At 34.6% G+C, this 72,089-nt stretch overlaps 2 protein-coding genes and 1 long non-coding RNA gene across 7 annotated transcripts in view; 1 reads left to right on the top strand and 2 right to left on the bottom strand.

Moving 5' to 3' along the window:
* Nucleotides 1–46,061: 46,061 nt before the first annotated feature.
* LOC120088532 (fasciclin-like arabinogalactan protein 17) lies at nt 46,062–51,098 on the top strand. 2 transcript variants are annotated; one of them, XM_039045913.1, is made up of 3 exons: nt 46,062–47,521; nt 49,387–49,493; nt 50,716–51,098. In XM_039045913.1, exons 1-2 carry the CDS (start codon nt 46,201–46,203, stop codon nt 49,458–49,460), a joined length of 1,395 nt encoding a protein of 464 aa, XP_038901841.1. In that variant the 5' UTR covers nt 46,062–46,200; the 3' UTR covers nt 49,461–49,493; nt 50,716–51,098. The 2 variants fall into 2 exon arrangements, with proteins under 2 accessions (XP_038901841.1, XP_038901840.1); XM_039045912.1 differs by having other exon boundaries at nt 50,697–51,097.
* Nucleotides 51,099–52,366: 1,268 nt separating this feature from the next.
* On the bottom strand, nt 52,367–64,992 carry LOC120088160 (replication factor C subunit 1). Of its 4 annotated transcripts, none has more exons than XM_039045267.1 (23): nt 64,804–64,992; nt 64,347–64,421; nt 64,007–64,132; nt 61,805–62,305; nt 61,642–61,709; nt 61,143–61,218; nt 60,959–61,020; nt 60,707–60,852; nt 59,141–59,271; nt 58,827–59,015; nt 58,603–58,724; nt 58,300–58,507; nt 57,577–57,630; nt 57,291–57,460; nt 56,234–56,324; nt 55,616–55,797; nt 55,481–55,520; nt 54,997–55,121; nt 53,830–53,902; nt 53,657–53,749; nt 53,313–53,559; nt 52,855–52,911; nt 52,367–52,769 (listed from the first exon to the last, which is right to left on the bottom strand). In XM_039045267.1, exons 2-23 carry the CDS (start codon nt 64,347–64,349, stop codon nt 52,621–52,623), a joined length of 2,913 nt encoding a protein of 970 aa, XP_038901195.1. In that variant the 5' UTR covers nt 64,350–64,421; nt 64,804–64,992; the 3' UTR covers nt 52,367–52,620. The 4 variants fall into 4 exon arrangements, with proteins under 4 accessions (XP_038901195.1, XP_038901198.1, XP_038901196.1 ...); XM_039045270.1 differs by having other exon boundaries at nt 52,855–52,908; XM_039045268.1 differs by lacking the exon at nt 64,804–64,992 and adding an exon at nt 64,612–64,767.
* Nucleotides 64,993–72,019: 7,027 nt separating this feature from the next.
* Nucleotides 72,020–72,089, bottom strand: part of LOC120088828 — a 2,495-nt gene continuing 2,425 nt past the window's right edge. Inside the window, exon 3 of the long non-coding RNA XR_005485045.1 lies at nt 72,020–72,089. This exon is cut by the window's right edge and continues 108 nt beyond it. This is a non-coding gene — a long non-coding RNA (uncharacterized LOC120088828).

Raw genomic sequence — 72,089 nt, 5'->3', positions numbered from 1 at the left:
AAGATCTTATCAAAAGCTTTATAATTGGTTTCGATTGATGCTATAAGATGAAATAGATTGAACTTTGTTAATTTATTTTAATTTGAGAAATACTTTAATTTTTTGGGTATTTTTATTATTGGACTCATACATGTTTTGTTTGGGTTTTAATTCTTTTTAGTTAGGGGTAGAATGGACTTTTTAAGTCTCTTTAGTTAAGTAGGATGTGTTTAAAGAATGAGAGAAAGAGATAGTACGATGGTTTTTGGTGTTTGGAGTTTTAGGATTTTCTTTGAATGAAAATTATATGGTAGATGGCAGAGTATCATCACCACCTTTGCAATTCTTGAATCAGGGTTACATGCCAAGAATATTCAGGTAAGTCTGATCATCTTGCTTGTGAAGTGTTTGAACTTGGAGTAAGGAACTAGTTCTCCTTATCTCTTGGTCTTCGATCAAAAGGTAATCCAAATCTAGTCATTACTTTTGAGATTGTTGTCGAACTGATCGGGGGTTTTAAAATTTGATATTAGAGGTTCAACATTTGAGTTTTTAATTTTTCAAATCCTACAGTTTTCATATCATTTGGTATTTAGAGCTTAGGCTTTAGATTGGGTACATGTATTATTCTATTGCTTTCTCTTTTGAGTTTATTTTCTAATGAGGGTTAATGTGGTATTGTTGATTTGAAAAAGAAAAAAGTGGAAAAGTTGCGGCTGCATATTTCAAATTGGAAGGAAAAAAAAAGTCGATCGATATTGGTGTAGATTTGAAATTAGAAATCATGAATTGGGAAAAACTAATTGAGGCTAAAATGAACAATTGAAAGTTTCCATACTGAGAGAGACAAAAAAAAAATAAAGGAAGAAAATTTGAAAGTAGAGACAGAAAAAAAAACTAAGAAAAAAAATTGAATTTAAAATCCATTGAGTTTAAAGTCTGAGGGTCTGAATGTGGAGCGTGAGAATCGAAGTGGAATTTCTTTCTTTAAGCAAGTACGTCGAGCAAGTAGCTCAATTTTCATGAGTTTTAAATTTCTGAAAGTCATAAGAAAAGATTAGTTGTTTTAAAAGCGCATTTGTCAATTGAGATTAAGTTGGGATTTTGGTAAAATTAGAGTTTTTTTTTTTAATTCCTAATTCTTTGTTTCCTTTTTATCATTGATTGTTCAGTAGTTTGCCATCTTTGTTCATCTTGCATAATTATTTGAATTTTGAATATTAGATTCTTAATTCTTGATATCATATTCTTGTTGTTTCGTGTCCTAGTTTGTTGGATCCTAAACATTAGATTCATGAATTCTAGTTTCGTTTTTTTTTTAACTCAACTGGTTCTTCGCCTGAGTTTGATACTTTATAGTCATTCTTGCTTGGTTTGTTTTTGGCTTGCTATCCTGATCTTGATTGCAAATTTTGGCTCATTGCCCTTTTGAAAGCATTTCTTTTTGTGAGAGAGTGCCTACATTAAAGATTGTAAACAAGAGTTAACATCACCTATCGAGTGAAACATATGAAAGAGTGATCGTGAGGTCTACTTTTCTTTCACTTGTTTTTTGTTTTGCAGCAACATTGGTCAATGGAATTGTTCCACAAGGACGGTTACAAGGACTCATTGAGGGGGTCATAAAAAATTTGGAGACTTTGATCAATACAAGATTGGACAAATAGAACAAAGCTTTCAAGCTTAGGAAAAGACCCAAGTAAGGAGGCGAGTTGTGGAGGCTCTTGAGGGGGAAGAAAACTCATAGCAAAATGAATCTACTCTGATCCTACTATAGGTGGGCCTAAAAGAGGGGAGTGACATTATTTTCACAATAGAAAGCCATAAAGTAGAAGAGAAAATCACCATGGAGATAGAGGTTTTGGAAGCATTAAAGTTAAATTTCCAAATTTTATATTATGTCTAATCCTGAAGACTTTTTCTAATGGAAACATGAGATAGAACATATTTTTTGTAGTAACGAACTCTCTGAAAAGAAAAAGGTAATTGTCTCTATAAACCATTTTAAAAGGTATGCATAAACATGGTGGGATAAGGTGTGTTCTAGTTGCACTTAGAAAGGAAAAGCTTTATGCTAACCTCTAAAAGTATTGTTTTTGCATGGAAAAGGTAAAATTACAAGTATATAAAATTACAAACTATGGCTATCTATGTATATGGCAAAGAAGAACTCTAATTTCTGAACAGCAGAACCCCTTTAACGAAGGTGGCCTTCGGTATTTATAGAACTTCAGGGTGAAAAGCTTTTCTCTCAAATGATTGCACTGATAGGATCTGATGCACCGATTAATTGTCACCGAAAAATTGAGTGTACTTGCTATAGTGTGTCGTTAACAGCTTGTCAACTTAATTCGAATTCAACTATCATTAGCTTTCTGTCTCATCATGATTTATTAAGCTTCCACCTTGATGCCTCGTCTCTATGCGGCCACCTTCTTGAACATCGCAAACGCATACGATCGTATAGCCTTGCAGTCACAATTCCTTGGATCGCAATTCTACTTTGCGCCAATGCATTTTCCTACACAAAATACGTAAATTAGTTGCTTAAATGCGATGGACGCATGCGATCGCAATGTTCTTAACTTAATGCTTTTGGACACAATTTTACATATTTTTATCGTCGCAATCCTACATTGTTTTATGTCTTTGCATTGTAATAATATGCATTTCTGCCCATTATCATACCCCCAAATTTAAAATAATGTTTGTCCTCAAGCATAGACTAAATATTTTCTCTAGAAAGTTAGCCATCTTTTTCTTTCCTAGATTTCTCGAGGTGCCTTATTCAAATCCTATGTACCAGAATCTCCTTAATTCCTATCCAGGTCTCTTCTTAAAATCTTTCTAAAATTTAAGGACTACAAGTTTAACGTTCAAAAAAGACTTTACTTGTTTCTAGGGCATCGCATGATTTATTTCATAAAAAAAACTTTTTCAACCGGGGTGTTTTCAAATGATTTTTATCCTTGCGTACTTTAGATATTCTTTCTATGACCTTGCGCTGATCCAAGCGCCTAGTCTTCATTTTGGTTGGCCCCTACGTGTGTCATGCAAGCATCCAACTACGAGCAAGAACGCTCTTTCTCAGTCTAAACTCATGCCCATTTGGCAGCGGAATTGCGATCATTTTATTTATGCGTTGATCACGATTCCTACCTTTGTTTTGGCTTGCCCCCACATGTGTCATGCGGACATTCAACTACGAGTAGGATCCGATCGCAACGTTAGGATTTTTTTTTCAGAGTGTCTAAAAATAGCAAGGTTGAAAATAAATACTACACCCCTAAATTTAAACGTAGCAATGCCCTCACTACTGAAAGATTGAAAGAATTCATGCGATGCTCTTAGGAGGTTTCATAAAAGTTAGTTTGAAGGAAAGCTGGTGGACCACTAACTTCTAGAAATATTTCATGAAATGACTATCCTAAAATTAAGTTGACTCTAGTGTAAGGGATGAAAAATAGAGGCATGTGTTTCATCATTGAAATCATAATTGGCATAGAAAACAATGCGGTGACTTACTAAAGTAATCACTATCTAATAATTGTACCGACTAAAGAGGATGTGATGATAAAATTATCAAAGTTAAAATGAGATGCGAGAGTGCAAAATTTGGAATAAACAAAATCAAGGAAAGATACAACCCCCAAATTTGCTCGGTCGCCCGCATTATTTGTGATCGCATCCTTCTTTGCGGCGAGCCGATTTCTTCAATTGTAGTGGCTGAATGAACTAGTCCCATCTTTTGGTTATCGTGTAGCTCCCCCGCAATCATTCACCACGATTGTTGCAAACAAACTAGGTTTAATGCACTTTGGTAGTTGCGAATGTTGCCGTAATTGAATTGAGAGGGTCAAAAATATAAACGACAAAGTTAACAAAATTTTTCTTTTCTTTTCTTTTTTTTATAGATGCAAGGAGTAGAAAAGGATATATAAATGATAATGGATATAAAAAAAAGGTAGAGTGAGTTCATGAATCAAAGATAGGATAAGGATATTCTAAAAGAATTGAGCCCCTGATGAGTTTCTGTCGCATAACAACGCAAGAACCGCTCAATTTTTCTTCATTCAGGATTTCTCAGGTCTACGGAGGTATTTTCCCGATGAAAGTCATCTCCGCGATATATCTTGACTCTTTGCCCATTGACCTTGAATGTGCGGGTCCCTTCTTCATTAGTCAATTCGACCGCACCATGCAGGAATACTTCTTTAATTATAAAGGGTCCGGACCAGTGTGACTTTAATTTACCGGGAAAGAATCATTGCCGCGAATTGAATAATAAGACCTTTTGTTCGACTTGGAGATTCTTCTCGCATAGTTGTTTGTCATGCCAACGTTTTATATGCTCCTTGTAAATTCTGGCATTCTCATATGCATGCTTTCTCCATTCATCAAGCTCGACCAATTGAAGTTTTCTTGCTTCCCCTGTGGCCTTCAAGTAAAAATTGAGCTTTTTCACAACCCATATTGCTTTATGCTCCAACTCAAGCAGTAAGTGGAATGCCTTTCCAAACACCAGCGCATACGAGGACATGCCTATAGGTGTCTTATAGGCAGTTCTGTATGCCCACAAGGCATCGTCTAGTTTCATTGCCCAATCTTTTCGTGAAGGTTTTACCACCTTTTCTAATATCAGCTTGATTTCCCTGTTGGACACTTTAGCTTGACCATTTGTTTGTGGATGGTATGCGGTGGCTAACTTATGGAGGATATTATACTTGAGCAACAATTTTTTGATGATGTGATTAACAAAGTGAGAGCCTTCATCACTTATTATGGCACGTGGAGTGCCAAAACGAGTGAAAATATTTTTCTTCAAGAACTTGGAGACTACCATCGCATCACTTGCGACGCACGATACCGCCTCTACCCATTTGGAAACGTAGTAGACGACCAATAGAATGTATTTGTGATCATTTGATGGTGGAAATAGTCCTATGAAGTCTATGCCCCAGACGTCGAATAGTTCCAATTCTAAGATGATGTTCATGGGCATCGCATTCTTCCATGAAATGTTTCTCGTGCGTTGGCACCAATCGCATTTCATTGCATAGTCTCTTGCATCCTTGAATAAAGTTGGCCAAAAATAACCACTTTGCAACACATTTGTTGCTGTGCATTGGCCTCCGAATTGTCCACCATATGGCGAGTCATGGCACTGCAATAGTATGTGCTGGTGAGTAGCCTTTGGTATGCATAGGCGAAAAATATGGTCTGATCCCCTCTTATAAAGATTTGGCTCATCCCAATAATATGATTTACATTCATGTCTGAGCCGCTTCTTTTGGCGAGTTGTGTAGTCCTTAGAAAATTGTTCACAAACCAGAAAATTGACCATGTCCGCATACCATGGTAATTCTTCAATTTTAAATAGTTGCTCATCTGGGAAAGTTGCGTTCACCTCAAACTGGTTGCGGTCGACTTCTGGATTTTCTAATCTTGATAAATGGTCCGCAACCTGGTTTTCCGTCCCCTTGCGATCAATGATTTCCATGTTGAATTCTTGAAGGAGGAGAATCCATCGAATCAATCTCGGCTTCGCACCTTTCTTTGTCATCAAATATTTTATCGTCGAGTGGTCAGTGTGAACAATTACCTTGGATCCCAGCAAGTAAGCTCTGAATTTCTCCAGCGCAAAGATCACCGTAAGCAATTCATTTTCTGTGATAGTGTAATTTGTTTGAGCAGGGTTCAAGGTTCTACTTGCATATGCGATGGGGTGTAGCATTGTTTTCTTCTTTTGCACCAGCACCGCCCCCATTGTATAACTGCTTGCGTCACACATTAGTTCAAAGGGCTGTGTCCAGTCCGGTGCGATCAACACAAGTGCGGTTATTTATGTGTTCTTCAGTATCTTGAATGCATTGAGGCATTGGTCATCAAATTCGAACGTTCTTTCTGCCTCCAACAATGTACTCAATGGTCGCACAATCTTTGAAAAGTCCTTCACAAAACGTCGATAAAAGCCTACATGTTCGAAGAAGCTTCTAACAGCCTTCACGTTTGTTAGAGGTGGGAGCTTTTCAATTGCCTTCATCTTCGCCTTATCCACCTCCAGCTCATCCTTGGAGACTTTGTGCCCAAGCACAATACCTTCCTTCACCATGAAGTGGCATTTCTCCCAATTTAGCACCAGGTTCGTCTCTTCACATCTTCTCAGTATCTTCTCTAGATTATTGAGACAGACTTCGTATGTTTGCCCATACACCGAGAAGTCGTCCATGAAAATTTTTACAGAATCTTCAAGATACTCAGAAAAGATGGCCATCATACAACTCTAGAATGTGCTCGGCACATTGCATAGGCCGAATGGCATACGTCGAAATGCAAATGTTCCATAGGGGCAAGTGAATGTGGTTTTCTCTTGATCTTCAGGAGCAATCATAATTTGGTTGTATTCGACATATCCATCCAAGAAGCAGTAGTAATCATTTCCTGCTAGGTGGTCTAGCATCTAGTCGATAAAAGGCAAAAGGAAATGATCCTTCTTTGTCACCGCATTCAGTTAGCGGTAGTCCATGCAGATCCACCAGCCAGTGATGGTTCTCATCGGTATTAGTTCATTATTTGCTTTTGGGACTACTGTCATCCCTTCTTTCTTTGGCACACATTGCACAGGTCTGACCTACATGCTGTCGGCAATTGGATAGATAATCCCTGCGTCCAACCATTTGATTATTTTCTTCTTCACGACCTCTTTCATCGTAGGGTTGAGTCTGCATTGATGTTTGATCGATCCTTTCTGATTGTCCTCGAGACATATCCTGTGCATGCAATATGCGAGGTTGATTCCTCTAATGTCTGCTAGCGTCTAGCCAATTGTTTATATACTTTTTCAGGATCCTCAGCAGCGCATGCTCTTGATCTTCTTGAAGTGCAGAGGAAATTATTACTGGTAGCGTTTCATTCTGACCCAGAAAAGCATACTTCAGGTGGTTTCGTAAGGTTTTCAGCTCCACTATCGGTGGTTGTTCTAATGATGGTTTTTGTGTTTTTCTTTCTTCATTCATTGTCAGCTTTTCTTCTTTGGTTGATGTTTCTGCGATCACATTGCAGGTTACTATGGATGCAGTCGCATCCTCATTTTCATCTTCATCTTCAGACTTTTCTTTTCTATACAAGTTGGGTTCATCATCGAACTCAGTGAGGTCTTCTTCTTCTGGGTACTTCATGGCTCTGATAATATCAAACCTGATCTTCTATCCATTCACGCTCAGTGTGATTTCTCCCTTGTACACATCAATCTGAGCCCGACTAGTGGATAAAAATGGTCGTCCCAAAATGATGGGTACATCCTTGTCCGCTTCATAATCAAGGATGATGAAGTCTGCCAATAAGATAAATTTGTCAATCATGACCAGGACATCTTTCACCTTCCCTTCTGGATGAACAAGGGACCTGTCAGCTAGCTGGAGAGTCACCGTCGTGGGCGCCAGCTGCCCTACATTCAACTGCTTAAAAATTGAAAGGGGCTTTAACTTGATGCTGGCCCCGAGATCACAAAGCGCTTGATTAATATATAACCCGTCGATCGAGCAGGGTATTGTGAAACTTCCAGGGTTGCGCATTTTTGGTGGAATAATGGTTTTTGCTCGTTGTGTTAATGCCACCGTTCTGAACTTACCAGTGCTTCTTTTCTTCGTCACCGTGTCCTTTAGAAACTTCGCATACTTTGGCATTTGATCAATCGCTTCAGTGAAAGGGATGTTGATATGCAATTGTTTTAGCATGTCTATGAAGCAACGATATTGCACTTCGTCATTTTTCTTCTTTTTAAGTCTCTATGGGAATGGTGGCAGCTATATTTTCACAGTTTCCTACTCTATTGGCTTAGAAGTCGACGCAATATCTGATTCCATCATATCCTGTTCTTCTGGTTCTTTTTTACACAACAGGGTCTGTGGTTCCATCACAAGTAGAACAGTCCGGCTTGGCTCCTTCTTCTCCTCCGCCACTGTCTTTCCGCTTCGCAAAGTTATAACTCGACATTGCTCCTTTCCCGTACTCCCTAGGTTGCGCAGGAGCTCTGTTGAACTCAAAAGTGCCCTTTGCGGTCTACTTTTGAGTTCACCCGCAATCTGTCCTATCTGAATTTCAAGATTGTTGATAGACGTCGCTTGATTCTGGAGCACTGTTTCATTCTTTTCAATATACTACTTCAGTAAGCTCTCCAGAGATGAAGATTGCGGTGTCTGCAAACTGCTGACTTGATTTTTTATTTAACCATTTGTTCGCAGGAAAAATCCTGGTGGTCCTTCTTTTTGCGCCATTGGTTGAAAATTTTGTTGTTGATTTTTCAACACGAAGTTAGGGTGGTTTCTCCACCCAGGGTTGTAAGTATTGGAAATAGGATTATTCTTCACGAAATAAACAAACTGTGGGTTCCTCAGACACTCTTCCATTGGATGGCCTTCTCCGCAAGTGGCACAACTTGTGCTCATTTGATCAATTGCATTGGCTTGCCCCCTATGCGTTCCTGGGCTGCTGATTGCGATTTCTTGTATTAAACTCATCATCGCATTCATTTGGTTTTGTACGGATCCGATGGTCCCATTGCTTGCGTCATTGTCTTTAATTATCAGTTGTTGATCGCTTTATCTCCAGTCTTTATGATTCTTTGAAATGCGATCAAATATGTTCTTAGCCTCATCGTATGTCTTGTCAAGCAGACCTTCAGCTACTACCGCATTGGCAGCCATCTGCGATGCAAGGTTCAAACCGTGGTAGAAAATTTCTATCTGTAGATAATCTGGTAAGCCATTGTGCAGGCAATCTCGCACCAGTCGCTTAAACCTCGCCCAGGCGTCACTGAGCGATTCATCGATATCTTGTTCAAAATTAGTAATCAACTTCCTCCTTCTAACGTTCTCTGTCGAGGGGAAGTACTTCTTCATGAACTTTTCCACTACCTATTCCCACGATGTGATCTCTCTTCATTCGAGAGAATTCACTCATTTCCATGCTTGGTCACATAACGAAAAAGGGAACAGCGTTAGTCGAACCTCCTCAACAGAGATTTTTGGGAACACTAATGTATTGCAGATTTCAATAAAACTCTTGAGGTGGGCGTGCGGATCCTCGCCATGCCTACCGCCAAATTGTCCGACAGTTTGAATCATTTGCAGCATCACCGGTTTCATCTCGAACCTCGATCCGTCCATAGTTGGCCTCATGATTCCTGGTGAGAAATCATAGAGGTTGAGCAAGCATAGTCCCGGATGAGCCTATTGCGGTCGTTCGCCAAGAGGATGGGGTTCGCCATGGTATTATTTGCATTCGGTGCTCTATCTTCCGATTGCTCTGCCATGTTGGATTCTCTTATTGTTGTTGGTGGCTGTTTCTTCTTCTTTTTTAGAAAGTTCTCTCAATCTTTAGGTCATAATTGGGCTCAGGAGTTTTTCCTTCGCTCATACGACGCCCGCTTCTTCCCTTACCAAAGGAGAACCAATACATAGAGATGGAAAGCTACAAAGAAAATCAAAAAGTTACCGTTAGCATAATATGTACTGCCGTAGTCCCCGACAATGGCGCCAAAATTTGATGCGCTGTGAATATGATGAAATAATGGTGTATATTGTGATGGTGGTGTATGCGTTGTACATGAAAGTTTTCCTAGCAGAATCCAAGTATAAATCCTACTAAGTTGTCTGGTAAGCCCAGGGTCGAACACAAGGACTATGAAGATAGTATGCGACGATGATTTCAGATTTCTTTGCGGTGACAAATAAAACAATAAGTTGGTTCGTATGTTTGTTTAAGGTAAAGATTCTATGCGGTGGAATTGAGAAAAGAGTTAATACAACGAAAATCACAATGAGTATGTAGGGAACGGGTTGAAAAGGGATTTACCTAGTGCTTTCTGAGATAGCGTTCAAGCTATGCAATCATGCTACACACACACAACAGCCATTCATCTTCCAATGTAAATGCCATAGCTCCTATTTCTAGGACGCATGCGATGTATGTGATGATGTTGATAGGACTTATTCCTAAGTCTCTATTCTTTTCTATGCGATGATGAATGATGCACACATATACAAGTGACCTCATACTATCATATCCTATCTCTAGGGTGCATGCCATGCGTTAATAGCAAATAGAACCTATTCCTAAGTTTCTATCTCTTGATTATGCAGTTCTAATCTGACTCTCTTGAGCCTAGATTCTAATCTGACTTTTCCAAGCCTAGATTCTATCCTTAGTCCACCCTCCCGAGCATCTCTAAAGGACGAATGACGCATACATAATACAAGATGATCGCATAAAGTGAAAATCTCAGGTTATGCTAGCCAAGTGCTTCTCAACCCATTCAACAGTTTAGTTACCCATGTGTAATGTAAAAAGAGTGAACATATGTGGAGATGCAAATTCCATTTTATAGATAAGATCAGAATACAGAGTGATAATGGAAAATAGGGATAGAGAGCCTATTAGCAATGTCTTACTTCCCAAGGCTTTTACACTGAGTTTTTCTCTACTCTGCCCAAAAGAATGTTCTTGCCTCCGCAAGAGTCGGCTCTCTTTCTGTTTCAATGCTTCCCGGCACTCTTTCGAGCTAATCAGGACGATCTTTCGGCATCTTCTCTCCTCACTCGCTTCCGCCTTCTAAGTATATAAAATTACAAACTATGGCTATCTATGTATATGGCGAAGAAGAACTCTAATTTCTAAAAAGCGGAACCTCTTTAACGAAGGTGGCCTTCGATATTTATAGAGCTTCAGGGTGAAGAGCTTTTCTCTCAAATGATTGCACTGATGGGATTTCATTAATTCTCTGTCTGATGCGTCGATTAATTGTCCCCGAAAAGTTGAGTGTACTTGCTATATTGTGTCGTTAATAGCTTGTTAACTTAATTCGGATTCGACCGTCATCAGCTTTCTATCCCATCGTGATTTATTAAGCTTACACCTTGATGCGCCGTCTCTATGCAGCCACCTTCTTGAGCAAATCTTCGCAAACGCATATTATCACATAGCCTTGCGGTCGCAATCTTTTAATGCGTTCGGATGCTGAATTCCTTGGATTGCAATTCTGCCTTGCGCCAAAGCATTTTCCTGCACAAAATACGTAAAGTAGCTGCTTAAATGCGATGGACGCATGCGATCGTAATGTTCTCAACTTAATGCTTTTGAACACGATTTTACATATTTTTATCGTCGCAATCCTACATTGTTTTATGTCTTTGCATTGTAATAACGTGCATATCTGTCCGTTATCAAGAAGCTAAATGGAGCTGCCTTGAAATATCCCACATATGAAAAAAGAGCTTTGTGCCTTGGTGAGAGCACTACAAATTTGTCAACATTACTTGTAGTCAAAGGAATTTGTTATCCATACTAACATCAAAGCTTACAACACTTGAAAGGCCAACAAAAGTTGAATCGAAGACATGCAAAATGGTTGGAGTTCATTGAAACTCTTCCTTATGTGATACGATATAAGAAAGGTAAGGAAAATGTAATTGTTGATGTGTTATCTAGGAGGTATGTCTTGCTAAACGCCCTTTACACTAGGTTGATTAGTTTTGAACATATTAAGATATTGTATTCACAAAAGGCACTTTTTTTGCACCTATTATTGAAAATCTCAAACAAAAACATGTTGTGTTTGATTATATGATGTTTGATGAGTTTCTGTTTAGGAAGAATAAGCTTTGTATTCCCACATGTACTATTCGTTAGTTATTACTTAAAGAAGTGCATGGGGGAGGTTTAATGAAACATTTTGGGGTTACTAAGTCATAAGACATGTCAAATGAACATTTTTATTAGCTTAGAATGAGACATGATGTACATAAGGAGTGTAAGAGATGTATTGCATGTAGGAAAGCTAAGTCTGAGCCGAAACCACATGGACTATATTTGCCTTTACCAACTCCTAGTGGACCATGGTAAGATATTTCAATGGATTTTGTGTTAGGTTTACCTAGATCAAAGAGAGGGAAGGATAACATTTTTATGGTAGTTGACAGGTTTAGCAAAATGGCTCATTTCATTGCATGTAATAAAACTGTTGGTGCTAAACATGTGGCTGACTTATTCTTTAAGGATGTGGTTAAATTGCATGGAATTCCTAGAAGCATTGTTAGTGATAGAGATGTGAAATTTTTAAGTCATTTTTGGAAAGTATTTTGGGGAAAGCTTGGTACTAAGTTAGTTTACTCCACTACATATCCTCGGATTGATGGATAAACTGAGGTAGTCAATAAGATAATGGTGGCTATGCTTAAAGCTATAATAAATAAAAAAAACCAAAACTTGGGAGCTATAATAAATAGTTTACTCCACTACATTTGTTGAATTTGCGTATAACAGAGTTGTTCATAATGTCACTAAATGTACACCGTTTGAGATTGTGTACGGATTTAACCCTATATCACCTATTTATTTGTTGTCTTTACCTTCTTACAAGGTTGTGAACTTTCAAGCTGATGAAAAGGTCACCGTCATTCGAGAGCTACATAAAGAGGTTAAAGAAAGGATTGAAAAGCAAAATGCCAAGGTAGTGGAGAGGGTTAATCAACATCGAAATCCTATGATATTTAAGGAGGGAGATTGGGTTTGGGTTCACCTTCGGAAGGAAAAATTTCCACATCAACGAGATTCTAAGTTAAACCCAAATGGAGATGGACCTTTTCAAGTGATGAAGAAAATCAATGACAATGCCTATCAGATTGATCTTGAAGGTAAATATGGTGTGAGTTCTACTTTTAATGTTTCTAACTTAATTTCTTTTGATATAGATAATGAACTTGATTCGAGGATGAATCCTTCAAAAGGGGGAGAAGACGATATGAACCAACGCCTTTTTGTTACCTCTGAAACTACACTCAAGAGCCAAGAAACTACAGTTAGCGTTGAATTCTCACATTCAAGAGGAGTTGAACTCAATTGAGAGGATTCAAGCAGGAATATCTGATCAAAAGCTTTATAATTGGTTTCAATTGATCCTATAAGATGAAACTGATTAAACTTTGTTAATTTATTTTAATTTGAAAAAATACCTTAATTTTTTGGATATTTTCATTATTTGACCCATATATATTTTGTTTGGGTTTTTAGTTCTTTTTACTTTAGGGATAGATGGACTCTTTAAATCTCTTTAGTTAAGTAAGATGGGTTTAAAGGATGGGAGAAAAAGACGGTACGATGGTTTTTTTGTGTTTGAAGTTTTAGGATTTTCTTTGAATGAAAATTCTTTGGTAAATGACAGAGTTTCATCACTACTTTTACAATTCTTGAATCAGGGTTGCATCCCAAGAACATTCAGATAAGTCGGATCATCTTGCTTGCGAAGTGTTCAAACTTGGAAGAATGAACTAGTTCTTCTTATCTCTTGGTCTTCGATCAAAAAGTATTCTAAATCTAGTTCTTCTTTTTGGGATTGTTGTCAAATTAATTGAGATTTTTAGAATTTGATATTAAGAGTTCAACATTTAGGTTTCCAGTTTTTCAAATCTTAGGGTTTTCATATCAATTTCTATCCCATTAGAACAATTTTTTGCCATAATCATTCCCCAATTTCTAGATCCCTATGGTATGAAAATGTATGAAATTATTATTTTTATTTTTTTTTTGTTCTTACTTATGGATTTTCTTAGCTTCATTGAGTAGCCTATTAGTTTTCTCTAAGATTTTGGTTGAAACTCTGAAGTAATTTATACTAGATCTGTTAAATGCTTATATTTTGTTACGTAATTGTGGATAAATTAAATAGCAACTTGAGTAATTGAATAAATATGGAAAAAATTATCTCCTTGCCTGAATCATCCATTTAATGGCATGATTTAAGGGATTTGGAAAAAAAAATCAGTATATTGACTTTTCACTTTGTGTTTAGTAAATTAGTGGAGTGATTAATGTTGGTTGCTAGACGTGTCTTTTGTTTTGGAAAATGAGGAATTTACAATACTATATGATAGCTATAGTGTGGTGTAGTAGTTGTTGATCATCAAGTGTGATGGATTAAGCTCAAATACATTTCATATTTTTATATATGGTATGAGAATTAAGAAATTTTATTTCATTCCTACATTCGAGCATGATATTCAATATGTATTTTATTAGTATATTATAATATTTCATGAATAGCAAATGATATGTGCAATAAGAAAATAGTAGTATTATTGTTATTGAATTGTTTTCTATTCCTTAAATGGGATGCTATTGTGATATGTTGAGCATGTCTATTAGCATGGTAGCATAAATGGAAATAATATTCCATGTGTGTTATATTTGACAAATTTTATGCATGATCAAATTGTCATGTTTAGCCATTAATTTTTATGAAGTTATTAAGTATTATTATTACTTTTAAATTGAGTATGGCCTTATAACATTATTTTGACTATCACCTAGCTTGTTTATAGTATGAAAATATGTAAATTCCATCGTTTTATGTGGAAGCTTGTAGAATTGATGGCAATTTGAGTTATTGTTTAAGCTATGTGGATATTTTATAAAGACTTTTCATGGGTTATAAGTTAGAACAACTATTTCAGTTAGTATGAGACTTCTTGGAGTCAAACCCAAAAGCAAAGCCATGAGGGCTTTTATGAAGATATTTGGAGAGTTTTTATCCCTAATAAGTGGTATCATAATTGTCCCCTAGCTTAGTCATGTTGATATAAATCCTCAAGTGTTGAACAAAGAAGTAGAGGAGCTTCGAAAATAGTCATGGTGTGATCCATGGTTGAACTCTAGCAAATAGATGGTATCCTCTAGTTAAAAAAGAGTTATTCTATATAAGAATTAAATGGATGGATGGCTACTTGAGGGGAGATTCAGTTGGTTCTTTGTTCGAGGGGAGGACTATTGGGAATGCAGCCAAAGTCCCACGTTGGTAGATAAGGAGATGATCATGGGTACATAGGTGTACATATATATAATTTCAATTAATTGGAAGTAGAAAATGAAAATTGATCTTCATGGATTTAGGTAGAATTTCTTAATGGAAATAAAGCCTTAATTTCATTTGTATAATACATCGAATGGATGTGAATAAGCCATTTCTCAATGGTGACCTGAACAAAAATATATGCATGACACAAATGAAAGGCTTTATTAAGTAAGCTTCCAAATAATAGTGTGAGAACGTTAACAGTACACTAGTAAATATCCATTGATATATGTGTTTACTCAAACTTGTTTGAGCTAATTGTGAGATTATATGTTTATATCCATTGCTATACGTGTTTACTCAAAATTGTTTGAGTTGTATATGTATGTGATTATATGTTTGTATGTTGATGATATGTTTATCTTTGAAACAAACATAGATGCAATTAATAATACCAAGTTGTTATTATTGTCTCTTTTTGAAATGAAATATTTAGAAGAAGCTAACGTAATACTTGGTGTTAAGATTAGAAAAACTGAAAGCAAATTTTATTTGGATCAATCACACTACATTGAAAAACTATTAAAAAGATTTGATAGTTATGATGATGCTCTTGTAAAAACACCTTATGATGCTAGTATGAGCCTTAAGAAAAATAAAGGAGATAATGTTTCTCAATATGGATATGCAAAGATTATAGGAAGTGTTATGTTTTTTATGAACTATACTAGACCTGTTATTGCATATGTTATAAGAAGATTGAATATATATACATATAATCCTGATAATGATTATTTGATTGCTTTTGTCATTTTTTAAGGTATGGTAAGGGTACAATAGATAGTTGTTTGCATTTTAATAATTTTCTGCCATATTATAAGAGTAGTGTATGCAAACTAGATAATATAGAATGATGAAGTCAGCTTTACTAGTTGATATGTATTCTTAATAGGAGATGCACCATTGTGGGGGGCACATTATGAGTGGCTTAGAAGCCTATTGGAAGATGTACCATTGTGGGGGGTTTCTTTACGAGCATATCTTTATTGTGATTCACAAGTTGCCATAGGTATTACCAAGAACAACGTGTATGATGGAAAAATAAGGCATATTCGCCCAAGACATGGAGCTGTAAAACAATTGTTGAAGGAGGAAATTATCTCCTTAAAGTATGTAAGATTTGAGAGGAATTTAGCAAATCCTCCCATTAAATGCCTAACAAGGAGAGTAATTCTAGAATTTTCAATAAGTATGGGACTTAAACTCTTATAGTGGTCCATAGTTCTTTATTAGTCTATTACAATAGACTTGATTGTCCATAACTCTTTATTCGGGTGGTCCTAGTATGGATTTGATGGATAGGACTAAACTTTTAAATTCCATAGCTCTTTCTTTGGGTGGTCTTGATATGGACTTGATGGAAAGTTGTAAAATCTTCATATCTCAGTTTTTTGGTGGTTTGTCTTCGATAGACTTGATGAAGTTGGTCCTAGTATAGACTAGATGTGAAGTCCTCGTAGCCCAATTTTTGAATGGTCTATTGCGATAGACTTGATGAAGCAACAAACAGGAATGTGAAGATGTGACTATCTTCTATGAAAGAGTTTAAGAGTCTTTTTCTAGAGTTTTCACGTTGACTCGAGGTTCTATGTGCATGGTCTTAAATAGCATGCCTTCATCGCAGAATCAATGAAAACTTAGGGAGTAAAATATGTTGTGGGAGTCTCAACTACAGTTATTGAAAGTTCCAGAGGTAACTCACTCTCTTTAACAAGTTCTTGTCCTATTTCACTATGCATCAATTCAAATCATCAAGATATTGATGTTTAGTTTATTCTCAAATAAATTACTTATAGTTTCTTTTTTAATTTTTAGTCATTCGTGGGGGATTGTTGGGAATGATTAGTCAATTAGTCATTTATTGGAATGACTTGTCATAAAATTAGCAAAGATTTCTAAATGTATTTTCATATTTAATTTAAATTTGAAAATAGATTTATTTATTAATTTAGATATGAAACATTTTTCTATTTAATTTAGATATGAAATGTTTTTGTAATAGAAAAAAAAACGTTTTTGTTGGATTCTTATAAAAAAAAAAAAAAATGGTTGTTTTAGTCCTAGAGATGAAATTTGAGTTTTGGTTTATTTCTCTTTATTTTAATAATTTAATTTTGAGCAAAGTTTACATTCAATTCCAATCCTTCTTGGATGAGTGCAGGTATAAGAAGGGTGTTGTGTTAACCTTGGGGAGCAATTAGCTTCTGGCAATTTAGCACCAAGGTCACGCTAATTTTGCTTTCAAGGCAATGGTTTACAATAATTGAGATCCAAGATTGATTTTTTCAACACTCCATTTTTAACAAGATTCTCAAGAGGAAGGAGAAGAAAGGTTTTTTTTTTATTTTTAGATTATGAGGGAATGATGGTGGCACAAAGGGAGGGGAGGAGAGAGAGAGAGAGAGGTGAGAGAGGTTTTTTTTTCCTAATTTAATTTTTTTAATAATATAAAATATACATGAATATTGTACTTTTAAACCTATTTTTCAAAACTAAGAGATTAAATCGATCAAATTGAAACCATAGAGACCAATTGTACTTATTCTTAAAAACTTGGGGACTAAAAAAGATATTTTTCCCTTTATGATAATAATAATAGTAATAAGGTTTAAATAATACTTTGGTCTTTGTACTTTTAATTTTAGTTCTTTTTGGTCACTATACTTTCGAACTGTTCATTTTATTCCCGATAATTTTAACTTTAGCTTATTTTGGTCCCTGAACTTTTAAAAAATGACCATTTTGGTACCTTAATTTTTACTTCATTTTTAAGGGATTAAAATGATCGCTTTTTGAAGTTCGAGGACTAAAATAAACCAAAGTTGAAAGTATAAGGACCAAAATGAACCAAAGCTAAAATTATAGAGACCAAAATGAACATTTTAAAAGTATAGGGACCAAAATAAACTAACTCTAAAAGTAGTATTTAAACCTGATAATAATAATAAGTTTTGAAAATACTATTTTTAAATAAAGGAAAATGAGTTAATTTATTTACAAATACAGCAAAATTTCATTGTCCATCAGTGATATCGCGATAGAAGTGATAGAAGTCTATCGCTCAATGATAGAAGTCTATCACGGTTTATCACTGATAGGCAGTGACATTTTGCTATACCTAAAAATATTTTATGAAGTTTTATCATTTAAAATAGTTATCCTTTTAAAAAATGGCTTTATACATGTAAGACCTTAATTATAACCCAATATTACACTTATGTCTTGAATTTTTCATTTTTTTCATAAATGTCATAGTGAATTTCATATTTTCTTGAAAGTAAGTGGCCTTTTACTATTTAACCCTCCAAGCATTAAAAGAAAATAAAGAATATAAAAGAGAAAAAAAATTATATTCCATCCATGCTCCACTAATGATTTTTTTTTAATAATTTCATTTTTCTTTCTCATTTTTTCATATTCAACCCACACTTCATCTTCTTCAATTTCTCTCTCAAAACTCTCTCTCCCATCTTTCAGTCGCCGTCTCTCTCCCTCCGTCTATCTTGTCACCATCGACGATGCGCCTGCCAAGATCCAACCAGCCTCTCCCTCTATATGGGCCACTAACCAGCTGTTGTCGCCTTCCTCATATCTCGTTATGGATTTCTTCCTCAAATCCAGCGCGTGGAGCAAATCTTCTGATGCAGGGTGAGTAGATCTGATGCATATTTCGGCGTGTGGCGAGTAGATCTGGCGTGGGGCATTTTTTCCGACATGGGACTAAGAGATCTGACGTGGGGTGACTTTTCCGGTGTAGGCAAGCAGATATAGTGTGGGGCTATTTTTTTGGCATGGGGCAAGCAGATCCAATGCAGGATCTGTCTCTTATACACATCTAGATGTGTATAAGAGACAGGTCTTAAGAGGTTAGTAAAGCATGCGGCAGCCTCAAGTGTGCGCGGGTATGGGCATTGGACGTTGGAGTTGTGCGTGTTGGACGATCGTGTAGCAAATGAGTGGCGCTACACGATGAGATAGGCGATCGTCTAGTAAATGAGTGGTACTACACGATGAGGTAGGCAATCGTCTAGCAAATGAGTGGTACTACGCGATGAGGTAGATAATCGTCTAGCAAATGTGCGGAGCTAAGCGATACAGTAAGCGATCGTGCGGCAATGTGCGGCACTAGACGATGTGAAGGATCACGCTAAACGATAGTGCTATGCGATGGACGATAGCGTTAAGCGATGGGACGCTGGCACTACACGATCGGCATCAGCGCTAGACGATAAGTTGGGCAATGGTGCTATACGATGGGCATGGGAACTAGACAATAGTCGTGCAACGCTACACAATGGGCATCAGTATGCTATGCGTTGGGCGAGATCGTTGGGTGACAAACATCAGCATGAGGTCACTAAACGATGAGCTAAACGAGGTGGCGATGAGCTAAATGATTGAACTTGTATTGATCGACATTAATCACCGATTAAAAGCACCAGATGTCCTTAGCACTGGATTTAACTCCATGAAAAATGAAGTGTCACGCTATGCTTTAATGAGAAGCGGTGGAAAGCAATATAAAAAGGGGAGGTCGAACTTCAAACGATTAGTTTGATAAATTCCTCCATGCAAATTTAGAGTTCTTAGTGTCGTTGGAAATATCTAAGAGTCTACTTTCAGACACTGTCGAAAGAATTCCTCATCGGATTAAGGTCGGATAAGGAGAAAAATGACTAGAGGTTTTATTCTTAGGTGAATCCGAGCCATCATTAAAGAATTGAGTCTCTAGGACAAATCATGAGGCGTTTGAAGCTGAAATTTTGAGGTAAGATTCCTGAGATAAATATTAATAAGTTTGTAGAAGGAAATTTCTTGATATGAGCTATGGAATTCGAGTTATTAATTTCGTAAGATGAATCTAGAATTTTATGAACAAGCAGGCAGCTGCTTGAGTTGAATAAGCTGACAGCTCGAAGGAAACACTTGGACAGACCAAAGGCTAAGCTTTTCCATGCATTAGACCTGCTGTGTAGGTCCTGTCTCTTATACACATCTAGATGTGTATAAGAGAAAGATTCTTAATAAGTTTGTAGAAGGAAATTTCTTGAGATGAGCTCTAGAATTCGAGTTATTAATTTCGTAAGATGAATCTAGAATTTTATGAACAAGCAGGCAACTGCTTGAGTTGAATAAGCTGACAGCTCGAAGGAAACACTTGGACAAACCAAGGGTTGGGTTTTTCCGTGCGTTGGACCTATTGTGTAGGTTGAGGAGAGCTTGCAGTGGAGTCTTGGATGCATAAGTAAACTTGAAGACAACTACATGCAGCTATAAGAACACTTAGAGAGAAGAGTATTGGTTGCATAAGTGGTATTGCGTTTGTGAATAGCAGTTGGAATGTGAACCCTGAGTTCTAATTTCTCTACTTGAGTATGTTCCCTACTAAGTGAGTAGGTTGATGTGGAAATTAATGTGTAATTGTAGAGAAAATGGTGAAAAATTAGAAGAAAAGTGTGAAGTTGAAAGTTTGACTCTTAGATAAAGCTTGAAAAAATTGGCTAAGTGTAACACATGCGTTGGAGGCTAGAAAATGGGCTAACTGTTGTTCTATGCGTTGGTCTTGCTCATTTAGAGGTTGTTTGGGCATTGGAGGAAGCCCAACTGTGGCCAAGAGAAACGCATGCGGCAGCCAATGTCTTGAGAGGTTAGCAAAGCGTGCGACAGCCTCAAGTTGCGCGGACAAGGGCACTGGTCGATCGTATAGTAAGTAAGCAGCGCTACACGATGAGGGAGGCGATTGTGTAGGCGGGCGCTAGACGATTGAGCTATATGATAGACAAAGTACTACACGATCAGTGTAAGCACTAGACGATAAGCGTGGAAGCTAGGCGATAATGCTAAACGATAGCACTAGATGATAGCGTTAGATGATGAGGTGTTGGCACTGCACGATTGGCATCAGCGCTAGACGATGGCGCTACGCGATGGGCATGTGCGCTAGACGATGGGCATCAGTGCTACACGATGAGCAAGAGTCGTATGGTAGACTGGTGCTATGCGGCAACAGTATACGATGGTGCTATGTGGCAACGCTAAGTGATGGTGCTATGTGGCAACGATATGCAATGGTGCTATGTAGCAACACTATGCGACGGTACTATATGGCAACACTATGCGATGGTGCTGTGCGGTAGTAGTACTAGACGATGAGCTATGCAGCGATAAGACGAGCCATGGTGGACGCATGATGAAACATCTTGCGTTGCTAAGGCTTGCGGTACATAAGGTTGTTATGCGTTGATGATGTGCTATGCATTGGACATCTGAGGGCATGTAGGCGATAGTAATCCTTATCGCCTACACGATTCCCTTTTTTCTCTGTTCCATCTACCAAATTTCACCGAAAGCCCACCCTTTGGATTTTCACTCCGAGATACTCGGGGCTCATTAGTGGTGGTGTTGTCCCCGTTGCAATCGTGAGTTCGCGTTGTTCGTGTTACTACGTTGACATTTTCCGTCGGGCATTGGTAGAACACTTGGAGGGTTCCACTGCGTTGGAGTTCCGAAGATTGAAGATTGTCTTCAACTGGTGCAAAATTCTTTCCCTTATTATTTGTTGTTAGTAGCATGCCATTAATTAGTCTTTGTTTGCATAACTATATGTGTTGAATGTATATTATTGTATTTCAGTCACTGTGAGATCGGAGCGATTTGAACACGTTCATGGAAATCTTAGATATGAGAGAATTAAGAAGTTGGAAAAAGAAATTATATGGAATGCATCATTATTTTCTCATTTAGATCCCTGTACATATCAATGTGAACTTGAAGTTCATAAGATAATTTGTTTACAACAAATCAGTTACCAGATGCATTTATAGATGCAAATAAAGTAGCTAAATCACATATACCATTCCATCGAAAATTGATATCCCAACACATCAAGTTGTCACTAATGAGTCTAAAACACGCCAGAAACGTGGTAGACCAATGAATTCCAAAGATAAAAATTCTCGAAAAAGAAAACAATAAATAGTCAATAAGACTTGGTTGAGGATGTAAATATCAATGAAAAAATCCTCGTCGTGACCAGTGAGGAATGTGAAATACCTAAAGATAATAATGAGATTTCAATAAACTATGTCATGATAGGAAAAAGATGGAACCGAACTCATGTAGTTATTGACAACATTTTTGCGTATAATGTTGCTCTTAATATTATATGTGAAAATGAGAATTCTGAACCAAAATTTGTTGAAGCATGTCAACAAAGAAAATATTAGCTTCAGTGGAAAGAAGCAATTGATGCAGAATTAAATTCACTTTCAAAACATCAGGGTTTTTTTTACCAGTAGTCTAAACATCAGAAGGTGTCAAACCTGTAGGATATAAATAGGTATTTGTGAGAAAAGAAATGAAAATAATGTGGTCACAAGATATAAAAACTAGTTGCACAAGATTTTTCACAAATATCTGGTATTGATTATGAGGAGACATATTATCCGGTAGTGGACGTAATTACATTAAGATATTTAATTGGTCTGACTATGTATGAAAATATGGACATGCATCTTATGGATGTAGTCACATCATATTTAACGAATCTCTTGATAATGATATTTATATGAGAATCCCAAGAGGATTTAAGGTTCCTGAAACATATAAACCAAATAATCGAGAATTGTATTCAATAAAGTTACAGAGATCGTCATATCAATATGGATTGAAACAATCAAGACGAATGTGGTACAATCACCTGAGTGGGTATTTGTTGAAAGACGGATTTCAAATAATCCAATATGTCCATGTGTTTTTAATAAAGAAATAACATTCAGGATTTGCTATTAGAATTGTATATGTTAATGGTTTAGATATAATTGGAACCCTTAAAGAACTTTCAAAGGCAATAAATTATCGTAAGAAAGAATTTCAGATGAAAGATCTTGGAAAACAAAATTTTTCCTTGGCTTGCAAATTGAGCATTTAGCAGATATGATATTTGTTCATCAGTGGACTTATATAGGAAAAATTTTGAAAATATTTTATATGGGCAAAGTCCATCCATTAAATATTCCAATGAAAGTTTGTTCACTAGATGTGAAGAAAGATATATTTCGACCTCGAGATAAAAATGAAGAACTTCTTGGCCCTGAAGTACCATATCTTAGTGCAATTGGTGCACTTGTGTATCTTACTAATAATCCAAGATCAAATATTGTATTTTCAGTAAATTTATTAGCAAGATATAGATTTTCTCCAACAAAAAGACATTGGAATGGAATTAAGCATATACTCTGTTATCTCCGATGAATGACTGATGTAGGTTTCTTTTATTCAAATAAATCAAATTTTGATTTGGTTGGTTATGCGGGTTTGGATATTTATCTGATCAACACAAAGCTAAGTCTCAAACAGGTTATCTATTCACATGTAGATGAACTGTTATATCATGTCGATTGGTGAAATATACTATAACAGCCACTTCCTTAAATCATGTTGAAATTCTTGCAATTCACGAGGCTAGTTAAGAATGTGTATGACTAAGATCAACAACTCAGCACATTTGTGGAACATGCAGTTTGTCTTCTGGGAAAAATCTTCCAACAATATTATACGAAGACAACACGACATGCATATCCCAAATCAAATAAGAATATATTAAAAGAGATAGAACAAAGCATATTTCACCAAAGCTTTTCTATACTCATGATCTTGAAGAAAATGGTGACATCGCTATACAACAAATTTGTTTAAAGGATAACCTGAAGAACTTATTTACAAAGTCATTACCTACGGCAACCTTTGAAAAATTGGTGCACAACATTGGATGCGGCGACTCGAAGATCTCAAGTAATGTTTTCACGAGGGGGAGTAAATATACTATATTCCTTTTAAGAGTATTAGATTATATGAAATATGTACCTTGTTTTCCTTCACTATAATTTTTTTCCTAATGGGTCTTTCCCTAGTAAGGTTTTAACAAGACATATTTCATATATATAATAAACATCAAACGGGAATATTATAAATATTATAGAAAATTGATGCTCATACTCAGAGTCCATGGACCGTGTGTCTGTTGAGCTTGGTGTCCTAAATCTCTCTTATATTCTCGTAGTTTCTAAACGTTGTATAAACAAATTGTTATTAGTAAATTAATTGTTATTTTATGAGCATACACTTAATCCAATAAACTAAGATCCTAGATTATTTTATGTAATTTAAACATGTATGTAGATATATACAGGTAGATCATGTTTAAATAATAACCTAAATAATCTGTAGTAGATGAATAAGATTGGGAACCTTATCCTAGTAACACTACCAATACAACCCGTTTTATAGATGTTATAAGTGTTGTAAAGTGCTACAAATAATCTAATCCTGATCATTCATGTGGATACATGTGAGCGGGGTATCCTATACAAAGAGTTTGTATAAGATCGGACCACGAAATGATTATCATTATATAACGTCGTTAATAATAGAGACTTACATTTCACCAAGATGATCATTGGTGACATGACCTGAATAATCCTGAGTGAGTTGCGAATACTCGCCTATGAAGGTGTCATTTGATTTGTATAGGCGAGAGTGGCCAGATTGCCAACTCAATATGCCTATCATTTTAGGGATTCGTTTGATTGGGGAGCTGGGAAGACAGCACACAAGACAAAATTTACTTATTCCCTAATGTTGGGATAAGTAGATAAATTGCTCCCTTAATGGCTGATTCTGGGGCTTGAACATTGTGGTCACACCCTCTATTGGCCGAGGGGGACTTGGTCATAGTTGGATTATGACTTTATTCATTAAGAAGATCAATGGACTTAAGGAGTTAGATGTAACTACATGGGCAAAACAGTAATTTTGGCCCAGTTATACTTATGAGCAATTTGTGAAGGGACATCGCACTGTTGCCTAATTATATATCCAATGGACACGGAAATATATATGTGGTGCGAAAAATGCAGTTGTCGGTCTTTAGTGGAGTGACTGTGAGTTAATGGATGTTGGGTAACTCAATTAAAGAGTTTAATTAATTATCCAAGTACCATTGAAACTTCAATTTATAGGTCCATAAGACCTCCTCTGTAGCTCAATAGGGATTATTGAGAATTAAATTGAATTATTCAAATTATATGAAGGAATTAATTATATGTGATATAATTGATATAATGCATTTGATACATTATAATATAAAATTTATTTGAGAGGAATTAAATATTTGAATTTGATTCGAATACTAATTTTATGGATGAGATTCATATAATTTAGTATAACTGTGATCTATACTAAAACCATGATTAATTTAGATAAATACAAACTATAGGTTATATTGTATTTGATACAATATAAAAATTATAAGTTATATGTTATATTTGATATAACATATATATATATTGTTGGGATTGGTGTCCTAATTCTCTCGGAGTCTCGTTGTTTTGTAAAGATACACATTGTATGAATAAAATAAGTGTTATTTAATTCTGACATTTACTCATATCCAATAAACAAAGCTCCTTGGTTATCTTATGTAAACTTAAGCATGTATATGTGATATACAAGTGGATCATGCCTTAAGTGATAACCTAAATATGTCTGCAGTATAAGAATTAAGGTGGGATACCTAATCCTTGTGACACTACGGATACGGCCCGCTTTGTAGAGGTTTGCAAGTGTTGTAAACTTCTACAGATGGTAGATCCTAACCATTAATGTGAAGACGTGCAAACGGAGGTGTCCTATACAAAGAGTTTGTATAAGATCTAGACCACGAGATTACTAGACTTTGTATATAACGCCGTTGATAATAGAGACTTGCATCTCACCTAAACGACCATAGGTGACACGACCTCAATCCTGAGTGTGTTAAGAACTCCTGCCTTTGAGGGTGGTCCTTTGATTAGTATGGGTGAGAGTGACTACATTGCCAACTCAACATGCCTACCTTTTTGGTGACTTGTCTGATCTAGGAGCTGGGAACTCAATCCACAAAATGGAATTCACTCATTTCTCAAAGCAGAGATAAGTAGAGAGATTACTCCCTTAAGGACTGATTCCGGGGCTTGAACATGTGGCCACAGCTTCTCTTTGGAAGAGAAGACTCAGTCATAGTAGGACTATGATTTATGTTCATTAGAAGGATCAGTGGTACTTAAGGAGACAGATGTAACTATAGGGGCATAATAGTTATTGGCCCAGTTGTACTTACGAGCGGTTTGTGAAGGATTGTCGCACTGTTGATTGGTTTTAAGATGGACGCATACTATATATGTTGTAAGGAGAGTTCAGCTGTCGGTCTTTAGTGGAATGCTGGTAGTTAATGGATGGTGGATCCCGTGACTAAAGAGTTTAGTCAGTTATTCACGTACTGTTGGAGCTTTGAGCTACAGGTCCATAAGATCCCCTTAGTAGCTCAATGGATTAAGTTGATGATCATTTCTTGGTGTTCATTTGAAATGTTCAAATTGACACAGAGGTATTTTGATTATATATGATATAATCGGTTTGATGTATGAGATACATCTAGTGGAGGATTGATGTAAATGAGATTTACATTAAGTACCATGGAATAGAAAAAGAACTATGGTTTATATGTTTCGTGAGATGAATATTAAAACTATAGGTTATAAATATAGTATGATAAGTTGGTTATCATTTATATTTATAAAAATATTAATTATTGGATAATTAATTTTTTTTTTAATAACCAAGTGAGTGGGTGGTTATTGAATTCATGGTAACCGTGAGTTTAAAAGAAATAGTTTTCCTAATTTTAATAAGATTTTACAAACGATTGAAAAGTTTTTCAGAAAAAGTTTTGTAGATTTCTCTCTCGGCAAAAAAGAAACTCATATAGTCATCAAGTAAATACGGATTTACTAACAACGATTGGGCGAGCTAAATGATCGTGCAGTGGTGAGCTAGACGATCGTGCAGTATTTACTAAATGATCACATAGTTTTGCTAGATGATCGCTTGTCCAAGGTAAGCGATCGTGTAGTGTCTGTAGGCGACAAACCGAGCTAAGCGATGAGCTAAATGATCGCATAGCTTTTGTTAGATGAACACGTAGCTTTATCTAAACGATTGGGTATCGACCTATACGATAGGTTCTCTACCATCTCCCACTTGTCCAGTCGTGTTACACGATCGTGTTTCCTCCTTCGTTTTCCTCATACCAAGTCCGAACAGAGCCCACCCTCTGGATTCTACATCGAGAATACCAAGGTAGCCTTGTTGGTGGTGTCAGACTCAACTTGACACCATCGAGGTTTTTTGGAGGTCATTCGTACTGTTGCAGAGGAGTTCGTGACCGAGGCGATTGTTGAGGACGAGTGCGAAGAGTTTGTGCTGTGTTACAGTCGTGTTGAATGAGCGTTCGAGGTTGCTGTTGTTCGAGCGATCGTGTGCAAAGGAGCGTGGAAACGCATCTTCAAATGTGCGTAGAGTTTTTCTCTTTATGCATTTGTTTTATTCATCATGTAATTTCTGAATTAATTGTATAACTGCTTATTTGAAGTCGACTGTAAATGTTTTATTCATTCATGATTAATCTTGTTTCCACTGCTCATGGAAATCTCGAATCTGATTTCCTTCAATTGGTATCAGAGCCAGGTTCCAATCTTTTTTTAATTTAATAAGTTAGTCGTTTTATTTATATATATTTATATATTTAATTTAATTTAATTTTGAATTAAATTAATTGAGGGAGTTATCATCCCTATTTTCTCTTTTTTTTTCCATCGTGAGGTGTGAGGGGTTACGAGTTGTTGGTTTCTCTCTTGCATTTTGATGCGGAGATTTTCTCTCTGGCCTTTTCTCCGAAGATCACATAGAGAAGAAAAATCGTTATTCTTCTCCCTCTCTTGAAACTCTTTCCCTCTTCCAAAGTTACAGAGCCCATAACTCCTAGATTCTCATTTCCAAGAGAATATGGATGTTGACCTCTTGGTGATGGCCATTTGTTTTGCTGGAAATTTTTGGAGATCGAGATCCAAAATGAAGGGCTCGAAATCGGATCGAGGGAATTCATGAAAACCATCTTGCTTCAAGTGTACGTTCTTTTATCCCTAATATATCTTGCTTCAAGTGTACGTTCTTTTATCCCTAATATTTTATTTCTAATTCCCTTCTAAGCATGTTGTAAATTTATTGTTTGCATAATTTTTTCTGTCTCTGTTATGAAAATTAAAATTCTTTGAAAACCAGAACCAAAATTAGGAACGATCCCTGCTTTCGCCGCAGAGCCTTTCCTTTAGTGTCATATCCCCCAAAGTGTCGTCCACGTGTTTTGTAAATACTCATTATTGGTGTCTATGTAATCTACCTCCTACTTGCCAAATTGCCTATAAATAGTGGCATTTTGTGGGTTTTGAAAGGCACGCACATTGAGTAAATTCCAATATGTTTGAAGAAAGTAGAGAAATCCATAATTTATTATTTTATTTACTTTTGTTATTTATTTTATTTTACATATTTATATATATTATGTTTAATTATTTTAATATTCATTTATTTATTCCATATACTTATAACTTATTTTAATATTCATTTATTTATTCCATATATTTAAATATGTTTATTTATTTCAATATTATATTTTATTGGCATCTGTGTTCCCATTGTGCTCATCAAATTCACAATACGTATATTTTTAGAAATGAAATCAATTTTTTTTAGAAGAAGAAAAAAAACTAAAAAACTAAATAATAATAATAATAATTCAAAAAAAAAAAAAAAAAGCTAAAGTTCAAGGGTTCTTTAAGAATCATAGTTTGAAAATTTTGAAACAAAACATAAATTTTAAAAATATGAAATTAAAAACGAAATTTTTACTAAATGGAATATTTATTATTTGATCTTTTGAACTCTTCGCATTCATGAATCTAATGAACACATAAATGCTTATGTTTTATTAGACAAAAAAACACAATTTTTTAACTAATAAAATAGTTAATCTTGAATTTTGAATTTGTAAAGTGTCTAATAAACACAAAATCGAGATACAAACTTTAAAGTTTAGAGACATTTATAAGAGTTTAGTGACTAAATTAGCACGTGTAAAAATTAAACTTGTTGTTTAGTCTTTAACATGATAATAATGTTTGACAGTTTTGAAAATTAAGTTTATAAGTAATGCTTTTATTCATAAGTTTCTACGTTTTGTTATCCAATTATGTTTTTAAACACCCGTCCAAGCAAGCTTTGAACAAAAAAATTCAAAATCAAAAGATCAAAAACTTGTTTTTTGTTTTAAGATTTGGAGAATTAAGGTGTTCACTTGACAAAGGTATAATTCAGGATTGAAACAATTTAAAAATTAAACTTGTCATCAAATGAGTTCTACATTTGTTATGAGTAGATTATGACCATAAGACATAATTGACTTTATAAAATTTGCAAACTATCCTTTACAATAAAATTGTGAAACTCAAGCCATAAAACATAACCCTAGGGCACATTCAAGCATGAGAGGGGGAGATTGGGTCAAGACCCAAACTAACTTGCAAGGTCAAATGGGACATGCTCTGACTCATTTTGATTCTAGGAAGAACTGTTCTGACTCATTTTGATCTTAGGAAGAGGATAGTTTGGGTCAAAAGTCTAAACTGATCTTATTGGCCTTGACCTCTCCGTTTAATATGAACGGACCATGCCAAATGCATACCTTGACTCATTTTGCTCAGAATTAACATGATATATATGGCCTGAAATTCTTGAAATAGACGCCCTAGGCCATAACTTTCAATATAAATACACCATTACTTCAGAAGAAGTAAGTCTATTCTCATTTCTAAAACTCCTGCTATAACCAAAAGCTTCTTATTGACTCGAGCATCAAAAACATCGTGATAAGTACCATAGTAGTACCTAAATTCTTCTTATTTTAAATGTCACATCTTTCCTGGATTACAAATTCACTATTATTGTCATGTGAATGTCAGATGTGTTTTTCCGATTTTGGCATCAACAACGTCATACATTTGTGTCACTAAAGTCAATAAATTCTACCCTCAAACCCAACATCGTGTAATCTCTTTTTAAGTTTAATACTTTAGTTCTCATTTGATAGTTAAATCGTTTCTTAAGTTCATTCATAAGTTTATTTGTTTTGTTATTTAATCTCTATCAATGTTTCTAGAAACTGATACCAAATTTTGAAAAAATAAAAAATAGAAAAATAATAAGATTAAAAATATGTGTGTATTTTTGTTTTTCTTAATTAGACTAAAAACTCAAATTTTTTAAAGAGACAAAAAAACATGGTAAGTAATTCAAAAGAAAACAAACACAATTTTTTTTAAAAAAATAAAAGACATATAATTAAAAATGAAATTGTTATCGAACAATGTGTCAGATTACACACATTCATTATTTGTCGGTTTGTTTTTTCCTCTCCATGTTCATGTATGCATGAGTTGAAATTAAAATATAAACTATTTAGAAGGATTTTGTCAAGACGTAAGAATTAAATTATTGAGATTAAATTGGGCTCCTTAACTATATATATTTGTATTGAGGGATGATGGGTTAATGAAGCTTGCATTCTTCCTTTTAAAAAAAAAAAACAAAACAAAAACTTGTATTCTTTCTATATATTGTTATTCTAACGACGGATTAACTGATCTTTTTTTTTTTCCTTTTTGAGATAAGTTGATTTGACTTGCGGTCTTAAAATACAATATTGATCGAATATGCTATCACAATTCACATCGCACCTTCCTCTGCAGATGTTTTGTTTTGTTCTTCCTACCCTTATTGTAAATGGTCTTTATTTTTGTTGTTGACTGTTCTTTTCCCAAACAACTCTATTTGGCTTGCCTTATTTTGTTATATGCATAAGTTAACGAATGAGTCTTGTTTGGAAATAAACAAAGTATATGTTTATAGAGTCTAAATATGTATTGAAATTAAATTTAAGATGAACAATGTATAAATAATTTTGGACCGATAAAGAAATTCAAGAAATAGTTAAATAGGGGATCTCTCTCATTCCAAACATACCCAAAAATGGCAGTAAACAAGTCCCAAAGAGTTTCATAGAGGTGCGGGCAAAGAAATTAGATCATTCGACATAATAGATGATAATGTGCAAGTGCATGCATCAAGTAATAATGTAGTTTAAAATGACCTTAGTCGGATATCGTCTTCAAGGAATCATATTGATATTTTTTTAGATATTCAAAGATTCTTCCAATTTTATTTAGGAGACCGATTTCGATAGATACAAATTTAGCTAATCTAAGAAAGAAATAAAAGTGATCAAATATGAAAATGATCAACCTAGAGACGTTTTAGGAAATAAATTTCATTAAACACATTTGCTTTGACTCTTATAGGCCGTTTGGTTGGCATGCTTTCTATATGGGAATTGGATACTATACCAATTCCCATGTTTGTTTCACACTTTTCACCTATTTGGGAATAAGTTATTCCCAGACATCTCATTTCCCACATATAAGTGTTTTCCATTCCCTTAAAAAACTATGGGTTTTCTCATTTCTCACATATAACTTCATTTTCAATAATAGTAATTTATTACTTTATTTTTTTTAATAATCATGTAATTTATGGAGATTAATTTTAATTTGATCATTCATTATGAACATATAATTATCATTGGTTATTTATAAAAAATTAATTATTTATTGTGATTATTTTTTATTACTCCGTTCATTATAAACATATCATATTTACAAAATACTTTTTAGTATTCTTTATTAATATATCATATTTTTAGTTATAATTAAAATATTGAATATTTATAATTATAATTATAATCTTCAAATATTTATAATTGAAATTATTATTGATTTATAATTATTTTTTTTTTATTGAAATATGGAATATTATTTATTCTTTAAATTATTAATCTATTACAATTATAATAAGATTTTCATGCTTAATTTCATAAATTAAACACAAACACAGTTTATATTCAATAAATTATTATTCTATTACAATTATAATAAGATTTTCATGCTTAAATTCATAATTAAATACAAACAAAATTTTTATTCGCAAAATTCTGATAGCATTCCCATGCACAACCAAACATAGTCATTTTTTATTCCCAGTAATTTTATTTCCAGACATATAATTCTCAGACATCCTTAATTCCTGGACATTGAGGAAACCTCAATCCAAATGGTCCCTTGAAGTAATTAACACACCATCTAAATCTAGAAGTCTTTTATCTAGCTTGAATCTTTTGAAAACAATCTTTTCTTTCACTTGACTACTAATTACTAATTTCTTGAAACTAGATAATTAAGCAAAGCATTAAGGCTCTTCATTATCCAACTACTTTTTGTATATTCAAACGATAACCTAACATGCATGATCTAATTTAAAATCCTACTTGCTAAAGCAAGATTTAAACCATGGAATCGTTCAATATCGGTCAAACATTCAAAAGCATTAAGAATGATTATGCTAGAAAATGAAATGCAAACTATCATTCAAGGAGCAAAAGTGTTCAACAATTAAGAATTCATCTGCCCTTAAAACTATGAGAAGTTTAGCCTAACATGGCTTTCATAGACAAAATCATATCAAGAATACCACAGTACAAAATATTATGATCCAACCTTGAAAGTCCTAATTTCAAAATGATAAAAGGATATTATGATCTAATCCTGAAAAGATAAGGAAGACCTTAGATTTAACTCCACTATGTATAGAGAGGAACACTTCACTGTAAGGTAAGTTCATCTTCTTCCCTAAATGGCTTGTAGTGACATTTATGCTAAGATATAATTTAATCATCGAAGTGTCAGTAGCAAGTACCACATTGTTTTGCAAGTGACCCTCTCTTCAAACTACAATTAGGGATGTTTAAATAATTCGACAATTGAACAACTCAAACTACCCAATTCAAAATATAAAGGTTGAGTTGGATTGGTCGGGCTAAACTTTTTTTTTTTTTTTTGGGTTGGTTGGATCGTGGGTTGTCTAAAAATAAAAATTGGGTTGACTCAACCCAATCTGAAATTTATATATATGAATGAAAAATATATATTTCTCTTTGTTTAAAATTTGATTACTTTGTGTTGATTAATGTGTGAATTTTTAATAATTTTTTTTTAAATTGTTATAATATTTGTCTTTGTTTAAATTTTACAATAAATATTATGGATATTTGATATATAGCATTTGAATTTTATGATATTTTAGTTACTAGTCACGTGTTGTATATAAATTTACCTATTTTTAATTAAAAAGATAAAATAAGTTATAACACGATAACCCAACCCAACTCAAATTTTAAGGATTGGGTTGGAGACTTTACCTGGGTCCTTTGGGTTGTTAACCCAACCAACCCAATTTTTTTTGTTGGTAAAAAAAAACGCCCTCAACCCAATCCATGTACATTAAGGTTGGCAAAAATCCCCACGGGGTCGGGTTCCTGCTCTGATCGGGACGAGGAATCCCCAGTTTGACCGGGGATCCTAACCGGATCCCCGGTCAGGGACAGGGCGAGGATGGGGAGGGTATCCCCGTTTCTGATTAATTTTTTATTATATATATATATATAAAGACGAGGACCCATTTCCCTGGCAGGGAATCTCCGTCCTCATCCCCCTAGCCCCATTGCCAACCCTAATGTACACCCCTATTACAAATTCATCATCAGTGGTACATGAAAGTCAGGTAAGTTCTCTTGGCTATATTTTATCATTGACAAACAATATTATATAATTGAAAGAAATGGGTTGAGCTTATGGTCTGATTAAGGGTTCAAATAACTTTTTTTAATACAACAACTGAAGTATAGAGACTTAAACTTCTGTTAATTATCGTTGAGTCATGTTCATATTGACATAACATTAGTAATTTCTTGTTTTCTCAAGAGTGCTCCTTTAAAATGAAAAAATTTTAGGGGGGACTGATTTCTGTAAGATCCGGGTAGATAAGTAGCTAAGAGGGGATGAGATCAAAATCTCCGAAGCGATAGGACAAGTCATGGTGTCGTTTACCATGTCTCCCGAACAATCTCAGAGTCAGATCTTCTGGAATAAATCAAACAGGGGCTCCCCAACAAGGGGGTTTGGCTCCAGCGAATTGGGAGGGCGATCCTCCCGGTGAACTGACCGTACCCCAAACCGACACAGGTGAGGGAGCGCTACTTCTAGCAGCTTGCTTCAAAAAGCTTGACTTGACCTTATTATTATTCAAAGGGGAAAGGCACTTTTTGACCAGTTCCCTAGCGTCCTCGGTAGATTGATTCCAGTCTTGAAAGCAAGCGAGAGCAGAGCGTAGGGGTGTATGCATTATCAGACTGAAAGCGCTTGCACCTACCAGAAGGAGGAGAGATCCTTAATTACTGATATCGAGAAAGCAAGGGCTGTGCTCCATCTCTACCAATGATGAAATCAAAATGAGGGCGTGCTTCGACCGTGTCTCCGGGGCACAGTTGAATGTAGATATCATGAACGCGAGGTGCAGGATACCAGGAGGACATATGCAATGAGTTCAACAATAAAGATAGTTACAACATCGAGGTCGATGTAACCAAGTGTGACTTAGAAAAAGAATGGAAGTAGGATTCGCTAACCAAAGGGCCGGAGTCATTCACACCAACTGATGCCATACCTCTCGTCACGCTTGACGACAACCCGCTTTCTATCCCCCGAGCACTCAGTGGGAAGTTGGATTCCACAGGGACCTGTTGTGTACGAGATGGCCCTACCAAGACTTTGGGTTCGACTAAAGCTTCCGGGCTCGAGCACCCCCCAAATAGATTGAATCTTGATGAGTCAAATTCATTCATACATAATTCCGAAATTTTGACCATCAAACTAAAAGTTGAGACTTTTAATATTGATCCACAATTCGTAGATGGATGATAGGATGTCAAGTAATTTATGGCGTGTCATGACTCATGATCATCATACATGCAATACACACAAAAGAATATATAAAAATTTGACTCGCCTTTTTTCGATGATATATATATAATGCAATTTTAGGACATGTCATTTGATGTATAGTTAAGGGCACAACATAAAATTATAAATGTCGATCATCTTTTTGACATAATATGTAGTCGATTGTTGTTAGAAAATTCGTATATTTTATAGAAGATATGGTTGATTCAAATATGAATCAATCTTTAAACATTGTTTAAAGTAGATAAATCTTGTTGACGTGAGGATTGTTCTTGATAACATGCATTATTTGGATAAATTCAAAAGTTTGGTTTATTTTTTTTTTTAAAAAAAAAAACATATCGAAACAATTGTATTAAGTTATCAATTTTATGTACACATTACTAGGATAGTAATATTACCAAGCTTAGATCTTTACTAGAACAAGGTGATATTATCATAAATAAAATGTTAAATACATGCGTATGCTGAATGATATTGGAGCATCTATTTCAGTTTGTTATTTGCTTTTCTTTAGAAAATATTAAGATTGTGGTCAAAACTTTTATGGCCCATTTGATTCATGGAAATAAGAGGTGGGAATAAGAAACGATATTTTATCACCATGTTTGTTACAAACTTTTCAACCATGAGAATGAGAATGTCTTATTCTAATATATTTCATATTTCCATTCACGGAGGTTTTGCATAACTACCTAAAAATGTAAGTTTTCTCTCATATCATTTGGTTTGAGGGAATAGAGAATGGAGATGGACATGGATATATAAAAATCCTTGTTTGGTTAGAGAATTTGAGGTATTACCTAGAAAAACATTTTTTCCGAACTTCAAAGATAACTCTCTTTACATATTTTTTATTTCACCGTGTGGGTTTTTAATAAGCCCCACTTTTGCTTCTTCTTTTTTTTTTCCTCAGTTTTTTTTTCCTTTTTTCATATGTTTTTTTTCTCTTTTTTTATTCATTAATTTTCTCTTCTTTTCATATTTATTATTTCAACTTTTTTTAAATATTTTTTTTCCTGTCTTAGGTAATATTTTTACATTGTTTTTCTTTTCTACTTTTTCTTTAATATATTTATTTTTTCTTTCTTTATTTTATTTATTATTCATCTTTTTCTATTTTTATTTTTTAAATTTTATTATTTTATTCCTTCCATCCTTAACATTTTATTTTCATGCTTTTCTATTCTATGACTATTAAATTAAATTATTATGGTATAAATTAATTATTAAAAGATAAATTTGGTTTAATTTAATACTTTATAATTGCTCTTTATTCCAATAACTTTAATTATAAATTACTCATTTTATAAATACTTGTAACTAATAATTTAATTATTATTATTATTTGATAGTTAAATAATTATTTTCTTTAAAATTTTGAATTGAATTTGTTGTTTATCAATTAATCTATAAAATTTTATAAAGTTGTCACAATTAATTTTATAAATTAAATATAAAGATAATTTGTTCTCATAAAATTCAGATAGTATTTCTATGCACAACTAAACACAATCATTCTTAATTCTCATCAATTTTGTTATCATATTTATAATTGTCAGTCATCCTTAATTCTTGGGCATCTAAAAAACCTTAAACCATATGTCCTTTAATCTTTTTATTTTATTTGTTTTTCTTTTTTCTTGATAGTTGATATTGTATAACTTATTTAATTATTATAAATATGTATAAATTAAATTCATAATTGACATATATAATTAATTTTAGTAATAACAACGTTAATATGATACGTTATTCTATTATTATGGATTAATATGAATACACATAATTATATTTTCTTAAATCTTTTATTATTGACAACATATATTAACATCATAAATTATTTACTATAATTATTAATTGGTCTTTTAAAAATATTAATTAAATTAACTAATAATAAAATAAATTAATCTTTTTAATTATATAGTCTTGTACACTTGTATTTCTTTTTAATTTATAACCATAGTTATTTTTTAATTAAAAATATTATTGATGATTTAAAATCAATTAATTTATATCAACTTATTATATATATATAATAGCCTTGTAATTGCCAATAATTAATTAGTTAATTAACTCTTTAATTAACACAACTACATAAAAAGAAGGGAAAAATAGATATTTAAATTAATTATCAATATTATTTTCATTAAAATTTTGATAATATAAATGTGCAATATAAAAAATTTAATTGATAATAAATATGTTAGATTTACATAATTTTTTTTTTTTTTGCAATTCAACTGTAATAATGATGGTAATGACGACAACAACGACGATAATAATAGCTTGTTTGAATATATACTTAATTAATTTTAATTAACAATCAATTATGATAACATTTCTACTCACAACCAAACACGATAATCCTTGATTCTTAGGCATCTTATCTCCATACATGTTATTTTCATGTATTCCTAATTCCAGGGTATATACAAAACTTTATACAAACAACCCTTTAAAGAAAAATATATATTTATCCCAAAAAATAGTTGATCCATTATAAAACACGAAAAAAAAAAAAAAAAACTTTGACTAGTTAAGCATATTATATATAGAGAAAATAGCCTTTTTTTTCCATCGAGTGAAAATGAAATATAAAAATAACTATCAAAGGTGAAAGTAAAAAAAAAGAAGAAGAAGAAGTGAAGTTCATGATTTTTTCGATCACTACCCGAGGAAAAAAAAACCTCATAGATTTCAACTCTACCTTTTCAATTTTATGAAATTACAGGATAAAATTCAAGAATATCGTGGTTTTTTGAACTAATGAAAAAAATGGAATAGATGGTAAAGAATTTTAAAAAATAGTGTTAGAATGCAAAGTATTGACAAAAATAGGATTGTGGGGGAAGGATAATCATATACGTGATACACGATTATGTTTTAATCTAGTCAGCACCGGTGGATTTGGTCAAAGCCAAACTTGTGGACGGGGCCCATGATTTGACAATTTTTTATTTTGATTTTTTTATATAAAAAAAATTTAACTATCAAATTTCTTCTACTAAACGTAGTTATATATGTTATTGTGTAGTTTGTAGCCATATTAAAAATAAAATTTTGACTTGACTAAGTAGTACGCCCCTTTACAAATGAAAAAAATATAACTCATGTATATGGTAGAGTCCACTTTGGAAAAAGAGAAATTAGTTTTTTAATTTCAAAATAGAAGTTTACATGAAGTTAAAAAAACGACTCCCTAGCGCTTACCTCACAGGGGTTGTCTTTGTGTGCCTCTAAATTAGCTTTGCCTTGTTGTTGTTATCGTCTACGACGTATACATCTTTGATCAATGTCGACAACATTGAGTCATCTTGTTTGTTGAATAATACTTTCTACGTTAACCGAGGTTTGGTCACACATTGAACCCAACTCTGGTAAATTGTGTTGTTGTATATCTTGGACAAAATTATTCTGTGTGATAAAAAAAATAATATTAGATAATATTCATATCATATATTTGAGAAATGTAAGATAATAAATCTCTTACCATGTAATAATAGTAAGCGTCGTCAAGTGTGATAAATCGCCTCGTGATTGAATTGTACCGGGAAAAATAGTCATTTGATACAACTGATCCATTTGTTATTTCTCCTTATGCACAATGATCATGACGTGCACGCCAGTATGATATATATTGTGTTGGGATTGGTGTCCTAATTCTCCCAGTAGTCTCGTAGTTTGTAAACATTTGTTCACATATTGTTATTAATAAAAATAAATGTTATTTTATATGTATTTACTCAAATCCAATAAACTAAGATTTGTGGTTATTTTATATAACTTAAGCATGTATGTGAGACATATAAGTGGATCATGCCTTAAGTAATAACCTAAACAGTCTGTAGTAAATAGATAAATGAGGGATACCTTATCTTGTTGACACTACGAATACAGCTATGGATACAGCCTGTTTTGTAGATGTTTACAAGTGTTGTAAAGTGTTACAAATGGTTTGATCCTGACCATTCATGTTGAAACATGCGAGCGGAGGTGTCCTACACAAAGAGTTTATATAAGACCGGACCACGAGATGATAGTCTCTTTATATAGCGCTATTGATAATTGAGACTTATATTTCACTAAAATGACCATAAGTGATATGACCTTAATCCTGAGTAAGTTGGGAACTTCTGCCTATAAAGGCAATCTTTTGATTTGTATGGGTAAGAGTGGTCAGATTGCCAACTCAACAAACCTACCGTTTTGGAGATTCGTCTGATTGAGGAGCTGGGAACTCAGCTACGCAAAACGGAATTCACTTCTTCCCCGAAGCAAAGGTAATTAAATAAATTGCTCCCTTAAGGGCTGATTCCAGGTCTTGAATATAGTGGTCACACCCTCTCCTGGCCCGAGAGGACTTAGTCATAGTAGGACTATGACTTATTGTTCATTAGAGGATTTAGTGGTACTTAAGGAGTTAGATGTAACTATAAGGGCAAAATGGTAAATTGACCTAACTGTACTTACGAGCGATTTTTGAAGAATCATCGCACTGTTGATAAGTCATATAGACACATAAATTTATCTATAGTGCGAAGAATGCAACTGTCAATCTTTAGTGGAGTGACCAACAATTAACGGATGGTGGATCTCATGATTAAAGAGTTTAATCAGTTACTCACGTACCGTTGGAGCTTCAAGCTACAAGTCCATGAGGTCCCCTTGGTAGCTCAATAGGTTCAAGTTGAGAATCAGATTTTGGGTTAGTTTGAAATGTTCAAATTAACAAGAGGAATTTAATTATATGTGATATAATTGATATGATGTATTAGATACATCAATTGGAAGAAATAATATAATTATGATTTATATTAACTACCATAAAATAGAAAAAGAACTATGGTTTATATGTTTCATATGATGAAATGTTAAAACTATAGGTAATAAATATAATATGATAAGTTGGTTATTATATGTATTTATAACATATTAATTATATGATAATTAATTATTCTTTTTCTCTGATAACCAAATTGACTGGGAGGTTTTTGGAAGTTTTGTGGTAACTACGAGATAAAAGTAAAATGGTTTTCCAAAATTAAGTTGATGATTCATTTCAGATTAATCTCACAAAAAGCTATCAAGTAAAAAGGTTTTACTAAGAGATAGTATAGAGAGCATACACGATCGAGCTGACTATACGATAGTTACTCGTTCACTTATTGCTAACGATCGAATAGTAAAGTTTATACGATAACCTTCTGTTTATTAAACGATCAAGTATTTCGTCTATACAATAGACAGTTTTCATCTCTCACTTACTCGATTGTATACCTCATGCTTTCCGCAATCCAAAATCATACAAAGCCCACAACTCTTGGATTCTCACACCGAGAATACCAAGGTAACCATTATAGTGGTGTTCTAATTCATTTTGAGGATCGAGTTGAACTCGATTGGGTTCGAAGTGCATCCAACTGTTCATGTTGTTGGTTGTTCCGTTCATTGTGTTCGTGTTTGTGTTGATCGAACAATTTTTTGAATGATCGAGGGATATTTGAAGAAGAGTTCTTCAAAGGATTGCATACTCTACCCCTTGTACCTTCCTTTATAAGTAGTATGCTGTAATTTTGACTATGTATAATTTGTTAGTTTTCGTTTATATTGTAATTGTTTGTGTTCTTTCTCAATGGGATTTAGAGCGTTCCACCTAAAGGAACTGTTATTCAAGAGAACCCATGAGCGGAAGCAAGATCTTTTCAAACCCATTGTAACAGAATTAAACGTATTCACAAACATGCAAAATAGTTATACAACTTAGAACAAATTACAACATGCTCTAGTAATTAAAAACAAAAGGAACGAAAGACATACCTTTGAAGAACATTTCTTCTGAAGATCTCTTGCTCTCGTGAAGAACTTGGACAACAATCTCTCGCTCTCGCCTAGATCGCCTACCCAACCATCTAGTAGTCATGAACAATCTTCTCCACGAATAAGCACTTTGACACCATGATGCGTTATTTTATGAGGTAAAAATGTGGAATGAAATGCGGTGATGGAATTGCGTTGAGCAATAAGTTTTCTCAGTGGAATCCAAGTATAAACCCCACTGAGTTTCCTGGTAAGTCCAGGGTTGAACTCAGGGACTTGGGAAAACAATATGCGATGATAATTTTTCAGGAAGACTTTGCAGTAACCGGTAACTCAAATAGTTGTTTGGTGTTGTTGGTCACGGTAATGAAATAAATAAATGCGGTGGATTTGAGAAAAGTTTAATTATGCGATAGATGCACTGAGTATGAGGATGAACGGGTTGAAAAGGTCTTTAACTAGCGTTACCTGGGAATGCGTCAGACTATGCGATCATGCTACACTCATGCAACAGCAAATCATTTTCCAATGCAAATGCGGTGCTCCTAAGTCTAGGACGCATGTGTTGAATGCAAAAGTGTCCATAGAGCTTATTCCTAAGTTTCTACTATTTTTCTATGCGATGATACAAGATGCACACAAAGACAAGATGACCGCACACAATCGTATCCTATCTCTAGAATACATGCGATGCGTTAATAGCAAACAATGCTTATTCCTAAGCTCCTATCTCTTGATTATGCGTTCTAACCTAACTCTCCCGAGCCTAAATTCTAACCTGACTTTTCTAAGCCTAGATCCTATCCTTAGACTACCCTCCGGAGTATCTCTAATGGATGAATGAAGCATATATAAAACAAGATAATCACATAGAATGAAGATCCCCAATTATGCTAGCTAAGTGCTTCTCAACCCATTTAATAGATTTAGCTACTCATGCGTAATAAACAGAGAGTGAACAGATATAGAGAAGTAAATTCCATTTCTATAAATGAGTTTGAGTACAAAATAACAATGGAAGATAAGAATAGAGAGCCTGGTAGCAATCCCTTGCTTCCCAAGGCTTTTACACTGTTAACTCTATTCGGTTCAAAAGATATTCCTGCTTCCACAGGAGTTGGTCCTCTCTCTGATCTTGAAGCTTCTAGCATTCTCCCAAGTTCACCGGAACGATCTATTAGAACAATCTCCTTATCTCGCTTCCGCCTTAAAAATACAAAGGAAAACTATGGACAAGGCTAAACTATGAACAAAAAGAACTAAACTGCTGAACTAGCTGAACCCCTTTTCTGAAGGATGTCTTCGGTATTTATAAAGCTTCAGAGTGAAAGGCAGCTTCTCTCTTATGATTGCACAGATAAAATGACTTTAATTCTCTGACTGATGCGCCGAATATTTGTCACCAAAAAGCTGAGTGTACTTGTTATCGTTAGTGGCTTGTCAACTTAATTCGGATTCGACCGTCATCAGCTTTCTGTCCTATCATGATTAATTATGCCTTTCACCCAGATGCGCCCACTAAGTTGCGTCGGCTCTATGCGGCAATCCTTCTTTAGCAGATGTTTGCGAGCACAAATCACCGCAAAGCCTGTCTCTTATACACATCTAGATGTGTATAAAGAGCCTTACGGTAATGCTACGCTCGACCATTGAGTTCTTGTGATCGCGTTTTTCGCCTTGCGTCAACGTATTCTGCATAAAAATACAAAAATTAACTATTTCTATGTGATGAATGCATGCGACTGCAATGTTATGAACTTAATGCTTTTTAGACGCAATCTAACATATTTTATCAACGCATGCCAACATTGTTTAAAAACTTAGCATTGTAATAACGTGCATTTCTGCCCGTTATCACACCCCCAAATTTAAACAATGCTTGTCCTCGAGCATAAGCTACAGATTTCCTTTAGAAAGTCAACTACAAATCTCCTTTCCTAGATTTCTCAAGGATACTTCATTCAAATCCTATACGCCAAAGTTTCCTTAATTCTTATTCAAGTCTCTTCTTTAAAATATTTTTAAGACCTAGGGACTGTAAGTTTAACCTTCCAAAAGACTTTACTAGATTACAGGACATCGCATGATTTATTTCAAAAAACCTTTTCACTTGGGTGTCAAATGATTTTTTATCCTTGCATATTTTTGACATTATTGTTTTTTTTTTTTCTGTCCTTGCGCTAATCCAAGTATCTAGCCTTTGTTTTGGCTTGCCCCCACGTGTGTCATGCAGACATCCAACTACGAGCAAAGTGCTCTTCCTTAGACTAAACTCATACCTACTTGGTAGCGGAGTTACGGTCATTTATTTATGCGTTGATCCTGGCGATTTACTTTTGTTTTGGCTTGCCCCCATGTATGTCATGCAGACATCCAACTACGGGTAAGTGCCCTTCACAACTTAACTCTTATCAACATGAGTTTCCTCATTGCGTTGACAGTGGAGTTGTTATTCTCAAAAATTTTCTCTTGTTTTTTTTTGTTTTTTTTTTTCATAAAGTTAAAAATAGCAAGGTCGAAAAATAAATACCTCACCCCCAAATTTAAAATGCGGCAATGTCCTCATTGTCAAAAGATTGAAAGAAGTCATGCGATGTTCTTAGGAGGCTACATAAAGAGAGTTTGAAAGAAAAGAGTTTGTAGACCTTATGAACCTGTAGCTTTAAACTTAAACGGTATGTGAATAGCTAACTAAACTCTTCAATCACGAGATCCACCATCTGTTAACTGTCAGGCACTCCACTAAAGACTGACAGCTGCACTCTTCTCACTACATATATATTTCTGTGTCCATTTGATATAACTAGTCAACAGTACGATAAACTTTCACAAATTGCTCGTAAGTACAACTGGGTCAATTTACCATTTTTCCCCTGTAGTTACATCTAACTTCTTAAGTACCACTGATTCCTCTAGTGAATAATACATCATAGACCTACTATGAGTGAACACCTATCGAGCCATGAGAAAGTGTTTGGCGCCACATCGTTCAAGCCCCAGAATCGGTCCTTAAGGGAGTAATCTATCTACTTACTCATGTTTTGGGGAAGGAGTAAATTTCATCTTGTGTAGCTGAGTTCCCAGCTCCCCAATCAGATGAATCCCCAAAGTGGTAGGTTTGAGTCGGCAATCTGGTCACTCACACCCATGTAAATCAAAGGATCGCCCTCATAGGCAGGAGTTCCCAACTCACTCAGGATTAAGGTCATGTTACCTATGGTCATCCTAGTGACGTGAAAGTCTCTGTCATGAACGACGTTATATAACGAGACTAAACGCTTCATGGTCCAGTCTTATACAAACTCTTTTGTATAGGATATCTCCGCTCGCATGTCTCCACATGAATGATCAAGATTAGACCATCTATAGCACTTTACAACACTTATAACATCTACATAGCGGGTTGTATCTGTAGTGTTACTAAGATAAGGTTTCCCTCCTTTATCCATATACTACAGACCATTTAGGTTATCACTTAAGGCATGATCCACTTATATGTCTCCACATACATGCTTAAGTTACAACGACAACTAGGGATCTTAGTTTATTCGTTTGTGATAAATGCAACTAAAATATCTCATATTTTATAGACAATAGTGAATAAAATATCTCATATTGTTACATCACAAATGTTTGTTCATACAGGTGTTTACAAACTATAGGACCCTACGAGATTTAAGGCATCAGCCCCAATACTACTTCCGTTGCTCAAAGGATCTCTATTAAGATTTCCTTCATATTGTGCGTGAATTCGGCACCAGCCTTGGTCATGTTTACCTCTCAAATCAATCTGGTGTAGTGTTGGGAGTGTATAGCATAACGAAGATACCATTTGTCACAGACCGAATCGTCTCAACACATGATCTGGATTATGCTACTCTATTATATGGAAACATATAAGAGAGCCAACGGTCAACTAGATGTCGTGACCATCACGACAGTAATCAGTAGTGATGACCAAATATCTTGCGTATATGACGTCCAATTAATCTGACAAAAAAGAAAAAAAAAAAGATAATTAGACACCCAACAAGTTTTTAATATTCATTTATATATAGATTTGTTACCTGATTGTGCATCAGTCTGTCAAACATTTGTCGATATACTAGTAACATATTTACTGACCGTTAAGAGGCAACTAACACACCACTTCATCTAAAGTTATAAAAAAAATACAATTAATTTATATTCTTACATAAAATGATAGGGGACTAAATATATAAATGAAGTAATATCTGGCATTGGGTGGACGATGACCTGGGGCGGTAACTGGACTTGTGGTGCAATAATTTTAAATATATCATAAGCCCATATCTGCAGTAATATCAATGATCCCACTATTCCAATCAAATGTAACATTCCAATTTCACTTTTTAAAAAATTCAAGTTATGATACAATCTAAAAAAGCATCCCAAAAAATATATAAAAACTCAACGGTCCAAGTTATGATATTCAACTACAAAAAAATAATAATAAAAATAAAAAAAAATAAAAAAATAATCTACCCAAATATGAGATATATGGAGTATACACTTAAATGGGCCCAAATGAAAACAAAATAGTTGATCCTCACACAAAAGTCGGGTTAGACTCTTTCTCGGAACGATTAGATTTTTAAGTTTCTCAATTTATGATTTCTTTTCTTCGTAGCTCTCTTAGTTGCTAGTTCTATGGATATCAACTATCCATGAATTAGCAGCTTTGACATCTTATTTCAAATATTTTTTAATTTGAATAGAGTGTTTTTCTATTAAACAATGATTAGATGTAGCATAATCTTATGCATTTTCTTCCATTTATATACCATTAAAAAAAATTTGACACGACATATTTGTGCAGGCCAGTTAACACCAAGTTTACCAAGTTTTATTTTTTCACCTATATCCTCTCCGTCATGAGAGGAGTAGTGTTGGTGGTAGTTTATGGTTGGTTTAAACAAATTAAAAAAAGAAAAAAGAAAGAAAACTGATGAATATTGATGGTAATTCAATATTCCATAAAAATAGAATTATTTCAGAGTTGAATTTATGTATGAAGCGAACTTTCTTCCTTTTTAGGTTTTTGTGTGAAACCTCGACATTCTATCAAAATTAATAGAAGTTTGAAGCTTTTAACATTACCCTTTGTTGAAACTATTCGAAAAATTAGTTTTTGCAAAGAATGTAAAAAATGGTTTTTTAAGGAAAGTCTTGGCCCTTGGGTGAAAATTAATATACTTTTTTTTTTATTAGAAAAAGGAAAACAGAAGAGAGAGGAAACAGTTGGTAGTAGAGGGGCAAAAGGAGTCGACTCCACCGCCCGTTTTGCCCGTTGCCCGTTGCCCGTTGCCCGTTTTCTTAACATGCCACGTGAACCTTCCACGATCCGCTGCCACCGATTTTACTGCTTCCACGAGACTCAACGAATCTAAAATCGCCACGTGTAGAATAGTCAACGACGTTTGATTGACACACACTCTCTAGTTAATGGGACAGTTGTATTAAATAAAAAGAGAAGCTACAGATTAGTGATAAGCAAAGAAACAAACATGAACCATCACAACTTTTAGCTAACGTACAGCTTCATAAATTCACACACACACTCTCTCTCTCCCTCTTTCTCTCTCTTCTATACTTTCCACCGGCGCCTGAGTTCCACCGCATTCTCCGGCCGCCATGGATTTCCCCATCCGTGGCGCCTCCAAGCTCTTGTTTAAGGTGTTTTTTGTGGTATTCGTGATTGTTGTGGCGGTTGCATTGCCGGAAAATTCCACTTCTAGATCGTCTTCTCCGGCTATGTCCGGCCAGATCAACTCGAATTCCATCCTTGTTGCTCTACTGGATTCTCATTATACGGAGCTGGCGGAATTAGTTGAGAAGGCTATGCTATTGCAGACCCTAGAAGACGCCGTCGGCAACCACAACATCACCATATTTGCCCCTAAAAATGAAGCTCTGGAACGCGATCTAGACCCTGAGTTCAAGCGGTTCCTTCTTGAACCGGGGAACTTGAAATCGCTTCAGACTTTGCTGATGTTCCATGTGATTCCGACTCGGATCGGATCGAATGATTGGCCGGGTCATTCAAAGTCCGTACGGAAATCCACGCTTTCCAAGCATGTTCTTAATCTTGCTGGCCATCAGTCCGGGGAGAAGACCGTCGATCTCGCCAATGTGATTCATCCAGATGCTATTACCCGACCGGATGGCGTTATTCACGGAATTGAACGATTGTTAATCCCTCAGTCCGTGCAGGACGATTTCAATCGCAGACGAAATCTTCAAGATATAACCGCCGTGAAGCCGGAGGGAGCGCCTGAAGTGGATCCCAGGACTCACCGGCTAAAGAAACCAGCTCCACCTACCGAACCCGGTTCGCCGCCTGCTCTTCCAGTATACGATGCGTTGGCTCCAGGACCTTCTTTGGCCCCCGCTCCGGCTCCAGGCCCTGGCGGAGCTCACCGCCATTTTAATGGTGAGAGGCAAGTCAAAGATTTCATCCAAACTCTGCTACATTATGGTGGATACAACGAAATGGCCGACATTCTGGTTAACCTAACATCGCTAGCGACTGAAATGGGGCGGCTGGTATCGGAGGGTTATGTGCTCACTGTTCTGGCTCCGAACGATGAAGCCATGGCTAAACTAACTACAGACCAGCTGAGCGAGCCAGGGGCACCGGAGCAGATTATGTACTATCATTTAATACCCGAATATCAGACGGAGGAGAGTATGTACAACGCTGTTAGGAGGTTCGGGAAGGTGCGATACGACACGCTGAGGTTGCCGCACAAAGTGATGGCTCAAGAGGCCGATGGGTCAGTTAAGTTCGGCCATGGAGATGGGTCGGCGTATTTGTTTGATCCTGATATTTACACGGACGGACGGATCTCGGTGCAGGGCATTGACGGGGTATTATTCCCGCCGGAGGAGACTGAGGCCACGAACGCACCAAAAGCATTTCAACCCACTAAGGTCGCGGCCAAGCCTCGGAGAGGTAACGGTTTTGTTAAATTTTAAGTGCACTTTTTCCACATTATTTTGATTAATTTCTCTGATTGGTATAAGTTAACGCTTGGTTTGTTTAGTTTACTTCGTCAAGGACCGTAGCATAATTTTTGGTGTATAGGAGCCAAAGTCCCTTTCGTCCAAGATTACTTCATCATTTGATCTAATCGTATATACACTTCACTGATGAATCTAGACCTTTCAATTCCAGAAAACCTTTTAAGAAATTCAAGATCATCGATGTCAATTAAGACTATCCTTTGGATTTCACTCATCGAGAAGACGCCACTATTGCCATAACCTATTATATTAGGACATATTATTCATTCCAACATCATTATCAATTGCTAGAAAATAAAGAAAATATGGGTTGATTGTAACCTTTCGGCTAATTGAATATAATCGATTAGTTACACACATAGGTGCGTGAGTTTGACTAGATTTGGTGGAGCCTTGATGTACACTAAAAGTTACTCTTTGCGGTTGCTTGAAAATATGGTCTCATCGTTTACGAAGGTGAAAATGAAACGTGGAGATTTCTAGATACGTCTCTATGGGGATAAATATTTACCTTTGCAGAAAGGAGGGGTTAACAAGAATTTAGCAGACTAATGTCTTGTTTGGGTTGTTTTTATGAGCATTTGGGAATCAAAATAATAGTCTAGAGCAGGGTGGAGCGTTAAAGTTTCCTAAAGTTCAGGGCAGATGATCGGGTTTAAATGGTCCAAGAATTCTGCCATTTGTGAAGTGAGATCATATATATTTAAGGATGTTAGAAAATTGCTAAATATTGTCAATCAATGTGGTTGAAGATGTATCGTAAATTTTGGTACAGTCCATTGATTTCCTTGGAACTTCACTAAGACTTAATATCTTCTTCCTATTCTTATAAAGAAAAAAAAAATCTTGCTACAGATCCGGAAGATTATATTCTTAGAGATGAAAGGAGTTTCCTTTTATAGGAAAGAGGAAAATTGTTCTTCCTTTTAAATCGGGTTCGCTATGATAGGCTCTACATTGTGTTGCATAATATTTTTGATCCACACCAGAAAAAGGAAGCAATTGCCAAGTTAGGATTTAAATGTGCTCTAGTTCCATTGGAAGTATATTTGGAATTTTGGATGTGATAGAATTTCCTCATCTGCTTGCTGTAACAATATAATATGATTTAGTTTCTAATGTTTTGGCAATCTTTCATTTGTTTTTTCGTTTTAGAGTATAATAGAGGTGGGGATTCGAACCGCGGACATTTTAATGGTTAACACATGTTGAGCTAATCTCACTTCGGCATAATCTTTCAATTTAGTCCCTTTTGTTATGTTATGTTTCAATTTAGTCTATTGTGTTTCGTTATTTTCAATTATACTATTTCCATCAATTAATGTGAAAATGGGTTACTGACAAGCTTCCATGGCTTGATACTTAGTGAATTGACATAAATTTAGAGGAGAAATTAGGTCATTTGGGAGGAGAAAAAGTTAAAATTTCTTCCAGCCTCTTAGAAGTTTATACAAATTTCTCATTCAAATCGCCTAATTCTCTTTCTAATTCGTTTTTTTTTTCCAACTCACAAAATTTTGATGCAATTTAAGCTTCTTATAACCCAATTAAACACTCACCAAAGGAAAGGGTATGATTGAAAAATGTTAAAAACATAAGGGGATGAAATTGAAGCTTTTTCAACGGAAGGACCACATGGACTAAAAGCTTGTATGTAGTCTAAAATTTCATATTCGTGCAGAAGTTTGGATCTCCTTTCCTGAATCGATTCTGTTAATTTTTTACTTCTGGTTTGAAACTTATCTATTCTTCTACTATATCTACTGCTTGAATTAAAAACTTCTAATTTGACAGGGAAACTACTGGAAGTTACTTGCCGGATGTTGAGAACTTTTGGGCAGGATTCTTCTTTCACAGCTTGTCACTGAAGCTTATATTGGTTGATTAAACCAAAGAAAAAGGTTTGGACTTCCTCTCCTGCATCGTTGTTATTATTCTCCATTGATTAGGGTTAGAATCCGTATAAGTTAATGCAGCCCCGCTGGATGAAAGTATGGTCTACAAACTCAGTATAATAGGATAATTGTTACACGCTAGGTAATCTTGCCATAAACTTACCATAACAAACTTCTTATTAGATTAAATGTTATATTTGTCATAAACTTCGGTATCTCATTTTGGTTTTGAACTTTAGACTTGTAGTCTCTCAACTATCAAATACTTGTTGGCTCAAAGTGTAGTTAGCTTAGTGGTAATTAACCTGGATTCTCACTCTTGAGGTCGGAGGTTCGATCTTCGCATTTATATTTGAAATGTTTTATTTTATTTTAAATCCTCAAACTTCACATTATATATATTTTAATTACTGTTGCTACTTTCATTAATCCTTGGAAGTTGTAATACTTTCACTGATCATTGAATAAAAATTTAAATATATATTAAAATTTTTTAATGACATGTATTTTCAAATACTTGTCTACAAATACAAATTAGATTAATAGACATAGCTTATGTCTATTAAATAGCCAACATGAGTATAGTTGAACTCATATAAATCATTTAGTCTTGATCAAGAGGTCTAAGGTTCAATGTTGAACAAAAAAAACTACAAAATAATTTATAAACATTTTACATGGATCTTTATTTTTTTATTTTTTATTTTTTTTAATAAAAAAAATTTTAATGTGAAATTAAAAAACTCCTAGAAGTTAGAGATCAAAAGCGAAGATTTTTACCGATTGAGCCCAAAATAATATTATTAACTGGGGATACATATGAAAAGTAAATGAAATCCAGACATATCCAAATTTCTTTGTTGAATTAGGACTTCCAACGTCATACTCATATTATATTAGGGGAGATTTTCAAAAATAGAAAAAATAAGGAGAAATATTTGTATAAATAACAAAATTTAATTATAGTTGTGATCAATGTCTATCACAGATAGACGTTGATTGAAGTCTATCAATGTCTATTAGTGATAGATCTTGATAAAAGTTTATCATTAATAGAAGCTGATAGAAGTATATTAGTGTCTATTGGTGATACTATCATTATTTATACTATTATTGATACTATCAGTAATAGAAATTGATATAAGTTTATCATTGATAGAGATCGTAGAAATTGAGACGAAGACATGAAATTTATGACTTTTGATGCAGATGTGGTATAATTTGTTAGGATGCAGTGGTGTCAGACAAAGGAAAATCTGGAAGGAAGAAGAACTCGGGCATATTCTACAATTTAAGTCACTTTGGTGGGCTGTTGGTAGGAGAAAAGGCTGCGTAGTTTTTTTTTTTTTTTTTTTTTAATTCAATGTTTTGGAGTACATAATATAAGTCTATTTTGTATACCTTATTCATTGTCCGTGGTGGAGGTGGGATCTGTAAGTTGAGTCTGGCCAAAGATTTATGGGCAGGTAAACTTGCATGCTTCTATTCTGCCTCAGTCAATAATTTGAAATAAAAATGTACTAAGGAGTGCGAAAAAGAAAAAAAAAATTCTTTCTGTAATTTCATTTTTATTTGAGTTTCTTCAATAAACTCAACATTTCCTTTGTTTTTATTGCACCAATGGAATTTTTTTTGTTAAGTTCCGATGAATCAATATGGCTAAGTGGACGAAAAGGCAATAACTACTTTTGATCATTAGGTGTTCTTTCTATGTATAAAGATCATACATCTTCGGTAAATAGATAGAGAATTAACTTTTGAACAAATAGATATTTCACAAATGCTGGCTTAACAGAAACACAAATTTCAGGCCCGTTAGTAAACCATTTTCCAAAAGTTTTTAAATTCTATTTTTTTTAATAGATTTGACTTGATTTTTGAAAACATTGATCGGAGTAAACACCATAACACCAAATGGATTCTCAACTCCATATAAAGTTAAGCAGGTTCTATTTTTTCTTTAACAAGTATTTTGTTGAATTGAATTGTGAAATCATGGAAAAGCTCATTATATTTATTTATTTTATGATATAAGTCCATATTTACCCAAAGTGAAACATCATCTATCGATAGTAATTTAAAAAGTAGATCTCAATTCATTTTGTTGTTTACCTATGTTTCATAATCGTAATGAACTGTAAGAGGTCTTCAAATTTGTAATTAAAACGCATAATTTAATTGAGGAATGGAGGATGTTCAATCCAATTATAGTTAAAAATTACGTAGATCCAACTACCTTTACCATTACTGTTATCGTTACATATAGTTACTCTAACAATATGAAAATTATTAACTTACCACATTTATTATTATCTTTACCTTTACCGTTATGTTAAACAATAACGGTAACAGTAACAGTAAAATGTGACAGATTTATAATTATTCTAAGTAAACACGATCAAAAGCAATCTAGTTATGTTTGCAAATCTAATTATGTTTGCAAGTTAGACCTATTATGATTCATTAATCAATGAGTTCTCATTTCGATTACACCAGTTTTCATTTTGGATTGGTAAACATGTCCTAAATCCAATTATTATTGGGTCATTATTTGATGATCCCAATGAGTGGTCCCGTGTGGCAGAATATTTCTTACCACCGAGAAAAAGAACAGCCTATATGCACTTTACTAAATAAGCAAGAACACCCCATGAAGGATTCTTAGAGATTGTAGGCCTTGAAATGTTTGGAGATACTTCCCTCAAGTCTCAAGTAAATTCTCTCTAAAAACTGGCCGAGTAGCAGTGCAAACCTTCTTAGTGATGGTGGGGCCATGGACAATAATGTAAAGGAAAAGAGTAAAGGTGAGCTATCACAAAACAGTTTTATGAATTCGATGAATCTAAAAACACAATAAAATTTAAATTGCTTACTAACTGGCCCTAAAAAACCGATAATAATTTCATTAAAACCGAATCTCGTTCTTCGGGTGAATTGGTCTCATTTCTATTGCAAGTCAAAATGGTTGATACAAAAGCATGTTTCTCTTGTACGTCAAAAAGGCCCATGTAACATGTGCCATATACAAGGTTATGTATTCTTCTAGCAGTTCAAACACATTAACCAGCAAACTTATGCATGCATAGGACGAAGGTAAACATAACATTACCCGAAGTTCTTGAAGCGTTTTATTTCATCTTTTCCTCTTTGTAGCAGATCCTGAACCTCGACCGCCACCTTTCTTCTCTGAAGCTTGGGAACTTCTACCTCCTCGTCCTCTGCCACCGGATTTCTTGGCGCTTGAATTTTCCATACCCTTCAAATCCAATTGCACTTGCATTCCTGACAAAATATCAAGATATAAAGTCCATTAGAAAGAAAGACCACATATTTTAGCCAAATTAGAAGCAAAGGAGAGATCAGCTACCTTTCTTATTCAAGCTTTGAAGTTCCAGTTGCAGCTTCTCACCGTTTGCGGAGTCTTCTATAATTGTAAACAAGGAATGTGTTAGGATACCTCCTAACAAAAATACTTAAGGAAACACAAATAACACCAAGGTAGAACTATATTGCAAATATTGGTAAAAGAAATTACTATATAACAGCCATTTGAGAGAACTCTCTCTCCTTAAATTCCCACCATGAAAATTCTTACCAAAATGATCCACACCCTCTAAAGACCCTAACAACACTACATTTTTGTAACCAAGGCACTCTAGGTTAATCACTCACCCCTATGCCCTTATCATTATCCTCCTAATAATCCTAATGTATCTCTAACTTAGGGCTCCCACAGAATAATGGCCAATTAGAGAAGCAGGACTTTCCCAACAAGCAGTACTCACTCATTAATGGTTGGTCTAGAAGAAATGAATCGAATCTTACCTGCACCCTCATTGTCCAAAGAGTTTTCCTCATCACTTTCTGCCAATGTGTCTCCACCAGCACCTTCAACTGTATCCTCAGTCGGTTCTAGGATCGCTGCAATTCGTTTCTTAGGGGCCTTTTTCATTCCAGGAAGTGTAATAAGATCTGCCGCCCGCACCATGTGTGTCTTGCTAACTTCTTTGTATGCCTTTGTTAGAGCAGCCTTGACTGCAGGGGCCACGCCATCCAAAGGATTCTTACGACCCTGATTAGGAGAATCGTCTGTGAGAAAACTACACTAAAGAAAAAGATAGCCAGTATAGTAGGCATGATCTTACTAAACAAAACATAGATAACAATACCTGAAATTTTGACAACTCAAGAACAGTATCAAAATCCTCCTGACTGATTGAATATAGACTCATAAATTCGACCACAATTTTAACAGCTTCATCCTGATATTCATATCATTTGAGTACCTAGAAGAATTTATCATTCCTATAACTAAAATCAGACAAGCAAAATATATTCTAACCTTAGGCAGCGTGTGCAGTGGCTCAGTCAACCTCTTTAGAAATAGAGTAAGGTTCTCAACTCGTAGCTGTTCCCTGCATTATTTTGTATACAAGTGTTATAGCTTGCAACTAATGGCACAAACATCCATGTGAAAAGAGTGGGGTTAAGAAGCTTACACGTGTATTTAAGACAAACTTTTAACAAGTTTTCAAAATTATGATCACAAACCAGCTAGATTTCAGAGCAGGCAAGAAGCCCTATATTTGGGAATAATCTTAAGAGGAAGGAGAACCCATAATTCTATAACTGTGGGTCCCTCTCCTTTGCCTGAATTGAAAGCTTCTCTTCTAAGCATTAGGATGATACCAGAATCTGAAAACATTAAAAATCTAGGAACTTCTCTGACCATTCCATATCCTAGCCTATCTTAAGAAGTGGTTAAAATTAACCATTAAGCCATTGGAAATGCAGATTTTTTTTAAAAAAAATAAAAATAGAACGAAACAATATATTAGTAAAAAGAAAATGGAATGAAACTTCCTAAGAGAAGTAGTTACAAGACACTCTTCAATCAGCTTGAAGGTCAGGAGTTTAGTCCCAAATAAATCCCTTAAAGAGTTTTACCATGGCCCATCAAGTGATCTTTTTTTCACAATAAAGAGCAATAAGATACTGCATCTTGGTCTTCTTATTCTTTTTTCATTTTTTATAAGAAAAAATGTTTACTATTATTATTATTATTATTATTTTGGATAAATACATCAGAGGAATTCATTTCACCCAAAAACAAGAGTAATGGGCAAGGAAACAAGATGTCCCCTTCCCAAAACAAAGACTTCCAGAAAGACCTTCCAATCTAGGTTGATCATGTGAATGGTGTAATTACAAAAAAGATTGTGAAATAATATTCATTGATAAGGTGATAAGTATAATCGAAACACCCTTGAGAGTATAGTTGCAAAATATATTATCTAAACAATCCCAATTTGAACGACAAAAATTTGGAAGACAGACATTTTCTGGAAATCTCTTGCCTTACCATTCACCATTATTTGTTTGCAACTATAAGACTCAAAGGATAGAATTCATCACGTCAATTCACAGCTTTCAGCAAGGGGAATATCCATACAGGAAATATAATATGCTACAATAATTGAAAGAACAAATACAGCAAATGACAAATTACCTCCCTGAACAGGATTCACGAGACGCAAGAATGTGAACATGCAAATCCTCCAAAAGCCTCATATTTTTTCCAGATGTTGAATTTTTTCCCAACCATGCACCAAATCTATTAAAATTACGCTCTCCCTGCATGAATAATGCACAAGCTTAGTATAATTTTAAATGCCACAATGGCACACATACCTTGAAAGTGGAATACTGAACTCTCCCCACATTATCCAAAATAAAGTATTTTTGCTCACAGGTGGAAGACTGTAATGCATATCAAATACATTAAGATGGTTTGATAGGCTCAAACTGATACTATAAATGAAATTTACAAGAAAAACTCTCTACCAGTCAAATTCTACCAACTCACTGACAATAGCTATTTTCTCATACCTCCAAGGCATGTGATAATTACTAATTTTCTTAACTCATAAACCATTTAAAGAATTAAATAAGATTTCAAAACTTTATAACTTGCATGTACAAAATTTCATCACCTGCTCAAGCGTTTCTCTTTGCCCATGCAATAATGAAGCTCTGTCACAGAAAGAATTATACAAAGATCAATAATGAAGGGTAGCGTTAGTTAAAAAAAAAGCATCAGATCTTAGCAGTGACACAATGAAACTTACGGTATTACACAAGAAGCAATACAACTACTTTGAGAGAGTTGCCACTGTCGATGCCTTCGAATCTGTACATTGATTATATCCCCATCTGCAATTGATTCAGCTGTACGAGCAATCAAATCCATCCGTTTGATCCCATTGTCATCCTTACTAATGGCGCTTGGCCTATAATTAATATAATTTTCCTGCAAGCAATTATAATGCTCAGATTTCTCCAGTTAAAAGGCCTTTCTGAATAGCATATCTTACCACATTCGAATACCCCCCCCCCCCCCCCGGGGATTTCTTTACCATTCTTTCATTTTTGTTCGTTGTTTTCATACTGTAGGAAACATTTATTGACTTGTAAACAAAAAAACTCGGGCATTGATATTATAATGCAACCTCTTAGATAAAAATTCAATCTAGAAAGAGTAACGAAAGTAAAGACCAAAAAGAAAGTCCCATAAAATAAGTTTCTTTAACTCGCTTTAAGTGAAATAAACTCCAATCAAACATGCAAAAATATATGAATTTATCCTAAAAATCATGTTAGTCCACATCTAAAATTTTATTTAAGAATTCTTTCAGGGGTACAGGTAGACAGTTGATACATGTATCTATTAAACCAAAGAAAGATACCTGAATAAGAAGAGGGACTAGATCAAGATCACTCATGCTGAGGTCAATCCGTTCATCCATCCTTAACTTCCCGGAATTAAAACCAAACAGCCTACAAGTGCAACGACCTCGATAAATACGTGCAGCCAAGAATAAAATCAATGAGCACCTCAACTTCTAACATCCAAGAGGATTGATCCTTTTTTCTTCTTTTCATAAGTAACTATGATTCATTGCAAAGATGAAACATTCAAAATCTTCCAAGATATTAATAAATACTTTGCAACGAAAAGGGCAGAATTGGCACTCCAAAATACAGCCACAAAAAGGATGTTCCTGGGGCAAGGCAGGATGGAGATGACTTCCTCATACCCATCGCCTCTCCCATTTGATTCCCCATTAGGGTGGGGACTCCCCACAGAGAAATCACAAAGATCGGGTTCTCCACGGAGAGAATTACTTTTTTTTAAAACTAAAAGAGTGGATTTTTTAAAGAGAATATTCTTAAAGTCTCCCAACAAAAACAAAATAATATTTCATATCAAATTACCTAATTTTTTAAAGTTGTTCAAAAATGTCAAATTATCTATATGGTATCTTATAAGTCATTAAAAAATAAAAACCATAAATTTAAAAATTACATTCATAAACAATAACATACATACTACATACATACATATATATAGCAAACAGGATGGGCTGTTTACAATTCATAATCAATAATACATATACATTGTTGGTATATCACGTGAATTTTACCTTTTATTATTATTACTATTACTTTTTAATAAGAAACCAATAACTATACTAAAAATGGAGGCAAAACGACCTAAGGGCAGTTAGAAGAATGCATACGGACAGCCTTCCAATCCAAAAGAATTATGGGTAAAGGGACATTACAAAAGAATTTGCTATGGGGGAGTCAAACAGGGTTTAAGAATAGCAAGTATTATACATTACTGCTCCACAGTAGTGCTACATGAACAGAACAGAACAGAACAAATACAGCAGCCAAAAAGGCTTAGCCAGATAGAAAAGTTTAGAAGTGGGTCAGGAATTAAGATTAACTTGTGCATACTTATCAACAGCAGTGAATGGTGAGATATCTTCATCTTTCATACTGCTCAGAAGCCGTTGGCGAATATCATCATATTTAATAACTGACATAGACAGACTCAGGTACTGCAACTGATTTAGTGCCATACGCATATCCCCATTTACTCTTTCTGCAAGTTCCTCAAGAGCAATCTGAAACCATAGTGTTAATCAAGAATCAAGTTGCTACAACCAATACCATGCATATTTACAACCCACTCCAATAAATGAGCAACAACCATATTCCAAGTCACGTATAAAGTGTTTACCTCATTTACTTGAAGGCCTTCTGCATTTGCAACTTGAATCAGTCGTTTTGCCATCTAGAAAAGGTAAAACTAACATCTATCAAAATTTTATAGTATATCCCAATGATGTAAAAAGATGAACAAAAAAGGGAGACAAAGACAAACAACAGAAAAGGAATGCAACAAAATCAAACTAAAATCATAGTTACAAAAAGGCCTAATAACTAACGCCCGCAAGGAGGCATTGAACCTTGCCACCTTCCAGAACTCATCACACGACCTCTCCACCTTTCTAAAAATCTTATTGTTTCTCTCGAGCCAAGCTTTCCACAAAATTGCAAAGAAACTGACTTTTAATCCATTGAAGGGGCAGAGGTAAAGAATTAGAAACTGGCAACACTTGAGAGTATACATGTGATGACATAACTTTTTTTCTTTCTTATTTTTGGTGAAGACTTGAGACACGTCAAGTTCGCTAAAAGAAGAAAAAAAGAGATACGTGCAGAGGCAAGGGTATTAGGCATTTCCTTCGATGTAACATGACCAGAAAAAGGTCCCCAATGCGATTTGATGATAAAGGGTCTTGGTGACGTTAGAAGAATCCTTTACTTGCGAATTATTGCAATGTTTCAGGACAACTTGGAAAAATAACTACTGAAGCCGAGTCACTGTAATTCAAACACAGGATATCACCCTCGACAGAGGCAGGAATAATAGATAATAAACCATAAAAGATCTTTAAACCTGTTGTTTTGTAGGTTTCCTATAGCTGAGAATAAGACAATAGTTCACGAGGCTTTTCAGCTTCTGGCTGTAACGATCATTACAGATGCAGATAATTGGTATTTTGGACATTTTAATGCTTGCAATCAGATCAGCAACTCCACCCCTATCTCCAGCAGACATTCCATCTACCTCATCCATGATCAACACAGTTTTGGGATGTTTTGGCCTGTAATTCAACTTAACTATTATCCCACCCTTAAATACCTAACACAACCCTGTCATATTAACTTAATGCAATAAGTTCCGGAAATGCACACTAACTGATTCATTCTGAAATGCAGCGATTCATTGCTGATAAGCTCCTTTATAGAATTTGCATTGCTTCCACCAATTCCCTTGTGAATTTTAGCATCTGACTTACCCCGATTGTCGCTGGCATTTACCTAGGTACAACACACACGTGAGGGAAGTTGAATTTGAAATTATTACCAAGAATAAATAATCCAAATGCTCCCCAGTGTGTTAGTTTAAAACAAATGAAGTACCTCTATAGCCTCAAAACCAAGCATCTGGCTAACCAACTTAGCCGATGTAGTTTTACCTATGCCAGGACCTCCACATAACAATACAGCTTTTTTGGCACCAGAATCATTGAGCTTTTTAACCTTCTTTTTGCTTCCAACATCTAGGAAGTTTTCATTCCAATGTGCCAACCAATCATGAAGTTGTTTGACCTACAATTGTAAAATGCAACAAAACTTAGTTGCAATGACATTAATATTTGATTTGCACACATAAAACCTGAAAAGATATGTAATAATATGTAAATCACAAAGGAGAAAATAAGAGATTTAAATACCAGTGACTGATTCCCAATAATGTCATTTGGAACCTTTGGCCTGTATTTTTCTGTCCATGTTAGGTTAGAGAATTCAGCTGTTCGGCTTTTTTGCTTAGCGGGTGAAGCACCAGCAGTCAAATCTTTGCGGGCTGCATCCAAAGTCAAGGAACACTTGTCACTAGAATAGCCAACTTATCAAAGTCAAGATTTCATGCAATACAATTAAGACCTGCCCTTGTTAAGATTGTATTCAATACAACTAAGACCTGTCCTTAGGCTGTTCTTTGTGATTTATACAGTTTCTAGTTTCTTGTCAAAAGACCCAACCACTCAAAAAGGTTGAACGTGTTTCAGGCACATACAGGTGTAGATGAAGCAAGACTACAAAAATTTTCAGGAAAACTCAGTGACTGATGGAAAAGAATCTCGGGGATACTTTTGAAAAACCTTTTGCCTCCCCCAATAAACTGCCTGTTATGCCCAAGCAAGACAGATTGGGTATAGCACTGATCAAACAAGATATCGCTAATTGAACAAGTAGACGAACAAGGAGGCTTAAGCAATGAAGGCCCACAAATTTTTCCTAGGAATGTACAAAACCAAGGAATGTGAGTGGCTCTGATACCATTGACAGCTTTAGCTTAAATGGCATGATTCTCATTGAAATTGAGGGAGAAAAAGAAAACATTGGCACAAGAAAAGCAATTATATACAAGCAATTTGTTAAGCCACCAATTGTATTTCAATATCAGAGAAGGGGCAAGAAAGGAATTATCGAGGGACCAATGCATCAGGGGAAGGAAGTGCTACGCGAGTCTGGATGGGGAGTATATAGGCTGGAGTGAGGGAATGTTGAGAGTAGCTTGGTTCTGAGCATTTTCTCAAAAGTGAGAAAGGGAGGGACTCCAGTCTTCTACAATAGAATGGGAAGTTTGTAATTGCTTGAGGGCTTCTCGTTTTCCTATGAATAAAGTACTACTGTAAGGGAGATACCTTGAACAATTAAGAGAGAGACATATGATATGGGATTCATAGCTAAAGAATTTTTCCTTTTCCTTATATAACCACTCTGGCCTTAACAGTTTACCCATGCAGAGAATATATGAAAGAATTTGGAGAAGATTTGCAGAAGAAATGGCTAAGCCCACATTGGACACACATTTTAACATGAAACATATAGAGAGCTACTAATGGAGATGATAACTAAGATACCACAAGTGATGCTCACTGTAGTTAATCAGGATTCAGGCACTCAATCTTTTTTAGGCATAAAGAAAAGGGATGGTTCAGCCTCAGAGATCAATTGACTGAACGTAAAGGATGGTCCTTTCCTGGTTAATGTCTAAAAAATGATTGAATAAACAATTTTCGACCAGAAGCCTAAACAGAAATATGGACACACTAGGATATCTTCCCCATATTGTGAGCTGAAGAAAAAGAACTATATTACTATAACGCTTTAGAATATTATCATCAGCTCCCTCACTAGATAAATTATATCGAAAGTTTGACAACAGCAGTCGTAGTGTCTTCTGTGTGTCAATCAGATAGATTGAGCAAGAGCCAAAATTATTGGCAACTTACACTTTGCTTGTACTTTCTGGAAATTTTTCTCTGTCGGAGATTCCATGGACTTAACCACAGATTTTTTAGGATGTTGCTTTGGAGGAGCTTTTTTGCCTGATGCACGGATCATGTCAAATAAGCCATCCTCAGTGAGAAAACCAGTTCTACAAGAAAGAGGGAGACAGGAAAAAAAATGAAAATTTGGAAAGAGGTAAAGGAAGAAACAGGATGAGTGCATTCCATTTCAATAATTTAAGGGATAAAAAATACCCCAGCTCTTTTGCTTTGGAAGATTTTCGGCCACCAATATCTTCATCACATAGTAGATAATTCTGCAAACATAAGGAACTATCATTTAGCCTCCCCAAAGAATATTGAATGGCCAATCAAATCATAATAAGTGTGCAGGGACTTTTTCTTCTTTAGATAAGTAAAAATGGTATAATGAATTAACTGTTTTTTTGCTGACAGATCCAGTTACTCGCCCACCATGGCGTTTAATCAAATCTTCTGCTTCTTCTCGTTCCAAACTGTAAAATGGACAACAACCGTTCTTATGCCAATTCTTATAGGATGTACAACAATAACACGCAAAAGACATCAAGAAATGGAGCATACTTCATATATGATACAAATACATATATAAAAGTTTATCTCCCGTAATCAGCTTTAGGTGTTTTGGGATCTCCCCTTATTTCATTTATTCAATGAAATGTTACCTGTCTAATAAAAACATATATAAAAGTTTAAAGATGACCAAATAACATGAACCGTGCCTATTGGAAAATCATGAATTCATTTCAAAAGAAAAAGAACGTGTAATTAAAAAAGTTTAAGAAAGCAATGATGCATCCAAATTTCATTTCAGTTTAACAAAAGAAAAGAATTTTTTCAATAGTATGCTTCATCATTTCTGGTCCAATAACCATAACTGAGAAAATAAGAGGAATAACCTGTCAAGGGTTCCACTAATTACAAAAGTTAAACCAGCTAAACACTCCGAAGCACCTTCAGGGACTTCCTGAGAAACAAGCAGGGAAGAAAATAAACACAATGGGATAACAACGCACAATGCACTTAACCACAAGTTTTTCTAGTCAGTCCAAATATTTTCACCTTTTCTCCTTTGTGTGGAGGATCTTTCCTTTCCCCAAAATTCATAAATCCACCCCGTCCACCACCTCTGCCTCTACCACCAACGGTTGTAGCAGATGAACCTCTTCCCCCCTTACCCCTTCCACTAGACTTCAGAGAAGAATCAGTGCCCTTAGTTTCCTCATCATCACTCGCTTCAATTTCTACAGATTTCTGTGCAATTCCCTTTCCAGAACCACTCTTCAACTTTTTGTTGGGAGTGACTTCAGACATGTTCTTTCTAGAACTAGAAAAAACAGCATCGTCATCAATTTTGTTTGATTTTTTTAAAGGCAGCGCCTTCGGTGATTCCTCATTATCTGTTTGAAACTTTCTTTTGGTGGGTGATTCCTTAGTATCCTGTGGAGACTTTCGTTTGATCGGGGATTCCTCTGTTTCTTTTGTATCATTGGCCTTCTGCTTTTCTGATGCAAAATACTTGCTAGTTATCCGTCTGCCAGTGCTTTCCCCACCACTCAGCCCCTGCAATCTCATTTGATAGCAAACAAAACATATTGGAGTAGCACAGCAAAAAGGTAATAGACAAATGTAATTGCACATGGTATTATCTTTTCCACGGCATTCCGAGCGCTTGGACAATAGGAAAAAGAACGAGTATAGTACAAGCAGCAACCCAGCCTACTCACAGAAAAGCCATTCCAATGAAGTAGAAACTTGTCATGACCAGTCTAGAAACCAAAACAAGTGTGACAAAACAAAAACACACACACACACACACACAAAAAAAAAAAAAAAAAAAAAAAAAAAAAAAAAAAAAAAAAATTGACTATTTGAAAAGTGAAAACAATGAGTTCAAGAACTGAATGGACACTTTTTGCCCACTTGGAGAAGCTTCTTGGAACTTGTAAGGATTGAGGCTCTTTTCTCTCTTCTTTTGTAGATTTTATACATCAATGAAATTATTTCCCAGAAAAGATAAAGAAAACTAGCATTTTATAAAACCAATGAGTCAAGCGATCCCGAAACCTCTGCATCTACAAGCTGTCTACTCAACAAAATATCCCCTTCTCCAGTTTCCATTCCAGCAGTTACCATAAGAATCTCCAGGCATATCTAAAAAATAAAGAGTGGCTGGTTATATCCACTCCTTCTAGAATCTGGCATGGTTACAATGCCCATCCTAATGTGAGGAAGTCATTGCTGTCCCGCTTTATTGTTAGAATTAAGGTGTGGAAGTAACAAAATAGGTTCAGATATGGTGTCTCCAGCTGATAGACCCCCAATCACAAATGTGTATAGGAGGAAGCGCATAAGAAAAGAGAGTGGGGAAAAGAATGTTGTTACAAGTGAGTTAGGAGTGGGTCCTGTAGTGAATTTATGTGTAGGGGTCCAGTGTTGTATATAACAAAAATTATGAGCTTTGAGAGGTAGCTTTTTGGTTAGTCAATGAGAGGCTAGATTGAGGGACAGGGGAAGTTCTATAGTTCTTCCCTTGAGTTTGTACCTTTGTTGATAAATAATACTACAGTTCATATCAACAGCTCAGTAACAGGACTCCAATCATCAGCATCCTAAATTTCCATTAAAAGGACTTTTGTATCCTAGCAACGACAATGAAAATAAAAAGATTAAATTTTCATCTTGGTGGGGCATTTTATTTCTAGATTTCTGTCTCCAATATTCATCCTCCCTAATCAACACCTCTAACACCTTAACGTCAAGGATTATCCAGAGGAAGTCCACCATTAGAAAACCATGACCACCTTTTTCTTCTGACAATACCTAGAAGCTATTACTCATTCAGAAGTGCATCCTTTCTTCTTCTTTTTTTTTTTTAACCGAGTGCATCCTTTCTATTTACAAACAAGAATATCAATAATTTTTCTATTTTAACTGTCTCTCTATTGCAGGATCAAGGCAAAAACTAGAGACGATTGACATCAAGATAATTGCTTTTTATAGCATCACATCTCAGAAATGAACTGAAGACCGGGTTTTAAATATAGCTCAAGTTTCTGTCAGGAAGCCCATATACACCACCTCATACACGAAACTATGGTTCCAGAAACATACACCCATAATTTATCCACATAACAAGGAGTTATTATAAAATAAAGGACCAGAGAAATGTGCAGCTATAGAAACTAGTGATACATCAATAATATAATGATACTTGGAACAGGCCATCTCAACTAATAAGAAGAGTTGGGTCAGAAAACACACTGTTTTTCCGGACTGTAGTTCAGCTGTAGCGGATTTCTCTGAGTTGCTTGGAGCAGGTTTTGCTTTCTTTGACCCACTGCCGTTCTCTTTATCGTGTGCTTTCATGAACCATTTTCTAATGTCCGCCTGTTTACCACATCATAATTTAAATAGTAAAGAAGACCGAAACAGGCATTGTCAATTGTGAGACTATGCGAACGTAATTCTCGATAAAAACCCAAACTCCAGTCGAGGAAAAAAAATATACAACAAAAAAACCAAAAACAACTTCCCTTGTGACTATTAAAGAAATAATGCGAGGGCCACAGCAATAGAAACTGAACCAAAAACCCTAACTCACCATTGTAGAATGTAAGGCGGAGTACAAAAGGCAAGAAACGCCACTCCACTGACAAGTTCACCTTTCAACTGAGCTCTGAAAGAACGTCAAAAATCAGAATCGTTAATTCTTGATGATGGTGGTATTGCACATAAACCGCAAGCCGATTATCACAATCGAGTTATTCTAGTACGCTATGATCGTCAACGAAGTTAGCAAGTTAATAAACATTTGTCCTCGATAAATGAGGGACGGGGAAACTCGATATTTAGGGTTTTTCAACAACCAGTTCGCAGCCGAAGTGGAACAATATGCTGCAAGAGAAATTGCCACCGCTCGCTTTGGGAAATGTGGGGAAGTTCGAATCGACATGGCAGTTCTTCATAGAATGAAACTCGAGTAACAGGGAACAGAAAGCGATTAGAGGAACTAACCAGGTTCCGGTGTGAGTGATTAGACCGAAAGAAGTGAAATATACCTTTTGGTTCGTCTTGGTCGAAGACCGTCGGCGGCCTCCGTGCCTTGGAAGCTAGGAGGAGATTGCAATGGCTCGAGGATTCTGGCGGGTGAAGGCCGGGTGTCGTACAAAAGTATTATGCCACGTCATCTGCCCCGACGCATAGAGACGGGCTCCTCACTTGCGAACGTTTTCTATTCTTTGTGGGTTAAAATATCATTTCGGCGGTGTTTTGACTCACGAAAATAAATTGAGTCAAAAGTTGATATAATATATCAATTCAATATTTGGCCAATTAAAGAGTTGAATTGGTATATTTTATCTAACTCTTCTTTTTTTTAATGTTCTCAATAGCTCCACCTATCTGTCAATATCAGCAATTATCGCTATCACACTCCAAGAACCAACTTCAGGCTCCGACAACCATCTCTGATGATACAATTATGGACTCCGATAACCACATCTAATGACAACTCCAATAACCAACTTTGACTATCACCTTTGTGCAATCAATTCTAATGACCAATTTTGGGCTTTTAGCAAGTACCTCCCACAACAAATTCCAATGACCAACTTCGACAACCACTTCCAACTACAAATTCTGACGAAAATCACCTTCGATGACTACCTTCGAGCGAGCAAGTCCAACAACCAACTTCGGACTTCAACAACCACCTCCGACGATAAAAACTCTAGCAACTAATTTCAATACCACTTCATACTACCAACTTCGAGCTCGAATAATGACTACGAACTCTGGCGAAAATCATCTTCAACAATCAACTTCGATGACCACCTTTGCGCAACCAACTTCGACGACCAACTTGGGGCTCCGAAAACTACCTCCGACGACATACTCTGGATATCAATTCCAATATCACCTTCATGCGACCAACTTTAGACTCCGACAACTACCTCCAACTACAAAACTTCAATGAAAATCATATTTGATATTCAATTTCAACAACCAATTTCGATTATTATAAGATTGATGTCAAAGGTTTGGTCTAAATTGCGTTGTTGGAGATTCATAAATAAACTATTGTGTTACCTTTGAGATTTGTTTTGGTGGACTGAATGTCACATTTGATGAATAACAACTTCAATATGTAATGGACGGTGGTGTTGTCTTTGAGTTTGTAATGTCATTGACATACTTATCATTGAAGGGTTGTTTGGGGTGTTGAGTTGAGATAAGATGTTTGAAGTTCTTATGTTTGTGAAGTTCATATACCTATGGAGTGTGTTTGGGGTGCAGAGTTGAATTCATATATATGAGTATTTGATGCAGTTTTTTTAACTCTAAATAATATGCTTTTATTATTAATATTTATATTTTAAAATGTTTTTATTTAATAATTCTACCCATCTTTGTTTCAAATAAAATACTTATTGCAATTTTTTTCTTTTAATTTTTAAATCTTTTCTTTCTTTCTTTCTTTTTTTAGCCATGAACAACAATTAACTCATTACATTTCTTGTAGAATTATGGTTAAATAAAATGAGAAACTAAAGTGAAACCAAAGCTTTTGACTCTAGTTAATTTTTCTCCATGAATTTTATTATTATCTTTTTCTTTTTCTTCTTATTCCTATTGTTGCTCTATATTTTTACTATGTCATGATTTTTTTTAATTAAATATCCCAAATCATCGTAACAACCAATGGAATATTACCACATTTATTCCACAGTTTCACTTTTATTTCCTCTAAATTTAGAGGATCATCAGATAACAAATTTATATTTTTCACTAATTCTTGCTGGAAAATGTTCTAGGATTTTTTTTCTTTTCATTTTATGATTTTTTTTATTACATGTTACATACTTTTCAACTACATGCATACTTTTCGTAACACTCATTTGATATGTGAATTCATTATGTATAAATATTGCACTTAATGTAGACAAAATAATATTTTTTTATATATATAATCAACAACCCTACAACATACTTTAACAGTCATGAGTCTTATAATAGTCGGAAGTGGTTGTCAAAGTTGATTATCGAAGATAATTTTTACTGGAGTTTGTAGTTGAATGTGGTTGTTGGAGCCTGAAGTTGGTCACATGAAGGTGTACTGGAGTTGGTTTTTGAATGTTGTCATCGGAAGTGGTTTTCAAATCTTTGAAGTTGGTCGTGCGATAGTGGTCGTCGAAGTTGATCATCGAAGATGATTTCCACTAGAGATTGTAGTCGGAGGTGACTGTCGGAGTCTGAAATTAGTCACATGAAGGTGGCATTAGAGTTAGTTGTTGGAGTTTGTCATCATGGTGTCGAAGTCTCGAGTTGGTCGTCGGAGTTGCTCGCTCGAAGGTGATTTTTATCGGAGTTTTTAATCGAAGGTGGTCGTCAGAGTTTGTTGTCGGAATTGGTCGTCGGATTTGGTAGCGCAAAGATGGTCGTCAGAGTTGGGTCGTCGGAGGCCATGATTGGTTGTTGAAGTTGGTCGCGCGAAGGTTGTCGAAGCTTGGCGTTGGTCGCCGGAATTGTCATCGGAGGTTGTTGTCGGAGTCGGATTTCATCGCTAAAATTGTCATCAGAGGGGTTGTCGAAGCTCGGAGTTGGTCACTAGAGTTGTCATCGGGGTGGTTGTCGAAGCCCAGAGTTGGTCATCGGAGTTGACATCGGAGGTGGTTGTCGGAGCCCATAGTTAGTTCTTGGAGTGTGACAGTGGGCGATGGGTGGAGCCATTGAAAACATGGGAATAGGAGAGTTGGGGTGAGTTGGTAAAATATACCAACTCAACTCTACCAATATTTAAATTGGTGAGCCAAACAATGAGTTGGTATATTATACCAACTCAACTCAACTTATGTTGGTGAGCCAAATACCACTGATAGTCTTCTATCATGGTCTTTCAACATACTGACAGACTTTTATATATTTTGTCATAATCTTTGAGTAATAGTAATCACATTGCATGTATAATTCTATCATAATTTATCGATGATATACTTCTATTAAAAAAACAATCATATACTTATAATTTAAATGGTGATACTCCTATGTGTTTTTGTTACAATCTATCAATCGTTGGTTTGGTTGTCATTTTGGCCTTAAATCATCAAGGCGACTGCATGTAAAGACAAACTATTAGTTTATCACTAAACACAACCCTCGAACAAATAAAGTATTAAATAAGTATATTAGTGATAGACTTCTATCACTATCCATGAATGATATTGTTCCGAAATCGATGAATAAATAATACATAAAATATAAAAGAGTAGAGAATTTACACACAAATTTATGTAGTTCACTAATAGTGTATTAGCTACGTCCATAGAGCATAAGAATAATGATTTTACTAAGATAATGTTACAAATTACAAAATAATTGCACCTTTAGGGTTAGAGAATTTATATGGTGCACTTCTCTAAACTTTAGGGCCATAATCGTAGATTATCATAAATAAATAAATGTGCTAAATGCAAATTTTGTTTAGGTCGTTTGAAGTGCCATATAACATATTCAAGGCATTCCAACAGATGTAAATAAAACTAATGGTAGAAATAGAACTAACGATAGACTTCCATCACTGTCTACTAGTGATAAAAAGTGATGTAGGGCTATCACTTATTTTATCAGTGATATAGAGTGATAAAAGTCTATCGTTGATAGATAATTTTTTTATCATATCACTTATATTGTGAATTTCATTTATTACTTGAATTTCACACACACAAACACGAATATATATATATATTAAAAAAAACCAATGATGAGCTTCTATCATTATCTGTCAGTGATATAAATATTGTTATCCATCAATGATAAGAAAACAACCAGATAGGCTTTTATCATTGTCTGTTAGCGTATAACAAGATCAGACTAAAATGCAAATATGCTATCATTGCTATGTGAAGATACAAATTAACGATTACTAAATCACAAACCAAACTTTATATACTATAATTTTTTTAAAAAATAAAATCCCGATGGACCTTAATAGATTAGATATCATTTTATTGTTAGAATGCACATATAATTTTATCAGTAACTTACTTATACATAAAATAAGACATTCATATACTTACAATACTATCATGTTGATACATCTATATACTTTTATCAGGGTCTATCAATATACTGTAGGTTCTGATTGTTTTTTTGACCTCAAATTATTAAGGTAGTTATATGTAGAGACAAACTATTAGTCTATCACTAAACACAAACCTTAAACAAATAAAGTATCAAATAAGTATATAAATTATATACTTCTAAAAATTTTATCAATATCTATTAGCAATAAAAATAAAATAAACGATAGACTTCTATTAATAGTAAACAATGATAGAAGTCCATCATTAATGTTATTAATAATATAAAGTGATAAAAGTGATAATGATAGAAGTCTATACCGATATACTTTTTCATTATGTCACTTCCATTGTTGATAAACTTTTATTTGTTACTTAAAGTGTATCAATGATGTCGTTGATAGAGTTGAAATAAGAACAAATAAGACCAATGATAAACTTCTATATACATATCTACCATAATCTACTAGACATAAACAATGTACAATGTATCATAGTCTATTTGATTCTATTGATAAAATGGTCTATTAGTCACGTACGTATAATTCTATAAGTGACATAATCTACCAAACATAAACAATGATATAATATATCGTAATCCAAATTACTTAATAAAAATGAAGTCCAAAATGAAATTTAAGTTGACCGAAATGTTTTTTTTAAACCCATCATCAAGGTAATTGCGTATAATTAAAGACAAACAAAAATTTTATCATTGAACACAAACCAGAAACAGATAAAGTGTCAAATAAAGTATATTAGTTATAAACTCTATTACTGTCTATCATTGAAATCAAGAATTTCAGACATTCAATGTCTGTTTGTGCTTTCGATGGGCCTATTTAGCATTTTTTGTAGACCGAATATAAATTTGGTTATATTTGTAATTAGTTTTAAGTATTGTTATCTTTATAATATTTTAATCTTATTTTGATATGTTTGCAAGGAACCTCTAATCAATTTTGATAAAAACAATTAACCTCAAAAGGTTAAATTTAAGATTTATTTAAAGAATATTGGGACCAAAATGATATTATAGCTTTATTTCTTTATTTTTCTTCCATGTGCAACATAAAAACCCACGGAGTTGCTTAAATAAATTTTGCCAATGTGGGATTGTTGTAAATTTAAAAGATATTTTCTATATTTTCTCTGTTTAGTTTTTTTTCCACAAAATCTTTTTATTTTATTTATTTATTTAATCAATCAAATGAAAGTACTAAAACAAACATAACTCAACTGGTGTACGATTGTGTTAATGATATAAAGTACGTGGTTCAAGTTCCCTTATCCACTACTATGCTAAAAAATTAATCAAATGAATGGTTTGGTTGGCAATGCAATTAATTTAAGAACATTAATTTTGGATCGATTTAACAATTTTACTATATTTAATTATTTCTTTATTAACATCGTTTTCAAATTTGATTTTGTTTTTTCTTTTATTAATTTCAATTGATATTTATTTAATGTAATATATTTTAAATTAAAAATACTAACGAGATGGAGTTGAATTCGACATAAAAATAGACATCTCTAATTAAAAGTGTAAAATATTAAAATTTAAAGACTAATTGAAAACTCCATTAAAATAAAATGTAATATTCCAAAACCTAAAATCTAGGAACCGAGTCGAAATTAAAATTTAAAATAAAATGTTTAATATTTTGAGATTGGTTTTAGATATCGAATCAAATTAAAACTCAAAACTTAAGATAAATGGTATAATATTTTAAAATTTAAGAATTAAAGTGATGCTTGAATCAAATTTTAGGAGAAAAAAGTTTTTTTTCTTCAGATTTTTACAGGCGAGACAATTTCATAAAAATCAAGGATGCGTTTCACGTGATTTTTACAAAAGTCAAAAGTTAATTTTAACAATTTCTTCTAAAAAGTTAAGCAGCCTAAAAGAATTCGCTTGCAAACGTGGATAGATCCGTCCTATAAATGGGAGAATAAAAACAAATAAACTTTTTAAAAAAATTAAATTAAATTTGTATAATGCCAATTTAAGGTAAAGTTAATATTGTTTCATGTATCAATAATTTCGTATTGTCTTAAACAATTAATCATCCTTTCTTTAGAGAAAAAATGGGAGACAAATCAACGTACAAAGTATCATGGTACAGTCTTCTCTTGCCAAGAAGGAAAATTAATTGGCAAAATTAATTCTTCAAAATCTGAAAGTCCATTTGGATTCACTGAGGAAATGTGTTTCTTAAAAGATTCTCATTTTGAGTGATCGTAAAAAATAAGTCATTTTAAATGACTTATTTAAAGGAATAAGTCATTTAAAATGACTTATTTTTTTAAATTAAACATTTGAAAATGTATTCCAAATATACTATAAGTCTGAGACCCATCAAATTAATGAAAACTAATGTGAGGGGATAAATAATCATGAAATTTTTTTTAATAAAATATTGAAGTATGAAAAATACGATGTATTTGACTCCATATTTGAATGTCACCTCTCGGTTGCTATATTTTGTGTTCTAGAGGAACATTTGGAGCAAAGAGTAGAGTTATGAACTGTAAGTAACTGTAGAGTCTCGTGAACTCCCGAAGCCTATAATATAAGATTTTTTTTTTCTTTAAAAAAAGTATGTACATACAAAAGGCTGGGGGATCAGGAGATGCACTAAGCTCATAAACAGTGTTGGTCACCCCAATTCAGAAGAGAGACGAAACCTAGCTTGCTTTGAATGTATCGACAACACTCACTACAAGAAATATGGTCTTTAGAGACGGGGAAAAAACATCCCTAATATCCTAATTTCGTATCACATGACCTTTAGCAATGAAAAAACACTTGTTGCATGAAACGTTGATGAATCTTGGTCACCGAAGATTTTTAGGGATGAATTTTTGAAATCGTCACAATTTGCGACGAAATGAAGTGGCGATGTTAACATTTTTGTCACACCTTGCAACTTTGATAAAAACATCGCAAATTGCGCTAATTTTTTTTTTTAAAAAAAAAAGTTACATACACACAATCAATAACTTTGCAAACGGTTTGTTGTTTCGTCGCAATGGTGATGTGATGATTTTTGTTTTTGTCGCAATATTTTAACTTCTTTTTTTTTAAAAAAAAAATCTGATTTATTTAAGACTTTTAAGTTTTGTCCTTGAATGAAACTAATAACATTATAAAATAAACATTGTATACACATGTTAATATTTGACACTGATAGTAAACATTGTATACATGTGAAACAAATAAGCTTGAAAGTTTACATGAATGCATAAATATGTTTATAAAA

This window comes from Benincasa hispida, chromosome 10, assembly GCF_009727055.1.
Source record: "Benincasa hispida cultivar B227 chromosome 10, ASM972705v1, whole genome shotgun sequence".
NCBI lineage: Eukaryota > Viridiplantae > Streptophyta > Magnoliopsida > Cucurbitales > Cucurbitaceae > Benincasa > Benincasa hispida.
Note: the sequence above shows the minus strand (reverse complement) of the source record. Positions and strands in the feature narration are given on the sequence as shown.

Bases quoted from the DNA above. Each gene is read 5' to 3' on its own strand.
- LOC120088532 (XM_039045913.1), top strand. From the start codon at position 46,201: ATGGATTTCCCCATCCGTGGCGCCTCCAAGCTCTTGTTTAAGGTGTTT. The intron at 47,522-49,386 runs GTAACGGTTTTG...CTAATTTGACAG, and splicing joins CGCGGCCAAGCCTCGGAGAG to GGAAACTACTGGAAGTTACT.
- LOC120088160 (XM_039045267.1), bottom strand. The intron at 59,016-59,140 runs GTATTTAAATCT...TTACAATTGTAG, and splicing joins TTATTGGGAATCAGTCACTG to GTCAAACAACTTCATGATTG. The intron at 58,725-58,826 runs GTACTTCATTTG...TGTTGTACCTAG, and splicing joins TTGGTTTTGAGGCTATAGAG to GTAAATGCCAGCGACAATCG.